This window comes from Numenius arquata, chromosome 8 (genome assembly GCF_964106895.1).
Source record: "Numenius arquata chromosome 8, bNumArq3.hap1.1, whole genome shotgun sequence".
Taxonomy (NCBI): domain Eukaryota; kingdom Metazoa; phylum Chordata; class Aves; order Charadriiformes; family Scolopacidae; genus Numenius; species Numenius arquata.
In genome coordinates this window covers 44,722,392-44,794,480 of record NC_133583.1, presented here as the reverse complement: position 1 = coordinate 44,794,480, position 72,089 = coordinate 44,722,392, and the positions used below count along the sequence as shown (strand labels likewise).

Below are 72,089 nucleotides of genomic sequence, written 5' to 3'. Positions count from 1 at the left end.
GCAAAGCAGCCGAGGCTTTTGCGACAGGGTGACAGCCAAATGGTGCGACATCGGCGGCGGCCGCAGGAGCAGCAGCAGCGGCCGAGGGCTGCCAGGGCCGAGCGCCGCGCCAGGGCGGGGGGAGCGCACCGCCGCCCGGCGGGCACCGCACCGCACCGCGCCCCAGCGCCCGGCGCGACCCTCATGAGAGGAGGGGGGGCCGGCGGCGGCCCCTCCCTCGTCCCCCTGCCTGCCTAAGCACGGAGCGCTCCCCCCGCCCCCGGTGCGCCCTTAGTCCCGGCCCCGGACCCGCCTCCCTCGCTCCCCTCCCCGCCGGCGGCGGCGGCAGCAGCAGCAGCGTCCAGGTGCGGACTTCAAACCCCAGCGCAATGGCGTCCAACGCGGCCGAGAGGGAGATCCTCTTCACCGAGCTCCAGGTAAGCGGCGGCGTCTCTCCGGGCGCCGCCCCAGCCCGGCCCCGCTCCGCTCCTCTCCCTGGTGGGGAGGATGGAGCCGCCGGCGCGCCCCGCCGCCCCCTGCCCGCCGCTCGGCGCGGGGCGCCCAGCCCACCCCGCGGCCCGGCCGGGGAGGTGGCGGAAGCCCGTGCCCACCCCAGGCCTCTTCCCGCCGCTCTCCCCCGGGAGCGGAGGCGCCGCCGCCCGGTCACGGCCCCACCCCGCTGCCGGCCGCGACCCGCTTTTGTCTGCTCTCGGCTCCCTCCTTCCCCCCGCCGAGCGGCCGCGTCCCTCCGGCGGGGCCTGCCCCGGGCCGCGCCCCCCCGCCCCGGTCGCGGCCCCGCCGGCTGGGGAGCGCCCTCCGCCAGCGCGGAGGCTGCCCGCTCCCGCCGCAGCCGCTGCGGTGGCTGGTAGCGCTCGCCCCTCCTCGTCCCGCCGCCGCCCTGGGCAGGGCGCCCATCAAGGGCCCCCGGCCGGAGGGGCTGCCGGTAGCCACCCCACCGCCCGCCTCGGGGTCAAACGAAGAGCTTTTCCCCCTGTACGTTGCACCGCGCAGGACTCGGAGCAGCTTCCTTTATGTAGGCCTTGAGCTCGGAGCCTGCGGAGCGGAGAAAATGGACCGACCGACGTTATTTGTCACACGGCAAGGGTTCTTGTCGCTATGAAAAAAAAAATAATAACTGAACCTAAACAACCCCCCTAACACTGTAAAAGGCCCTGAAAACTCCAGGGTTGGTTGTTTCCATCTCTGGAGTTTGACCAGTTTCAGCTGCCTGTGCAACTGTTACTTTTTTGCTTGTCAGCTTCAGGGTTAGATGCAATTTGGGAGCTTCACTTTTGTGTTCTTATCTTTAAGCGTCAGCTCAACCTGCTAGCTCTTCCGCTTCCTTGTCCAGAAGAAAGCTTGGTCTTTTTTTCTATTTTATTTTTTTTAAAATATACACCGCTAAATCTATGCAAGTTGTTATGGTTAACCAGGCAAAGAATGTGTCTCTGAATTTATTAGTTGGACAATTAGCCAAAGTAAGAAGTCCATAAATGGAAAGCATTGAATTTAATGTTCGCATGGAAATTAGAAAGGCATGTTTGAAAAAGAGAAATTTTATTTCCTAAATGCTGTTAAATTCTCCTGTAACTTTAAATGTTAGTGATGTGCTCACTTGAGTAACAAAGGAAAAGAAGGCACAATGGAGATGTAGCAGTCTACTTAGTATTGTAGCACATGAGATGGCTGAAGGCTAAGAATCCATGTAAAATGCTGAACTTTAATCAGTGGCTCATAAGTGTCTAGGAAGAATCGCTATGTTAATACAGACTTGATACAATGATATATAAGCTGGTAAACCTGTTTGAAGTGGTGAGCTGTGTGAATGAGTAACTACAGTAGTGTTACAGGTAAGCTAAATAGAAGCAGAATTTCCGTAGCAGTACTGAGATTGGGATTTGGATTAATTTAAACAAATGAGTGGGGTTTTTTGTTTAGGGGGAATTTTTATTGTTGGTGGTGCGGAGAGTTGGTTTTATTTTTATGATTTTTTTTTTCTGGGAAGATGAGACTGATGGTGATAGCAATTTTAAAAAAAGCCAACGTACACAACCCAAAACCCAGGATGGGTTATATCTTTTCGTTGCACTGTCTCTTCCATTATATGTGGTAACTTCTGTATCAATAAATACACTTCTTTGGGCAAGACAGAAAGGTTACAAAGTTAACATGGAAATCCCAGTAGGGTTTAAGATTTGTAAACCGCTAACTTTTGGGTATTTTTAAGAGGAACTTCCATATCAGGAGGAACCACTGTAAAGGTGGTGTTTTGTTTGCAATGGCGTATATTAACAGTGGAATGCAAAGGCATCAGTATCCTTTTTCTTGGGAATTCTTCAAAACAAATTACTCTTCATATAGCTGTGCATAAAAGCTAGTTTAGTGGCACGTTCCTGAAGTAAAGGGAACTACAGTGAAGTGTCAGATACGCCATTTCACTCATGTTTCTTCAGGAGGAAACTTCCTCAATCTAAAGAGCTCTAACTTAAAAACTGCTTATATGTAAAATGGGCTTTTACTTGTGTATTGCAATCTTGCCCAGAAAGATGAGGAAGTTGTAGAAGGCATGGCTATAGCAAAGGTTGAAAGTGTCACATAGTTGGGTTGATCTAGATCATGAGCGATGTGTGGTTTAGATGTTTTGCTAATACTCATGAAAACCTACTGAAACCAAGCTCAACCCAGCGTTAATCCCAAGCTTGATCCTGACATGGAATCTAAAGGGAGTGTCAGTCAGTGATCAATATAAAACATTGCTTATTGGTATTGTATGTTCTGCATGCACTTGGTTATCATAGCCTTGCTGTGATACTCTGGCATGCTGTAAGTAGTTAACTGTTTGGTTTCGATGAAGTTAATAACAGTGGATCAGCAGTCACGAATCAATTGAACTCTCCTTATAGAAAGATTGACAAACTTTCACAACTACTGACTAACAGGATGTGAGGTGGGTTCTGAGCAAATAAGAAAAACAAAAGGGCAAAATAACTAACTGCTAAAAGTGGTAAAACATAGATGTGGTATATGTACTGTTTCAAAGTGTACTGGGTTTAATTACACAGGCCTTAAAATAGGCCTTAGATTGCACTTCTCACAGTGACAGTTTTATATTTTAAAAAAGGGACTCTGTCTGATAGAGCAGTTTCTTATAAACCTCTGCTAGCAAATATCCAGTGGACATTTCTGTCCTGCTTTTTCTACAAAGTATTTTCTCCATTCTTCTATATCTCCCGTTAAATATTTCTCAGACAGTTAATAGGATGTGGAAAGTGTATCTTGCTTCTAAGCACATTTTCGTGTCAGTTTGTTCAAGGTGAAAAATGCAGTACTGGTTCTTCAGTAGTTAGCAAACACACAGTACGAAATAAACTTGGCAGTAAACAAATCTTCTTTTTAGTTTGTTCTGTTTAGTAGCTTCACCAGCAAAATTACCTGATTACCAAAGACTGAAAGATTATGTAAAGCCAGCTTACCTTTTTACCTCCTTTTATCTCCAGTACAGGTTCTTTTTTCTAGGAGGGGGAAGGATCTTGGGTAAAAACCAGTATTGTTGATGTTGCCTTCCCTTCCAAAATTCTGCTTTTCTGGGCTTGCATCCTTTTAGAACTTTGTTCAGCAGGTAAACTAGCCTCTCCAGTGCTTGCTTTCAGGTTAATTTCACGGCCTTTAACTCTTTGCTTTCTGATGGAAATGGCAACTCTGCTTCCTCATAAAATTAAACTTTAACTTAAGATGCTGTAAGCTGTTAAATAAGGCATCCATGAAATAAAATCTTTTAAGTTTTATATGAAAAAAGTATTTTTTAAAATTTTTTTAAAAATAATTTTTGTGAGATAGTATGTATTTCCAAAGGTGTGCTTTCTTTGCAGTGATGATAGGTGTCAGCTTAGTAAATTGATATGGTTGGGGAAACAGAAATTATTACTTAGAGTATTTAACTGAAGCTTTTATAGTTCTAGGTGTTCTCTACCACTTCTTTTCTAGACAGTAACATAAATGTTTTAAACTTTGGACTTTACTCATTAATGTTACAGTACTTATTTCAAGAAAATGTTTGGTTCACTCAAAATTGTGCTTCCAAAACAATACCTGTTCAACTCCAGAAAAAAAAAAAAAAAGGCAAAAAAACCCAACAAAACACCAAAAAATCAAACAAAACCCCAGTGTGTTACTTGGTTTTATTTGCTTAAATGAAACTGTTTGGTCAAGATAGAAAACTTGGGCTATACCCTAAAGTAAATAAACATGTAACAGACTCTCATTTGCTTCAAATGGAAGTGTTAAAGGCTCTACTTGGAATGAGTTTTTCAAACTAGGCCATAATACATATTTCCAAAATTACAAAACATTGACAAAAATATCTTTGTCATAGAATGGTTAGAGTTGAAAGGGACCTTAAAGATCATCTAGTTCCACTCCAACCCCCCCCCCCCGCCACGGGCAGGGACACCTCCCACTAGACCAGGTTGCTTGAAGCCCCATCCAGCCTGGCCTTGAACACCTCCAGGGATGGGGCATTATTTCTGTATTGGTCAGAATAAAGGGATTTTTAAATTGATATTTTGTTTTCATGGAAGCCCTAGTCATCTAGTGTCCTAAGACGTCATACCTAGGGATCTTCAAGCATAAATTTCATGACAGAATTGTGTTTAAAGGCCATCGGTAACTTTTAAAAAAAAAATAGTGATGAACAGTACCACAATTGAAATATATGTAAATTACGCTTATGCATGGTATAGTTTTTAGTCTGTTTTAATTTTCCGTTTCATATCTGGGACAAGAATATTCATAAAATGAATATAATTGAAAAATGCTCAGCATTTTGTTAGTCTGCATGATATAAGTTGGACAGTTGAGTCTTAGATTACACAATGATGTTTTGTATATAAAATTAGGCACTTGTACATTGCCATGTTGTGTTAAACTACTAGACAGGGCTCTGAAGACCTGCATTTCATTCCTGGCTGCACTGCTGTCAGCTAGGTGACATTAGGCAGATGACTTTGCTTACTCATGTCTCAGTTTCCTCATCTTTAGAATAGAGGTAATGATGCTTGCTTTTCTAGAGATTAAAAAGTACTGGGTATTTATTATTAGCTGTGGTCAAGTGCCTAAGGACACCTTAAAAAGGTACAAGTAACCTAATTAATCTGTTTTGAACAGACATTGTAATTAGGCTGAACACTCAGCAGTGACTGCCTTCAAATACTGTTCAGCTAGGACAGATTAGCCTCAAATAATTTTGAATTACTCTTGTTTCTTCAGAGCAAGAAAATGTCACATCCAAGTGAAAATATCCTGAACTACTCTACTGCAGTTTAGACGTGAAAATGTGCATACAGCTGCTTGGGACTTCTCAGGTCCCTACAAACACTTCCAGAACTGGTGGATTTAGGGAAGTACTTTAGTGTTTTTCCATTTGTGGATATATATTACTCTTTAAACACTACGCTGTTCAAAACTTGTATTAGTAAAATATACATCCTGTTCTCAGTGGAACATAAACAGTCCTTAAACTACCTTTAGGTAGGTGCATGGGTGGAGATTTTGGTTTTGTTTTGTTTTGGGGTTTTTTCGGTCTTCTGAATTCTGTCAGTCTGCCGGTTAACACAGGAACTTGTATATGAGGTAGGCTTGTATGCATTTGACTGAATTTCCTTTATCGGAGCAGAAGTCTTTAAGACCCACATCTGTTATTTTAACTCAAGATAGATTATTAGTGATGGCTAGTAGAAAAGTATATTTAGTTACAGTATATGTAAAAGCTCTGCTGGAACAGTTTTATACATTGTGAATGGTCCTTCATTACAATGTAACCTAAAATCTGTTGTAGAATAACTAGATAAATATGTTCTTTACATTGGGAAGCAGTGGTTTAAAGGCTTAATGACGGGATTAAGAATCTCTTCATCAATGTCTCAGTGCTTTGCTGAATTAGAGACTGACACGACATGGCCTCTGCTTAGATTCAGAGTAACAAAGCCTTGCGGTGTGTTATATGCAGCATGAGGGTCTCAGTCTGCTTTTTGGTTTTGCTTTTTCTAGAAATGACTTGTACAGCTGGTATGAACTGGTTGATGGTAGGCTTTTTGTTTGTTTTGTTTTCTCTGCATGGATACAGTAAGTGAATGGGTTCAGGAATGGACTGAGCTGAAGCATCTCTCATGAGATATTGTTCTGTAGCATGGGCAAGGCATTTGTATGGTACTTTGAAGCTTTAATTATTAATGCTTGGTCTGCAATTCCTGGCACAAGCAAAATAGCTTTTTGCTAGTGTTTGGGGGCATTTTGTTTTTAAGGAAATGAGATTTATGTTGTAGAATCTGATCCATGGCTTCTGTTACTTTGAGATAGGATTTGGAAGTACTACTACATTGAAACAGAAACTAGCAGTGCCATTAGTTAACAAAATGCTTTGTGCCGGGCCTTACAGTAACATTATATCTGACTGGTTTGTTTATTTGAACGGCAGCAATACAATTATGTCACACTGACACAAGTTAACACCATTTTTGTTACTGCCATTTTACAGTTACTGATTACTTACCGTGTGACAGCTCACCAGGGAATTGAACTACTTGCACGGCAGTCTGGGCATGCACCCTATGGAGCAAAGTTCTGCTCTGTGGGTTTTCTTGTGGTGCTTTGTAGGGTGCTTTCCCGAACCTGCAGGAGTTCTGTGACTGTCTGTCAAACTAATGCAGTTTTGTGGCATCCATCACCTTTGCCGGTGGAACTTCTGGCAGCTGGTGAGGAGGATATGGCTCAGTTCTGTGGTGAGCAGACACTAATGTGAACAGGATAGCAGTGTGCAGTTGTAGGCTTGTGTTCAGCTAAATGGACCAGCTGTGCTGGGAATTCTGCTGCTGTTGTACTGTGGGTAATAGAAGAGGCTGAAATCTGGCTATTCAGGCTAATGCATTTAATTTCACAAATAGGGTGAGCTGGGAGAGTTCATGTGATGAGTTACTGTGGCTCAGTTGTGGGACCACCAGCTATGGGTAGTGGGGATCAGATTGGTTTTTTTTTAAGAGTAGGCCACACCTATTTTTCTTGATATTAGGTATAGATGTGGTTTCCTGTACTGTGTGTCAGCATTATACCCGCTTTGGTTGTAGTTCCTGTTGGCTGCTTAGAGTGGTGTACAGAGCACTTCTGGAGTGGTGCACCTTGATGGCCAAACTGCTCTCATCAGTGTAGTTTTTTGCTTCTGCTGCACAACCAGGGAAAAAACAGGAATATTAGTATAAGTGTGTTTTGCTAGCACAACTGCATCTATAGCAAAGGCCTTCATTATTTTATTATAGACAGATAGCTATCAGGTACCAAATAAGAAATGACTGACTGATATGAAAAGTTAATATGTGCAGATTTTTCCTGTTCTTTTTGTGTTCCATAAAGAAAGGTTGATACGTGGCAGGACCTAGGGAGGGTTTGCTCTGGCCCATTATGCAAATTGGGGAAAACTGGGCTATGTTAGTAGAAACCCTAATGTGGACATGAATAAATTAGATTTTTCTGCCTCCTGTGGATTTCTTTAAGCCTTATTTTCTTCACTGGGGGTATATTGGTTTTTAAATGACAGAATTGCTGACTCATTTTCTAAATAAATGCAGATCAGGGAGCTTCAATCAAAAGTCTGTAATTGTGTTTCATGTCTGTAGTGTTATATATGGTAGTCTGGTGCTGAAGCAAACTGGCTTTTCTGTTGAAGTTTTTGAAATATTTGCTATCCTGCAGCATGGTAGCAGGGGTCATAGATTTTAAGTTTGCATTAAACACGTGAACATGCTAACCTGAAAATGAAAGTGGCAGAACCAGTGCTATTTTGGTTGAGAAGAACCAGGGGGACAGCTTTCCACAATGTTATTAGAGTGCCACAAAATACAATAGGCAGCAGATCTATAGCCAGAAGAATGCATAATTAAGTCTGCAATACCAGGGTGCTAATAGATTGTATCAAAGTTCTGAGACAAATCACAGGAATAATGCGGAGCCCTGTCTGTTAGTGTGATATAAACACTTGCAATCAGACCAGGTCAGAAAGGAGAACTTTTCATGTGGATTACAGCGATAGTAGTAGTTTTCTGGAAATTAGTGCTGAGCCTTAAACCCAGAAAGTATTGCTCAACTCTTGAATGTAAGGGCTGATATACCTTTGCTGTTAGCCTGTAAAAGTTAACACTCAAAGCACTTAAAGATCTCTGTCATGTACAATTTCTTTATGAAATTAAAGTACATGTACCTGAACTTCATTAGTACTTGTGTAACAACCTTCTGTGTACTCATATTTGTTAGGCTATTGAAATAAATAGGTTATTAAAAGGAGTAAGAGAGTAAGTGTAATTGATATTTACCTGATTTAAAAATAACGTTTGCAAATAATTATGATGCACAGCTGTTCTGAAATTATTTGTCTATTTATGAGTATATAAACATTCTTCATACATAAACTTCATGTAACTTTTGAGGAGAAATTGAGAATTGATGATTAAAAGAAGTAGAAAAAAGTACTTATCTTTTCTTTTCTTGAAGTCCCAAACACAAACTGGCTAATTAAACAGGAAATTATTAATTATATGGTTTAGTCTGTTAATGGCACTATAGTTTGCTTATGAACTTGGGAACTTGAACATATATATTTTTGCAAACTGTCAGAAGGTATATTCAATTTGGTTTTTTGTTGCAGATCACTAAGATGCAAGGCCAGTCCATGATGTAAATGTAGGATGGAAAAGTTCTAGTTAGTTCATGGACCACGTTGTGTGCTGAAGCTGGAAGCTTTGCCTGTATAGACAAGGCTGTGGCTCAAAGAAAGTGTCAGACTTTGTCAGCTGGCACTGCTGCTGAAAATTAGTATGTGCCATGTTGTGTTGCTTTGCATTTACGCAGGCAGCTATATGGTGAAAGATTTTGTTGTTAGTTTTGGTGGGGTTTTTTCCCCCTAAATTTGCTTTCAGCCAGATCAGGTTCTCAAATCGGTTCACTGTGTGGCCATATAAAGTTTTGTACTGGCGTATATCAGTGAATGGTCTTGAGCAGGAACAAACTGTTAGGGGTGGATAGGACTGCTGGTTCTTTAGGGTGCTTTTTTTTGCCTTCAGTAAAATGTTTATCAGATTACAGGCTGAGATTTACTCTCATGTATGTGGCTTTGAGCTAGGGACTGTGAAAAGAGTCGAATTCATCTGCAGAGGAATATTGAGGTAAGGAACAGTCCATGCACAGTTCATGGCAATTCTTTTCTAGCTTCACAGAAGGTCTCACTATATGCTGCATGTGACAGTAAAAACCTGTTTGTGTGAAAAGGCATTGAAAATAGAATTGTTTTGGACAACATGCATGGATGGAAGATGTAGTTTAGGTTTTGCTTGTTGAAGGTTAAGAACAGTGTTAAATTTCTGTAGCTGTGTGCTAGGTGAATGTTGGGGTATGACCACAACTTTGTTAGCTTTCAGAAGTTGCTGTTAAACCCTTTACCCACTCGAAGCAAGGAGTAGTTTTGAAAAATCTTGAGTCTTTTTTGCTATTTCTCTAACGTAAGTCAAAGTGAGTACACAATTGAAACAAGATGGGATTGAATTTAGGAGCGAAGACAACATACGGTGCAAATAATAATATAAAATTACTGTCCATAAAGATAACGAAGAGTGTGGAGTATTACAGTTTGGTATTAATACATTTGTAAGTTATTGAATAGCTCAATAACTGTTAGCCGTTTGAGTATGTAGTGGGAAAATACCCTAAATGATCAGCTGAATGTTTGCAATAACAGAATACCTCTTAACAGTCACATGAGCATCAATTAAAGCACCACTTAGAGGACATTGAACTACTGTGTGCAAGATCAATGCTGTGCTTCAGAGGTCTAGCCAAATTTGGGGAGAAAAAAGGCCTGAAAATATGGTGTATATGTAGCAAATTTGGAGTAATAAAGTAATCAAATGATTTCAAAATTCTCATGGTGTTGAATTCATTTACAAAATTATCAATTCTTTCTCCTTGTACACATTGACAAACTTTGTGTTACCTTCGTAACTCAGCTATGCCATTAAAATCTGGGACACTTTTTTTTTTTAAATTTGTGCTGTTGTGGTGAAGGGTTATCTTTAGAATAAGGAAGGAGAGTGGTTTTGGTGATTCCAGATGTTCCAAAGCTCTCTACTAAAAACTGGTTTATTTGTTTAATGTGGGCAAGAAACTTTCTGCCAGTCCTTAGATAAAGGAAAAAAACCGTGCTTAGTTCTCTTCTCCTGCCTACCTTTCTCTTCTGCAGTAAGAACAACATAATCCCTTTTATGATTGATTTTAGGACTTATGCTGTTTACATAGGTTATAAGATATGAGATTGATATTGCTTTTTCATTATTGTGATGCATATTATCTTATCACTTGGATTTCTGAGTAACATAAGTCCAAAAGCCTCCAAAACTATTGTTGAGAATAGAGGAGGAATGCAAACTGACTGTGTGGCCTTTTGTTTTTCACAAGTGTAATATGTAAAACCAACCACTGCTTCTCTACTTTGTGTGTTTATTTATACAGGAAGACTTTGCAAAACAATTAAGTGGAATGCATTTTAAGAGGATGTTCCCTTTATAGACAGATCTGCGTATGACATGACGAGCTTATTTCTTCCCTAATTCTCAAATCATAATTCTAAGACAAATGATGACAAAGAAGAGTCAGCTTTTCTTAAAAGCACATTATTAACCTCTGAAGTTGTACGGATGGATGCTGCTGATAACCTGTCTGAAGCACATGGGGAGCTACAGGGGCGCAATGGGGTGGGGAGACAGAATACAGTAAACCAGATTCTAGCAAAAGGTTATAGAAGGCAGTCAGACTGAAGGCAGGATTTCAAAGACTTGTATTGAAAAATCCCAAAGTAAGCATACTACAGATCTACAGAACATTTTAAAATCAGCAAGGCCTTTTTGTAGGACATGTTCTAAACTTAGTGGCAGCAGTAGAAAAGTAAAAGTACTGTAAATCATACATGCCTGACTACTAGTGTAGCATTCTTGAACTGCTGCCCATTTAGGACTCAGCAATCTCCTTTAATGGAAGCATGTTTTCTGCAATATTTGAGTTTGTTTATTGCTTATTTATAAGCTCATATGAAGCTGGTGTTTTAGGCTGAGAATGACTGGATGTTAAAAGTTATCATTTGCAAATAATAATATCTCTATAATTGGAGATCCTCAGGGAGATTATTTAATTTCTGTTCTTGAAACTTAACCCGCTACTTAATGGTTTTTCTTCAAGTTGCTAGGATTTATGTCTTCAGTCTCTCCTCTCCTGAAGAGATGGAAACATGACATTTTGAAATTTAAAACAGGTAGCACTTTAATATTAGAACAAAAGAATTTATTTTGGAGGTTTTTTCAATTGCTCTCTACTTTATTCATACCAGTTAGTATGACTCAAACTAAGTATTCATCAGCTGGAAGAAAAATGTGATCAGTTTTAACTGTTCATCTTTATGAAGTTGGTTCAAATATGATTCCTCATTATATAAGCCCTTCCACAAGGTAATATCTAAATTTGACTTTTTTCCTTTTCATTTTGTATGTGAACTTTTTAAATAAAATTAGTATTTATGGCAAAGCGTATGGCATTCATTAGCAGGCAATTTTTGTCTTGCGGATGAAACTCCTTTCTCAAATTCTGCCTTGTTGTAACATATTGCAAAATGCAATTTATGATTGTTAATTTAAACGCTTTAGAAATTGGTGTTCACATGTATTAGGATTCTGTACAAGAGTGTGAGTGAATGTATTCTGAAGTTCTAATTCTAACATTTTTAAAAAATCCGTAGAAGTTTCTTAAGTGCAGGAGGAAATACAACACTGGTCTGCCGTAGAGTAGTATTCGATATCATCATCTATTTTTCGGGTTAGCAGCCAGCACTAATATTAAAGTGTTCTTTTTTGAAGTGCGTCTTTTTGATGGTAGTAGCTCAGTGACACAGTCAGGGCAGCAGCTGCTGTGTGCATGGAAATTGGTTTCTTTAACTCCAATTTGATCCTTGAACCAGGTGACCTTGGGTATGAAAGAAAGGTGAGGAAGATGCAAGTTCTGCAAGTGATCTCCCATTTTTGTAACTCTTTCCTTTCTATAATAGACAATACTGTTTTATGGACTGAAAAGTAACACTTTATTTCTTTAGCATTTGTCTGCATTCCTGTCTGTTGCATTTACTTGAATTAATTTATTGTCAATTTAAAGTTTTTACAGTACTTCAAGTAAACAGATTTTTAAAACTTAACTTCAGTCATCCATATTATGAATTTATTGACATGCATTTTCTAAACTATGCAGTTGAATTATTTTCTCCTTGATTTCCATCTAGCGTATAATATTTTCTGCAGATTTCCTTTACTAATTTTTGTCTTGCACTTTGTTAACCATATACATTGAAAATGTCAGATGTTTCTAATTACTTTTATGAATTTTTCCACTGTTATAAAATAAGCTGCCTGCTGTCCTGAAGTATTTAAGTGTTTCTTTATCCCAATGAATATACTTGACACTTAGTACATAGTCAAGTACATCTACTGGGAATCCCTGCAAATCTGAGTTATAGTAGCAATGAGCATTTTAATGTCGTATACTGGGAATGATCAGAGATCTCGCAGGGTTAGCAAAAGGAGAAGGGAGAAGCTGGTTGTGGTTCTGGCATCGTCAGGAAAAGGGTAGAACCCGGGTCTAGGCAGAAGCATTGACTGTACCCCAGAATTTTCATAAAAATGCCAGTTTGTTGTGTCCTGGCTAGGTAAAACAGTGGGAAAGGTATGAAAAAGAAACCAGTAATACTCAGAGGTCAGAGAAGTGTACAGTTGAGAGGATGCTAGCCTGAGCTAAATATAGTATCTTGTTTTGGAAGATGGTGTAGACAGATTGACAGTGTACTTTGTGTAGTTTGATTTTTTTTTATTATGGAGGCTACTTTTTATTTTCGTCCTGTGACTCTTGACATCTTTAATAGAATGCTTGAGAGCCTCAAAACACACACCCACACCCACACGCACCCCCTTCAAATACAGCTAGGAAATAGCCACAATTTAAGTTTCTGTCAGAATATTCTGGTCTCTTTGGTCAAGTAGAAGTCTTCATGCTAGTATTTTTCAGTCAAAAGTTAGTTTGTGGTTTTTTGGTCTCCTAAAGATGACATGATTTAGATTAGATAGCTCATTATAGAGGAATACATAAGTAGTTACTCTTGGGAATGAAACAGGTTAAACTTCAACCAGAAATAGCTTGTGACTGCAGTGATTTCTTTCTTTAGCTTAAAGGACTCCTTCATGAAGGTTTTGCTGAATGTCATATCTAGAGTATTACTCGTAACTCTTGGTTATTAGTAAAGCAGAATATTCTACATCTTTTTAACATTTTTCACGCTACAGTTTTGATTACTAACTAAAGGATTTTCTCTGGCTGCTAACTAAAATGCTTCTGAACTGGAATGAAGTGGAAAACTTTTAGCCTTGAAGAAGACTGTTGTGAAAGTTATGAGCATATCAAAATCAGTTAAACTGGAATATTAGCAACAAACATTTCTAGAAGGTTTTTTAAAATTGTCTGTGTGAAAACTACTGTGTGTATATGCCCTGTAAAATAGGATGAGGCTTTTAATATTAAAAAATGGATCAATTTAGGATAAACAGAGGTTAAATACCACATTCAAGATTCCATTCACATGATTGGTGCTGGAAAACACATAGAGTGCATGTGTAATCTTACCCACTCTGAAAAAGGAGGGGCATTGAAATCACTAACAAGTATACCTCATTGTGGGCTTTCTGAGTATTGGGCTGTATAAAAAGCAACACATCATTCCCCTAGTTTAATGCAGTTGTAAGGTGAGAACTTTTTGCTGTTATTATGTAAATTTGGTTTTATAGCATATCCTTTAAGATTTACTTTTATGGGTACATCTATAGGTGATGCATTGAAAACCTGTTGGTTTATGCTGCTTTATTTCTGTTCTGTTACAGGTCTTATTGGTGCATTGGTTATTTGGAAACTGATGCTTCCCATTTTCAATTTAGCCAATATTGAAATTGTCTGGTAACAAGAGCTAGGTGGAAGAGAGTCCTACACACATATATATGCAAAACAGCAAACAGCTTACTTGGGAGATGGTACTGAGACTGAACATAAAGAGTAAAACTTGTTAAATGAGCATTAAGAAATCTTTCAGCTAACATCCTAGACTTCTATTCAACACTTCTCACTGTCAACTTCATATAAATATCAGAGATTCATTTTGGGTCATAAGAAGTAGACTTGGATTACTGTACTGCAGGTCGGGGGGGGATCAGAGCTTCTAAAAACTAAGTTTTCTTATATTTTTGTAGAAAGCTTTTGAAACCAAAACTTTAAGCATATTTTTGTTTTGAAATGTAAATGTATTAAGTATTTTTTGTAGTGCATATAATCAGTAAGTGAAATCACTTTTGTTTTTTGTTGCTATTGCATATAAAGCAGTTAAGTCAGGAAATTTGCTTTTTGCTTGTGTTGTAGGTTAAGACGAGCTTATGTTTCTTCGTGTTTCTTCTCTAATACCTAGGGAATTCTTAAATAGAAAATAGACATTAAGAGCCAGTGAGACATTTCCTACAGTATTTTAAGGGTCAGAGAAAGAAGGGTTGCAAAAACACTACTCAAGTGTATCTCAGCGTACAGAGTGATGCTCTGTAAGAGTCTCAGACAAATGGGGATGTGAAGTAATGCTTCTATAAATAACTCTGTGTTCATCCATAAACTTTTACTGGAAAGGCATGGAATGAGATGCCTGCATCTCTGCAAGTGGAATTTTGGGTGTGGTGATACATATCCCCAATAGTGAAAAGTGATCTTTTCTACTGACCACCTGTGAAGATGAGGAAAGGATTTAGGGAGGCTTTTCCATCCTGCTTTTATTGCTGGAGATGAAAATAAGAGCAGCGTTTCCAGCTGGTTGGAGTGTAGGCTGTAAACTTAAGTAACTTCAGATATCAAAAGTACCATGAAAGAGTTCTCAATCCTAGAGCATAAAGACATAGTTCCTTGGTATAAATACAAACATGCATCCCTTTCCTCTAATAACAGATTCAACTACCAAGCCGGGGAACCCATAAGCTGTAGTGAAGGCCCTGTTGCACAGTCCTAGAAAGCAAAAAAATCTGTTTCCTTCACCAAGATCTAGTATTTAGCCACTTGGCCTGTTGCCTCATAAAACAGATGTTAGTATTATCTCTGATATGTATTGCTGCATTTATAATGTACAAAATAGTTGGCTGCTAAAGATGATGGCTTAATTAGAGTGGAATGTAGACTCAGCTCTTCCATTAGTTTTGCAATGGCTAAAAATAGCTCCTGTAAAATATAGTAAAGTTAAATAGACTAACATATCAGTTTTATGTGCTGAAAGCTGGAACTGCCAGAAACAAAGAGATTTTTTTTCTTCAGATCATAATTATTCATCCCAGAAATGAAGATTCTCATACACAGGTCACTTTATTGTGCTTTTCATATTAAAGAAATTAGCATACTGTTCTTTAACAGTGTCCTGACACTTGTATATGTTATTGAGAAATTCCTGTTTACTAGCTGAGGATTCTTTTACATCATTTCAATAATTTAAGATTTTTAACCTGAACTGAAAGAACAGAGAAGTCTGAAATTGTACTGACTTGTTTGTGTAGTAAGGTGTTTTAGCATTCTTCTCCTGTAGCTTAGTTAAAATGTGTAACACTGTTAAGTGCCACCACTTACAGATGTGGTATAGCTCATACTTTAATTTCTGGATGAGCAGAATGGTCAGTCAGTTGCATTATATGAGATAATAATGGATTAGATAATAGCTACTATTATCTATCATAATAGAAGAAAACCACCTTACAAATGGGAGTGGACCTGTGTGTCATTAAGTATTAGTAACTGGGGTTTTGGTTCCTTGGAGTTTTATTTTGATATTTCTGCGTAGTGGTTAAAACTTTGTCACAAGCAGAGATTTAACAATGCATGTTTGTCTTAATGTTAACATTACAGCTGTTGAAAATGTATAGTTGCAGTGTTAACTTTACATTAAGGTAAGTGTATTTTTTGGATGCGTGACTAACAAACTGTCACCTTTGTACAGTCTGTGTCGTGTTTGAGGAGGAGTTATCAAAGTCATAAGGCGTGATTGTGACTCATGTCTCTTGACTGACCTTTTTATCTTTGAAAATCTCTTCTACCAAATTAAATGTCATATCCTATGCGTAAACCAAAATTATACTAACTTTCTGTAGCAGCAAAAATGTTTTAAGTGTTTGCCTTACCACGTGCTTGAACAGATATTAGTTATATTTTATTTGGGGAAGGGGGAGAGTGTTTCTCTCTTGTGGACAGATTAGTAGTTTCTGTATTACCTGTACTTAGAGGCAAATTCTCCACACAACATTTGTGTGACCTTAGCTTTATCTTAAATAGTTCTGTTTCTTCTGTAAGTTATGTTGGACTTCAGGCATTGCAGAGCAGTAAAACAACTGCTCGCACCAGACTTGAGCTTAATGTAACTACAGTGAAATCAATCAAGTCAAACTGAGACAAGCTTAGTGTTAAAAATTTCTCTCAAAAAAACCCCTTGTTTTAGTCTCTAGTAGTAATTCAAAGTGAGTGTATTAATTTCTAAAAGAAATGGATAACATGCATACCCATATGTAGTATTTGGCAAGAATATTAATATATAAATTTTATTTTAAAAGTACATATGATATATATTCAAGAAATAATTCTAGGCCATTAGGATGAAGTTGTTTATATATTTACATGGTACAGAAAGTTACAGATGTTCCCATGAAGAAAACAATAGCTACATGTTTATTTGAAAGTATTTAAAATAACAAGCAAACAACCAACCCCAAAACCTAAATCCCGTTCAATGCTTACTTTTGCTATCAATTTTAATATATTTTTTTTTCAAAGCAGCCTCAAACTGTCAAACACACAAAAGTAATAATTTCTCTGCCATTTACCAGCCTTCACATTTTCATTTGTGTAATGGGATCCTAGGGATTTTTTCCCAAAGTAGCTCTCAAAAGAAGACTAAATTATCCAGATTAAATTTAGAAAATGAAAACAAGTTTGTGCATGGAATTCCTCTGTTGGCAGTAGGAGTAATGGCACACATGCATGTCCATTTTCACTGCCCAGTCCAGTATGTTAAATGTACAACTACAGTTCAGAATCAGTGACTAAGGGACTTCTTGTCTTAAAATATATTGTGCTGCTTTGAACTTGCTTCTCTTTCATTTTTTGAACTATCATTTAATTCACCTAGATTTCCTCCTCTTTTAAACAAGAATGTGTATATTTATCAAATTACGAATACATGCTAGGATAGTGTTACAGGAATTAGATGAGAAGTTATCATTACAATGTTTCTACTGTGTGCATGTAGGTGAGGCTGCATTTCAAGGGGAATAATTTCAGTCTTCTGGGTGCAGTTCTATGATGCATCATTATCGGAGATATTTCCGGCATACAGTATGGTACTAACAGTTCATGAAATCTTTTTCCTGTATCTTGAAAGAGCTTGTTTATATTTTGGCATTTAATAGAGCATCTCCTGCTGTGTTTGGTCTGCTTGAAACCATATTAATTATGTAAAATGCAGTTTTCTTCTGAAAAAGAAGTGTTCTGCTTCTTTATCTTGTTACACTAACTCAGTTACTGTAGCACGACTGATAATCATTGGTACTTGCCATGCACTTAAAAATGAGAAGCTAAATTAAAGCTAAGACAGCAAAGTCTCATAGAGAATGAAGGAGTGGTATTATTATAGGCATAATTTCATGTGCTGATCTTGTTCCTGGATACATGTAATAAAAGTTGCGAGAGCAGGCCCCATTCATCATAACAGGGATTTGTGCTTTTATTTGCAGCACTGCAACTAGAGGGGGTACGGTTTGTTTCCACTGTGCTGGGCTCCATTGGAATTTTTTGGCTGGGAGTAGGAACTTGAAGTTACAGATAAAAGTTCGGAAACTGCTGAAGTGTCTGTACCGTGCCTGTTGCCACAATATCTAGTTACGCTTCAGGTGCTTATGGCTTGTGCCGTGCCATAGCCTCTGTTGAGTCCTCATGATCATGAGAAAGCTGATTGGGGGGATTTCTTTTAATGTCATAGCTCTTTCTAAGCTTCCTTGCAGGTCCTTCTCGTAGCATAAAACCATCAGGAGCTGCTATGATGAGAAGCAGCTGAATGCAGCACTTCTTAAAATGTTTTCTCTCCTTCCATGCCGAGGAAATCTCTCATGTGCCCCTTTCTATGATGGATGTTGGCACAGCGCTGTATGGACACGACCTCCAGTGCTGTAAGCAAATCTGCGCTGCTGTTGGAGCACCTTTTGGGGAGCATCCTCTTTCTATTAGTAAACGCTGGGCTAATCAGGGAGTGTTTGTGCCTGGAAGGCTAGATGTTAGCAAGGAATCCCCAGGGAATTTTAATACCTGTTCAGGTGCAATGTCCTGGCTGAGGCAGGCCACTCAGCTTTTCATACAGGTGCTGTAGGATGGAGTGTTGCAGCCCAGCAGCTATCATGTGATTAAAAGCAAACATTCCTCCTGAAGCATCCATCGGGGCAACAGCTCAAACTTGGCAAGAGGGGCAGAGGGGACCAGCTGATTGACGACTGTAGGTTGGACATCTGTTTTTTAAGGAACGCTTTTTTTTTTTATCTATTTCACCTCTTATAGATACAGCAAGGCACTTGCTTTTTGCACACAGGAATTGAATCCCATTTAACCAGTGTCCTACTTGAATTCATCCACATGTAATGCAATGCACTATGGATATTTGTGTCTTAAACAACCTCTTGCTACAAAGCAGAGAGCTGTGACTTAGATTAAATTTAAATCCTGATTTGCAACATGTTAGCACAGCAAACTAATGCCAAAATCTATTAAGCCTCCAAGGTTGTGTTTTGTTTTTTTTTTTTTTTTTTTTTTGTTCTTGACGTTGGGTGAGTGCTGAGATCTTGACCACAATCACATTTGCTTCTGGGCAGGAGGAAATAGTCCATGTAGTTCCAGTAATCCAGACAAGCCGTCACATCTGGTTTTATGAATGACTTCAGGGGGAAGGGAAGTTTGCAATTGATTAACATTGTTCTTAAAATCAAAGACTACTGTAGTTTCAGGAATTACTATAGAGAGCTTCAGGGACCTTGGCAGTTAGCTCAGAAAAACAACTTTTTTTTTTTGTTACTTGTTTCTTTTTTTTTTTCTAAAAGATTATTCAGAAGATTACACTAAGATACCTAATGATTCCAAATCTGTACTTCCAGCTCTTCAAAATGAAATGAAAAAATAATAAACATAGTCTTTCTGGATTATGGTAATTTTTTAAAATCGTACATAAGATGAAAATCCTGTTTTTATATTTGAAATTAGTATTCTTATATTAAATAGCCAAACATTTTTTACTATACTTGTCAAACAGGTTTGTTTACTGTTTAATTGTCTATTATCCTCTATTGAAATGGTGACTAAAATTGAAGAGCCTATAAAAATGAATGCTAATCGTTTTAGAAAAAAATATACACAGTTTTGCTGTGGGTTTTGATGTGGTGGTTTTTTCTTCTTTTTTTTCTAAAGGCAGATTGAGTGTGTGCTAGGAGCAAGTCAATGTGAAGCATAAATAATATAGTGCATGAGTACTCATCAGCCGTTAAGCATGCTGTACTTTAAGGCTCCACTTACCTTTCTATAATAATTCCTACCAGAAGTCAGCAATCTGAATTCTTCCCCTATTCAATATTCTCTATGGTGAATACATGGTGTAACACGGTGCATCTGTACTGTGCTCTTAGGAGCAAGTCTTTGGGAGATATTAATGCCCTGGATTTTAGCATTATCTTTTTCTTCTAAGAGGTGGCTATTTGAGACTCTCATTTTGAATTGGAAGTCATTTAGTTTACACAATTTAAGCAGATTCTCTGATATGTTCAGCTTTGTGGTACTTTCTTCTATTCAGCGGTACCATTTCCATCGTTCAGCAATTTAGACATTTTATTCTTAAATGGGAGTTTGGGTGGTATATGTAGTTTGGCAAGGCACCTGCTTCACTGATTAATTGGCTCAGAATTGACCTGAGGAAAAAGTGCAGGGCCCCCATGGGTTTTCATAAACAATATTACTACTCTCTCTTACCACATCAACCAGAATGGGCTCTGTGTACTATTAAAAGTCATGCTCAGACCACTACCCATTATTTTAAGCAATTACACTTAACTCATTTCACAGGAGTACAGAAATTGAAGGCTGGCATCTTGAATTCATCTGTGTAAATAGATAGTCTTGGAGCCGGCAATCAAAGTGAGGTTGAGTCATGAGGCCGTTGCAGTAGGAAAGCTATGTATGTGGGTTTCTTTTGTTTTGTTGTTTTTTTTTTTTCTTAAGCAGTAGTATCTCATTTGTGGTCCTTGATAGTTTGTTGTAGTAAACATAGCTTCGGTTTCATTACATGCTGAAATGTTTCAGAAATCTCCACTCTGGCTCAGAAACGTGTATTTTCCCATTGCACAGAAGTACACGCTGCTGCTGCCGCCTCTAATTCCTTTCCTTACAGCCCAGAAGCGGCAGCAGCGGCCCCTGGGTGCAAGGAACTCGGTCACCAGCCGTCTGCTGTGGCACAAGGGAGAGAAGGATGCGATGCCGAGTGCTCCAGTCCTGGGACCACCCAGCAAAGACTCGCTCCTCGCTTTTAACCGGCAGTCAGAACACTACCAGAATTAAAAAAAACTGCGAATCAATAACTGTCTGCCTGCTCTTTTGTCTTGATTTTAAAGCAGAGAGGCCTGTTCTCTGTTTTGCCAGCAGGAGTGGTTTAGTCATTATCTGCTTCAGAGCATTTCCACTCTCAAGATATTTTATGTTAAATGATTCTGGGAGGGAGAGTTAAAGGAAGTGGCTGTGCAAAATCCGTTGGTGGTTTCTTGGCATAAAGGACGTGAATGATTTCTTCTGTCTTTGCACCCTGCCTGCTCGAGCAGTGCAAAGAAAGGACCTGGTCCCTGCCTTCAACCGTTGTTTCTTTTGACATACTTAATGTTCAGGCTGAGGGGACAGAACACCTACATCCTAATGGATGTGAGGCTCAATTTGTGAGGGAGTTTATCCAAATGGGGAAAAGAATTTTTTGAAAGAATATTCAGCTCTAACGAGACTTTTAATAGATTGTCATCAAATAGGCTAGACCATCCTGTGTTTTAAGTAATTTCTTGGTTTAAAAGTAGAGTTTGAGTTTGATGTTTTGGGAGGCTTTTCTTAAAGAAAAAGTCCTGCCTCACTTCTCTTGCTGAACTATTAGATGTTGTGTCCATCTTGGCATTATCTCCATTTTAAAATGGAACGTTGCTGAAGCTGCTCATCTCTGTGGCTTGAGGATCTGTCTCAAACCTTCATTGCATCCCAGCAGCAAAAGGCATCAGCGCAGGAGCAGAACAACTTTGCTTGCAGAACACACTCTTGCTCTGCATTCACAGCAACCTTCAGGGCCCAAGGTTGCCTCCTTGGAAGGCTGTTTGTTTCACAGTGACCTTTGTGCCAGGTGACACGTCTAGGTAACTAGGTGACAGGATACTTTTAGTTCAGAAGTATAATTAACTCTGGATGACAAGAGAGGCAGAACAGTATCATCTATGGCTTTTGGGGGGGGGGGGGGTGTTAAAGATGAGTGGTTAAATGCAAAGGCAATGTGACCAGTTTCAAGTGTTAGCATCCACACTATTGAACTCTTATCTGTCTTGGAAGCAGATGGAAGAAAAAGACTGTATCTTGAGACCCTTAAGTCCAGGGACAAAGGTGCTTCTGAGACTGCTTGAGCTGAGGACAACTTGAACTTAATTACTGGAAATTTGGAATGCAAATTACTAATGATCATGGAGATTTAATTTAATTGAAGACTTGTTAGAGGCTCCATATCTGGAACAAGGGTTTCCAAAAACCTGTTTATGGAAGAACATAACATGGCTTTAACAGGTGGGATGTAGGGGTTGTAGAGGGGATAAAAACCTTCCCTGTAACAGAATACGTTATTGTTCAATAGATAAACAATTAACTCAAGTCTCTTTGGGAAACCCTAGTCAAGAATATTTCTGAATTATTTATGTTTTAATTACATTGTTCTGTTTGAGAAGTGTACATTCTTGGCATAATTTTAGCATACTTCAGGTACTATTGGAATATGGAATAAAGGTTTTCTTTGGGTTTTGGCGTTGTTTGGGGTTTGTTTTAGTGTTTGGGTTTGGTTTTTTTTTTTACATTTACCACTTGTCTCTCTTACACTTTGAAAAGTGTAATATGATGCTTTGAAGGAGGTAGATGTTGAATTTATTTCTGGGAAGCTTGCAGAACAAGTGCACAGGATTATGGTTTAAAAATACACTTTTATTTACAAACACTGTTTTGATCTCTGTTTTTAAAGGCTAAATAATTAGCATACTAATCATGAAGCTCTTTCTTTACATCCTAAATTTTCATGTGTTAGACAAATAGGGAAATCAAAGGTCTGACTCTAGTTTGGATGTACTTATTACTTAAACAAATAGTTTGCTATACAATTGCTATATGAATTTATTTTCAGTTTCAGTTGTTTCTCAAAACAAAACAGCACATAGTGGTTGATTTCCTTCATTATGATTATGAATCTTGGTACTACTTGTTCATCACTGTTTCCATATATAGGCATATAAAAATAATAATTTTTTTTTAAAGAATAATCAATAATGTCATGTGTTTCCTGGTACAACTATTAATAGCCTCTCTACATATGCATAATAAACTACTTATTTTAATGTGCCCTAACAGATGTGTACTTAAAGGTATCACAAGTGCAATTTAAGTATAAATTTGCATGATTTTTCCTCTTTTGTTTCTTACTCAGTTTGCCACTTCTAAATTGCTTGTTTGTTGTCTTTTTCACTGATAGACAAATTCTGTGGCAAGATGGTAATTCTGCCTACTTTAATATTTAAAAATCTTTGAGTTGCTAACTTTTTGTACTAGAAGTAGCAGCTGTGGGTAGAAATGTTTTAATAAGAAGGGTTTAAAGATGATTTAGTAAACTTGTAAAATTATATTTGAGTATACTAGTACATTGGATCCAGCTTATGTAAGGCAGTATCACTGGAATGTGTGCAGATTGAAATAGTTTGACCGGCGTTATCTGCTGACATGTATGGCCCAGGAACAACCTTCATGATCCTCATTTTCCCACATTCTTTAGAAAACAAACAAGTCACTGTGGACTATATCTAGAGATCATGTGTACTGGGATGTTCTTACAGTTAATTAGCCTGATGCTGTGCTGCTTGAACTCCTTCCTGAATATTTTCTTCTACTGTTTCCTTTGCTGTATTATTGGTGTTTTCAACAGCAAATAGTGATGATAACCCAAAACTTTCAAATTTTTAATTATCCCTTCAAAAACCTACTGTCCACCCAAATATTTCAAAAGTCTAGGCAATTTCTTCATTGTGTTTAAGAAAATTTACAAAAATTTTTGGCTCTTGGGTCATTACGCACAGATCAGGCCATGCATTTACTAAATACATCCTGAATTACGACTGGATCAGATTCCAAGTTCAGGAGAGCCCTTCTTTCAACTTCACTCACTTAACTCTAGCTAAGTCTTCTTGGGCAGGACCTGTGCTCATTGTACATGGTCCACGTATAAGACACACAGGAAGTGTTTTTACGTATGTAATTAATCACATTTGTACTATTTTGATGTAGGTTCTATAACATGCCCTTTGTACTCTTATTTCTCAATGATACATAAATGTATACCAGGCGCAAACATGACCTCACCTGAACTGGTGGTCTGAAGTCTTTTCATCCCCTGCTCCCATACTACACCAACTCCTACTTATCACTGCAATGTTTTTGTGGTTTTGTTTTTTTGTTTTTGTTTTTTCCATTTCAGCCTAGCTTGCCTGCACAAGACAGTAAGATTTTTTTTAAATAGTATTATTTTCTAAAGTCAAAGGTTTTACTTGAGGGAATTTAAAAAAAAAAAAAAAAAAAACCTAGCATATTTATTTTCCAGTAACATCTTGACGAAACTTTATAAAGATGCCAGTGTTAAACGTTTGCAAATATCACTAACTTTTTTTAACTTTTTTTTTTTTACAATCTTTAAAAAGAATATATTCTAATAAATGTATAAAAATTCATCATAGTTAATAACTGTTAGACATTAGTCTTATTTCCTATATCCATTTGGTTTATTAAAACACACAATTAAATCTAGAAAATTACAAATGTGAGTCATTAGCTCTGAGGCATATAACTGCCAGGCAAGCAGCCATGACAAATCCAGAAGTATTTAAATCTCTTGCTGTTAAAAATAGGCATAGTAAAGATGTCACTGATTTTAAAATAAATCTGTTGTAAATGTAGCTCCAAGTTAACATGTCTTGTGTGGTTGTGCTTTAGGGCAACATGAGTGTAGACTCATGGTTAGTAAATGGTCTTACAAAGTGTGTGTCTAATATTCAGAGACCTAAACCCTAATCATTTTAAGTTTACAGCATGCGTTGTCAAGAAACAGTGTTTCCTGGTAGTTATATTACTGTTTTTCTTTCTAGGGGGATGCCAAAAGTCTTCTAGCCGCTGAGAATGTGAGCACTGGCCAAAAGTTGGAATTTTCAGATACAATGGTACAGCAGAAGCTGGATGAAGTAAAGGACCAAATCAAGCGGGAAATAAGGAAGGAACTTAAAATCAAGGAAGGAGCAGAGAACCTCAGGAAGGTCACAACGGATAAAAAGAACTTGGCATATGTGGACAACATTTTGAAAAAATCGAATAAGAAGTTAGAAGATTTGCATCATAAGTTACAGGAGTTAAATGCACACATTGTTGTAACGGATCCAGAAGATGTTGCAGGTACCACATGTTATTGTGAAGTCAGTTCTTTCTTAGATAAGCTGTATCTCATTGCACTTGGAAATAATTGCTCTGGGACTGAGCAAATCTGTAGCTGGCGAGTTTGTTACTTCTAACTTTTTTTATGGGGAGCACTGTATTTCATGGATTACTTGATGATGCTCTAAAGACTAACTTAACAGGTACCAATTCTTCACTTTCAGTTATTACTATGCTAAAGTATTTTCTCAATCACCGTAGTATTTCCTAATAGCTTTTCACTGTATAAAAGCAAATTTCAGTAGCTCTTCCAGTGGCATTCTCTGAGTGACACTGTAGGCATCAGCACCTCTTTATTCTATGGAGGAAAAATTATAAAATTTTTACTTTAAAATTTTCTTGGTTTTTTTTAAGCTTAAATCTAACTTTTACAAACTGTTTTTCTGTTTTGCCGTTTATCTGACTAACTTATCAAGTATTTCTTCCTGTGGCAATGATCTGTTAAGTCTTGAGGCTTTTCCACAATGAAGTTACCATTTTAAAGACAATTTGAAATTCTTTTCACAGAATCACAGAATGGCTGTAATTAATTTGTATTTCCTGTGGCACAACAGTGAGTTGATACTGGTTTTGAATGTATTTTTTAAAAATACCAGACTTGGTATTTTAAGATGGAATGTTGTGAAAGTAAACAGTCCTTTTTCAGCTTTGTGGAATGACTCGAGAGGTATTGCCAGCCTCCTGATGTCACATTGCACAGACTCTTCCTGGCAAAATGTTAATAAATGTGCACAGGCCGTTGAAGGTGTTTGTGAAGTGAATGCCAAGCCTTAAGAAGCTTGGGCAATACAATAAAAGCTCACATCATCCTTGTGAAGAAAGGTTGGTTACAGTGAGAATTTAGGAAAATACTGACAGGTGATGTCAGCACTTCATACTGTCTGGCCCTGTGACAGGCAGAAGTGTTGAAGTGTCCGTGGTGGCCTGCACAGTATTCTCTATATTTTTTGCTTTTGTTCTTCGAGGTACAAGGGGCAGAGGTGGGGACAGCTGGAACTAGTGAGGGAAAGTAGCTGCTGCAGCATGAAATGGGAATGAATACAACAATGTATGCTTCATAGATAGCCAGGGGGGCATTACTAGGCATGAAACATTCTGTTCCGTATCGGCTAAGGTTTATGAAAATCCCCTTCAGTGTTGACAGTAGTGTGGCTTTTAAAGGAATGGGAAGAGTGGAACTGAAGGAAAATTGTATGCAAACCGTGTATAGATCAAATATAAATATCTGTGTGGACATAAATTTGTGAAGTTCACCTAGTATTAGAGCTTGAAAACTGGATGAGCCCAGAATGCTCTTGTTGTAGAGCCCAATTCCTGTAGCATTTTAAAACTCTGTCACAATGAGTTAACGAGCAATATTGTCCTTGTGCATGACTCGGGAAATGCAGGAGGCCCTAAGAAAGCATTTACTAATTCTAAAGAGATGGTTTGGGTACAAAGATCTAAATAATGTTCAGATCCTTAGTAGGTTTCTGAGAAGGCCAGCAGCGCCCATTGCTTTTGTGAGTAACTATTCGCAGCCAGGCTCATCTCACCTTGCATTTCAAATACCAGAGACTTCATGAAAGCTCAAGGGATAAAAGATCAAGGTTGATAAACTTATGTTCTTCTACCTGCTTTTGATGCATCCTAAACTTAACAGTATGTTTTTAACTTTCATTCCGTTCAAAGTGTTATTGGTAGATAGCTTTTACAGTCTTACTTTATTATTGAAATATACAAGAAAAAGCTTACTAATTCTGTTGAGATCTGTATATTCGCTGTATAGTATCACATTAGGTATTCCTAGGTAAGACCCATTTTAATAGAGTATGTTGCATAACTTCCTAAAAAAAAAAAAAGTCTTTAGTTCTTTCAATGTCTGTTCTTAGATCAAAGATCTACAAGGACCCACCCTCCAAAATTGAAATGCCTGGGGTTTTTATACTGTTTGCCTTGTAATTTAATTGCCTCTTTCCAGCCTCATCCATGTGGGAGGAGCGCTATCGGTAAACATTCTGTCTTAAGACTAATGGGTGCAAATCATCTAGGTGATACTCTGATTTTTAATACCGAAGTCTTAGATTTGACTTCAGGTATTAGTGAGCTTGGCCTTTGCAAAATAAGGTTGGCAACATAAAACTTACACCATGCCAACTCTGTGTGTGTATGTATGTATATATACACACATTCAATATTCAGCAAATACATAGACACATAGTCCTAAAGATCTAACAGAGGATACCTTTGAGAGGTCACAGATATCTCAGTTTGGGCATTCTTGCTTTTGCTCAGGATCAACAGTGATTTTAATAATCATTTACTGATGAATATGAGAGTTCCCCGAACAAGTGCATTGTTTCCAGAGGTCAGCTTTATTTTAAGTTAATAGCTTTTCACTTTAGCTCATGTTTGACCTTTTTCTGTTCAGTTAGTGACAAATGGTTTAAAAGAGAGAAGGAAATACACGGAAAATTTTTAGACCGTGCAGAGCATGAATGCTGAAAATAAAGAGGGTTCAAGAGGTGTGTGAGTCAAGGTTTGTTTTCTCTTTATGTACTTTAATATTTTTTGGCGTAGCCCTGTTTTTATACCTCTCCTGGAGTATGTTGTTTAGGTTTTTTGCAGGTTTTAAGTAGCAAAGTCAGAGCTGAGATCCATTGAGAAGTAACACTGAGAGAATCATTGCCTATAAGATGATGATCCCTTTGACCTGTCAGGTGTGAAATCTGAAGATTTTTGGATGGTTTCTGTTGACTTGTTGAAAGGTCACTGTGGTAACTTGGAAAAGTCATTTAATCTTTCCTTGTTCCTGTATCTGAAAAGTGGGTGTGAACTTATATTTGTAAAGTGCTCCAGATGCAGGGCTGAAAAGTGCTGTGCAACTGTTGGGACTCTTACTGTTGCTTGTGGTATCAAGCAGTAACTTGCATTACTTTTTAAAGGAACCACTAATTTGTAATGTAACTTCTTTTTAATTGGCACAATGTAATCGATACATGTTAAAATCATTGCATGTAGTGTTAATGAATCTGCTGTAGAAAAATGTGTTTTAATAACATTCCGTTTGAAGCAAGTTAAGATGTTTTGATACAGCTTGCCTAGAGCTGGAAGCTTTCCATGTCCTAATGCCATAGGAAATTATTTTCACAACTATTTGAAGAATCGGTATTAAACCTTAACCAAAAAGTGCAGTTTGTCAAAAAGCTATATTACTGAATGAGAGGGCAGATGTGGCAGCAGATGTATAATTCAGAAACAACTTCTAGCGTAACATAGGTTTACTTTACATTTTGGGGTTGCTGGTGAATCTGGATTTGCTTTTGAAGTGGGACTTTGTCCCGAGGTTTGGCCTTATCATGCAGCGTATTAGTCATATTAGGGTGCGGAGTTTTAAAATTCATAGGCCAGCACTTAAAAGTGGAGCAGAATGCAGCAATGCAAAAAGGATAGGACAAGCCTAGTGACCATTACTGCTGAAAATCTGAGAGTTTTGTTTTGGTGTGTAACATGGGGATGATTACTTCAGTAATAGAGGTGAAGAAATTTTGTATCTTGAAAGCATACTTCTACAAAGTAGCACAGATAACATTGATGGTCTTTTCACAAGTCTAAAAAGTAGCAGTATCAATTGGAGTTCATAATCTGACTCAGTGACGTGTAAGATTGAGATACCTTACCTACAGCAAGTTATTGATTTAATTAGGCATATAGTTGATACGTAGGAGATATATAGATAGATAGATAGAGATATATAGATATATCTATCTAAAAATTGGGAAAATAATCTCTTCCATAGAGCTGAATTAAAGATGGATAGGGAGGTGAAATTATAGAAAAACTTCTGAGGGAATTGAGGAGACTGGATACAACATTGAGAACGTGAAATCAAAAAGACAAGTTCGTGCCTCCTCTTCCGTTATCCTCTAACTTCTAAGCTATCTGCTTTACATCAAATTTGTCTGTAGGGGTCACAAATAAAATAAATTATTTTGTTTAAGAATATGATTAGCTGACAGGGGACTGAGAGAGACTGGGGGATTTCTTTGTCCCACAAATGACTAGGTTAATCTGTCAGGCACCAAAGTGTCCACTGAAGACCAATTACTGGAAACTAGTAGAGGTAGAAACCAAATTGATTGAGGTAGTGACTTTTTAGAGAGCAGAGTCCACCTACGAGGCTTATCCATAGGAATTTCATGACAACTTTTGGCAACTTTAATGTAGGATAACATTATTGAAGCAGTTTGAAACAATCTCCTGTCACTTGTTTAGTAGCATGCTGCAGTACCAGCTGGGAACCCACATTCAGAAAGTTACATGGGATCCTAGATTTCACACTGAGTTTATTGAGGAAATAGCATATGTAGCATCTAGGGAAGAGTCCCCAGAGGAATGAGCAGCCATCTTAGTAGAGTAGAGTTGTGTCACTACTCTAATAAATATAATTTCAACAGGAGCGCAAAGATCACGGTTAAGATAAACATTTCAGACTGAAAACTGCCATTGTCCTGATGCAGTCCAAGCATTAAAAAAAAAAAAAAATTGGTTAAACCATCACTATTAACTTATGTTAAGTCTAATAATTTTGATTTCATGAAAACAGGATATTGCAGGTGCTGGGGAAGCAGTACTGCAGCCCTTCCAGCAGCCTGGATGTGTGCTAACAAGCTGCACAAAACTCATGAGCGTTAAGCAAAAACATTCATAGTTGTTCAGCAAAAATAACATGCCAGTTACTTGAAGTCAAGTTCACCTGAAATACATCTGTTACTTCTTTTGATATTCACTGTCAAGAAGAAGATGCCTAGGGGCACTAATCCATATCCAAGCTTGCTGTCCTATGCAAAGTTGGACTTGAATGCATCCAAAATGGCAAATCTGGTACTGTCCTTATTGACCAACAGACATGGCAAACTGGAGAATCTGTTATTTTCCCCAGTCCCTACTCACTTCACTTGAGTATCGATTTGGTACAAGTACTTACTCTTGTTTAAGTATATACATAAATCCCATTGCTTGCAATTATCTAGATGAATGTATTACTTATTTGTATTATGAAGAGGACTAAATGTCTGCAGATGAGATTTGAGCCCCTCTGTATAGTGCTTTATACAAATAGATCAGAGAGAACTAGACGTACCGAAGTGTTTGCAACCTCAAGTAGACATTACAAAGAGGGAGGGAAACTGCTCATGCAGATGTGGTTCATCACGCTGCTGCGGAGATTGTCAGCGCTTTCCATAATAGGACCAGTTGGTCCGACTGACTTAAAACTTCAATCTGAATTCTTCCATAAGGGGCTGCCCCAGGCTGCCTACTGAATTGTAATGGGGTTGAGGGGAAGAAGGAGTCACTTGGAAGCCATTTCTGAAAAGCTGTTGGTGAACTTCTTTTTTTTTTTTTTTTTTTTTCTTTAAAAAAAATATCTTTGTTAAGAAACCATAGTTAGTGTTCCATGTTTGGGAGTTTAGTGAGCAGCTAGTATGCGTGAAAGCAAAAAATTCTTTCTTCCTAGCAATTAGTCCATACTGCAAAAAAGTTTCATTTGCTGCTGGTTGCTAACAAAGGATAGAGGTGGACCATTTAAACAAAATAGTAGAGGGAATTTGGGTCCACAGGTGCAGACCAGCTCTTGAGATGATCCAAGCAAGTGATTTGGTTACGCCTTCACAGTGCAGACACGCAAAGGGAGATAATAACAGCTGCCTGGGCAGCCTGAACCATGGTATCTCTAATTAGTCCTTGACTTGCAACTTGAGTGTTGTTTTAATGCAAAGGAAGAGCTGCTTGTGTGCGTCTTTCAAAGCTGTGAAAACAGGCTTCAGGAGCCCCACAGTCTTCACAGGGATCATGAGAGGGCTGGGATCTTTAAGTGGTAGAGAACTGCATCATAACTCTAAAGTTGGTAAATATTCATTTATACGATTAATCTACTTTACAGGAAGACTTGACACTGTGCCTTTCGAATTTCATGTTTGTTCTAATTTTGAATAGAATGTTAGCTGAGGATTACTCTAACCATTTTATGATTCTATGATTAGTTGAATGTGAAGACATAAGTGAGAGGAAAGCCTGTTGTTAATCTTTATTTTATTAATAACAGATTTAAGGTAAAGCTGTTCAAGTGCAATGTTTTGCAGAGAAACCAAGCCAAAGCACTGAGGAGAGGATGAATGACAAAACAGATGAGGAATAGCACAGATTTTTTTTTTATTTTTTTTATTTTAAACATCTGGTATTTTCTGTACTACCTCTAAGTAGTGAGGACGCAGTAAGAGTCTTAAAGTGGCTTGAAGTGAGGAGTGAATTAGCAGCAGAGGAAATTAAAACTTCTCCTTAAATGAAAGCTGTATGTAGCCTCAGCAAAGATTACAATTTAGAAGGAAATTACACAGCAAACTTGAAAGTAAAATGTATTAAATCTTCAAAATTAGTTATCAGAAGCTTCTACAGAAGAAATATGAAATGACAGATAAGACACCTATGACACCGCATAATTAATAATTTGTAAGTTACTAGTGCAATGCCTGTGTTTTCTAATAATTGAGGATTTCAGGAACTTGATCCATCATCCTAGTTTTAATTCAAGGAAAATTAAAGTTGGGGAAAAAAGACTGTACTGCTGGTATTGACTACATACTGATGTCATTTGCCCATAGAGAAGGTATTCTTCCAGTTGTTAGGGTAAAAGAAATCACAACAAAAAAGATTATTACTACAGTAGACATAATTTATCCTCTTTTACAAAAAGTTTGAAAGAGAAGCCATTGGGACTGTTAGGGAAGATAGTTAGCTAAAAGGACAGTTGTGTTGGAAATAGTTAAGTACTAGGAAATAGTCCAGTGGCCACTTATTTTCAGTTCACTGACAGTTCATGTTGCAGAAGCTGAAATATGGACCAGTGATTAATAGACTTTTATGCAAGAGGATAGAAAAGTTAAGGGGTTCGACTATATAATTTGATTGATACAACTAACTTGCATTCTGTTAAATTAATCTAGCAAGATGGAGATCTAAACACAGTAATATCATCAAACGAAAACACTTTGGCCTTCCCACAGATCACAGTTGTTCAATGATCTGCCTGCCTATATATCCAATTATCCCAGGATTCTGTTATGATTCCAGAGCAAAAATCATTCAGCTCTATGACTAAGGAAAAGGCTCATTTTTTGTATTCTGAATTTTGACATAAGCCGTGTCTGCAGCGCTCACACTAGAATCAGTGAGGACCTACTTAATATCTGTATTTTGACCGTGCTCATTAGTATTGAATATTATTGTCCAAGCTTGATAATTTTTAAAACACTTAGATTTAAAATCAGGAGTCTAAGAAAGATTAATGGAAAACTGCACTTTTAATTGACTCAAGAAGTTCTAGAAGAAATAATAGATCTGCATTGAAACAAAAATAGACCTAGCTGCAAACCTGCCTATTTTACCACTCCCGGAAGTGATTCATGTGAATTAGGACATGTGTAGGAGTCACCAGGCTTTCGTGAGGCTTTTCATGTTAAGGCGCATTTGCAGTGCTGTTGCAAAGTAGCTCTGGACAGGAGGGTCAGTCTTAATTCTTAAGTATGATGTTCCAGCTTTGTTTAATCTATAACTTAATAGAATAGAGTTTAGGGTGGTTTTGGGGGGAGGGGTTTGGGTTTTTGTTTTTGTGGGCTTGTTTTTTTCTTCTTTTTTTTTTTCTGCACACATTACAGCTTACCTTTAATTCATAGATTGTCCTAGGACTCCTGATACTCCAAATAGCGATCCTCGTTTTTCTACTAACAACAGATTGATGGCCTTAAAGAAGCAACTGGATATAGAACTGAAGGTAAAACAGGGAGCAGAAAATATGATACAGATGTACTCAAATGGCTCTTCAAAGGTAAGGCTTTGGAATACTTAAAGAACATGAAATGATTGTGGATTTTCATATTGCTGTGGTGTGAATGTACAATGTATAAACAGTATGCAGTTTTAGTGTTTTTAGTTTGGGGTATATTTTTGTTAAGTAGTTAGGTCAAATCTGCTACAAATTACCAGACCATTTTTTGTTGTGGTTTAATACCCACTCAAGTGATTGTTTTATCAATTTGTCCACATGCAGTTCAACCTAAATAACAAATCCGGCTTACTAAATTTAGTACATCTAGTAATCTTTGATCATGTGTGATTCAGTGAGCAGCAAAGCTTGGTATGACACTGACTCGTGTCTGATGCTTTTCCTAGCTCCGCTAAAAAAAATTAAAAATCCATTAGTTTAAAGTTGTAATGTGCACAATAATTATGCAGAAGGCAGCATTGCCAAGTATGCTTCTGATATGGTCATCTAGTTGTAGTTGGCAGTAAAAAGACTTGTACCAAATATTTGTTTTAATAAAATGTGTATAGTAATCTGATAAGAATTATGATCTGCATTAGTACACATGCACATAAAACACGTACTTTTTTTTACAGAAGTGTGGTGTTCTAGAGGTAGCATCTGATAGATCTAGAAATAAGTGTGACTTTATTTTTAATTTCAGTTTGATGCTGAGTTTTGAACACATGTTCACTTGCACTTGCTCTCTTGATAGCACCAGAAGTTCTCTGGGGTGGGACGGGGGGGAGTGTTAGCTAACCCCTGAATGGGTTTGATTTATTACCTAGTCCTAACTATGTAATAAAATTCATCATACACTAAGAATCTTTTAACAGAAAGACAAGACAAATCTTTTAAGTGAAAAAGGTTTCACCTCCCCCCCATGTTATATGAGTATAAGGCGGTCTTAGTTCTCAATAAGAAAAAGCTGAGGGGGGAAATCTTCTTACCTGCCCCTTCACCCTTCATTAGTTAGTTATTATCTGTTCTTTCCATTTACTTTTACTAAATTGTTGAGGAGATGAATTTCCAAATTAAGGGGAAAGCCAAGCGTAGATCTAATGAATAGTATGCAGGAGCTTGGTTAGATGTTTCTGTCTCCAGGCACAGAATAAATGGAAATGTTTTAAGATCTTAACTTACTGACCCAACAGCTAGCTAGGTCAGTAAACTTGCTAAAAAGAAGTGTTTGACTTGAAGAGTAGACATCTGTGAATTGCGTTGCTACCCCTGATAACTGATACCAACCAAAAAGTGTTGGAAAGGAACTTTATATTTCTTGGTGAATTTCTGCCTGGGACTGGTGGTGACGCAGATGACTTTGTGTCTGCCTGCTGTTTGACTTTCTAATACCTCAAGGAAGTTATAGCGAATGCGGCTTACTCCCAGAAAAATGAATTTAGACTAGATGGACCATCAAGCTCATTCTGATCGAGCAGCACTTCTGTTGAACCAGCTGGTACCGGATTTATCTGGAAGTGATCTGTAACCTACTAGCCTGGGGTGGAAGGAAGAAATATCTGGAGTGCACCTTATGACTAAGGGCCTGGGAATGCTGTCTGTGCACCACAGTCCTTCAGCTCCTAGAAAACCTGGAGTCTACATCCTCTGGGGCCATGTACTTAACATCAGGTACACTTAAAAATAATAATCAGCTGACCCAAATGGATCAAAAGACAGACATGAATTACATTCCTAATAAACCCTCAGCAAGTAACCTTATAACAGCCTGAAAAAACTTCAATGAACACTCAGGCTATAGTACTAGACGTTGTTAGCAGGCTTTGATCAGACTAGGTAGAAAGGATAAATTCTGGCTTGCTTTATGATTGAGGCATGTAATTAAAATTGATGGTTGAATCTTGCATTTGCAATTGGTAAATGCTTAAATCAGCCTCCCAGACTGGGTGTATATAGTAACTGGGCTAGGGAGAGCAAGCTGGAAAACACAAAAGCATTGCCAGCTGCTTCAACAGACAGGATGGAAATGGTGGGTATTCATTTCTCATGTTCGTAATACTCAGAAGTGTGTTAATTTGGCAGGTTTAAACTGTAGGCTTGAGCATTGTGATTATGTTTTAAGAAGCAGAGCTTAAAACAACTCGTGTGTCTGGATGAGGTGAGCAAAAGAGGCAGAAAATTCCCAGTTTGAATTCAACCCCAATAATCCAGTAGTTCTTTAAAAAGTAGTTGCAAGATCCTCTTTAAAACATTAAACTCTTTTGTGACCTTTATTCAAGTGTACTATATGATCTAATTTTGAATTTGATGTATTATTTTCAGACCTATCTTTAATGGAGGGAGGTTATCATTTGTTTATGAAAAATGAAAATGCAGTCTGTTAATAGTAATAAACCCATCATCTCATGAGAAGGTTTTCTCTTTGTACTTTCTCTGCTTGCTTCAGTAACATTCAGCTCAACCTATTCAGACTTAAATGTTTCTAAGATATTGATCATCTTTCCTTGGACTTGTGTGGATTCTCCGAGATCCCACGACAGCTTTGCAGATCAGTTTTGCAGACACTGCCAGTTCTTCTATACTCAGGAGATGCCTTGAAATATTTTGTATTCAGCCTCCAACACTAAAAGAGCTGCTGAGTATAACACATCCATTTTGATTCTGAAGATGGGATTTTCTGTCTCTTGAAAACATAAGGATATCTCTATAATCCTGAATTACTGCCATTTTACACGTTGAAGGGCTGATGTTGCCCCTGAGCAAGCAAATCCCTTGCTGTAAGAGGATATGAGGAACAATCAAGAGCAGCAAGATCAAAAATAAGATAAACGGAAAGATACAAAGAAACACTTAGAGCGTATTTATAGATCAGAATGATGCATGGATAAGGTTTAATACAAGATTCCAGAGTTGCTTGTAATCTTTTACTTAGAATCTATATTCTGCTGTAGAGAGTGGTTATTTCAAAAGTTGACATTTATTTTTGAGAAGGCATTCATTTAGGAAATTTAGTGTACTCATTAAATAATTGGATAGCTAAAGTGGAATCTTAAAATATGAAAACTAGTGGTATCTCTCTGAAATGTTGATTAAAACTAGAACTTAAAACCAAGAGTTCTGAGGCTATGGTATGCAGAGTGGGCATAATTTCTCCCCATGCAACCAAAGCCTTTTCAAGTGTATATCTTGGTGTATCTACCCTGTAGAACATAGGGTGGCATTAAATTATCTGCGTCATACATTAGGTGCAAGGTCATTGTGGAGCTCTAGGAAGGTAAATTTCTCTCTTCTCAGCATACTGATTTTTCTCTCAATATACTTCATGGTGCCAGTATTTCTAGCTCTGGGTATCTGTGCTACACTCCAGTTCTTTGTCTTGTGATAACTTCATTATAAAATTAAAAATGTAAGTATAAACCATGTCCATGGGAAAGTAAGTTATTAATGAGGTTATAGAGTGGCTACAAAATGAGTTAACCAAAATACCCTTTTGGCTATAACAAGTGTGATACTCGTCTGTGCTGACTACTATTAATTAGTGTGATTGATTGGCACTGCACAGACAGGACAAATAGACGGCCTTAAATTTTCTCATGCTCCTTTTTTTTTTTTTTTTTTTTTTTGTGTTCTTACTGCAAGTTGAATCACTTTTAACTTACCTGGTAATTCCCAGAACATTTAGAGAGAGCCATGCAGCAGCCATAGAAGCACGTGCACAGTTCCACATCTAAGAACCATTTGATAATCCATTGTAAGTCAGATCTCCAGTAGCTGGAGCACAAAGAATGGTATACCTGAGAACTGTGTGGGTGGATGGCTGCTCTCCTGACAATGAAATGGTATTATCAGTTAATTTGAATGTTCATCTTCAGAGATGCTCTCTTGTAAACTGCTTCTTGTGTTACTGCTTTTGAAAACAGAAATTGATTAGCCGAGTTCATTTAGGTGAAAACTACTGTGGTTTTAAGTTGCTGATGAAATAACTAATGAAGTAACCCTCGTATATTATGTATTAATGAAAAAAAAAAATCTTCAGCTTTGATTTGTTCAGAAAAACATACTGCAGACTTACTTATGTCCTATGTAAGATAACTTCATATTTCTAATTTCAAGATTGAAAATCAGCTCGAGTGAATTGGTACAATGATTTTTACATGGATTTAGTCTAGCAAATTTGTCTATTAGAGGAGTTCTCATCATACAGTAAATTTGAGTCATTCTACATAGGATGGAGGTATTTTGCTCTTAATCTCTTGTCCTTTCTTTAGTATCGGCTTACAAAGTATTAATCTACACATGTAATGTTTCTAGATCACGCTGCCTTTATTCAGCTTTAAACAGATACAGTTTCCATGAGAGTGGCTTGTACTCTTTAATCAACCAGAGTATGTCTCTGTCCTAACTTAATTTCCACTAATAGCCTGATGTGGTTAGTGGAATTGGTCTGCTATACCGAATGAACTACATATAGCTCTTTTTCCTAAAGCATGTGGGTTTTGAAGCTTTCAATGTGTGGTTTTCTACGAAAAGTTTACAATTTTAACTTTTTTGTTTGTTTTAATAGGATCGAAAACTTCTTGCCACAGCTCAGCAGATGCTCCAGGACAGCAAGACAAAAATAGAAGTTATAAGGATGCAGATTCTTCAGGCAGTCCAGACCAATGAACTGGCTTTTGATAATGGTGACGGAATAGAAAGGAAATATGAATCACTAATGTCAGAATGCATGTAGATATGTATCCATATGCACACAGACTTACAAATTTCTAGTAGGAACGTTAGACAACACTTGCATGAACCGAAAATAATCAGTCTAGGCATAGCATTGTGTGTGTTGGGACGCCAAATACATCTGACTCGAAGCAAAACACCTTAAGCTTAATGAAAAGAAATACAGTCTCTCTTCATAATCCTTTTTATACCTTATGCAGTCCATTTTTGCTTCGTGGTTGTCATTCTTGTTTCATGCTTGCTCTCTTTTGTCTTGACAATAACTAGTAATTTTGCTTAAAGCATATAATCTTTTCACTGTTCTTAAAAAAAATAATCTGATGCACGTACAAAGCCTGCTTGTCGTAGTTAAATAGATTGACCTTGTTATTACTAATGGGAGCACAGATGGAGGCAAATTTTTGCTATCTGTGTGGGTATTTAGACTAGATTGAGTAGGAAACAACTATTTTAAAAACAAAACAACAAACAAAAATCAGTGTTTTTGAAACAACCTAACTTGAAACACTCATGCTGCATTTCAGAAGTAGTTTTAAACTTGCATTTCATTGGAAATGTTTTAATTAAAAAAAAAAAATACCCCTGAGTTGTAATAGCATGAGTGTACTATAAAATTGTGGGCATATCGGTACATAAGTCTTGAGCTTTTTCCATATGCATTTCAGTGCATTGAAGTTGTGTGATGATGCTTGTAATAAGGGCCTGGATATATCATAAATAATGAAAAACTTGGGGCGGGGGGGGGGGGGGTGCTGTTTTGGTTTTGAGGGGGTGGTTTTGTTTGTTTTTACTCTTATGATACTTCAAGCTTTTTTTTTGTCTTAACACCCTATCTTAGCACATGGATTATGTATGGCATTTGTTCAAAAGAAAAAGGCATTCAAGCTAGAAAGGGCTTTCAAATGCATTTTTGTGTTCCTATTGCTCTTGGAGCTTTAAACAGAAAGGACTATATCCAGGAAACTTTCTGTTTAAGAAATCTAAACACTGTAAGAAGTGGACATGTGAATAGTTAACCCAAACCGTTTGGGGAAGGCGCTGTGTGGGATCTCTTACATTCTGTGCTGGCAGAAGCCAGATTCCCTGGGATTTCTTGTGAAGCAGGAGAATTAGCAGAAACAGATCAGGGATCTACTTAGCTATAGGGTAGTTTGCTGCATTTCTGAACCACGCTCTGAGGATTTATCTTTCAGTCTTAAAAACCTCCTTCTTGCCAGCTGAATGATCTTGGGGAAATTTGGCTTTTGTCCCTTAACTCCCCTGAAGACATGTTCTTTTTCTTGCATCCTCTAGCAGTTATAGCTCTTCAAGGAGTAGGACCTGTTTATTGGATTGATCAATTATTTCTTCTTTCAAATGCAGATGCTTAAAATTTCACTGTTGCTTTTATGACATGCTTCAAGCTTCTCTCTGGAATACCAAATATGCATCTCTCACTCCTCTTTTTTTTTTTTTCACCTCTTCTTTTTTCTCTGTTTATGTGGGAGAGGTGTTAATATTAAAGAAATTTAAAAATGGGCATGGTCTTCAATGAAGATTGTTTGTTTATCTCTCTTTGCAGCAAAACCTGTGATAAGCCCTCTTGAACTCCGAATGGAAGAATTACGGCATCATTTTAGGATAGAGTATGCTGTAGCAGAAGGTGCAAAAAATGTGATGAAATTACTTGGATCTGGGAAAGTTACCGACAGAAAGGCACTTTCAGAAGTAATTTACATCATTACAGTTTCTGATACTTTATTTTAAATGTTCTTTCAAGGAAAAAAGAATTGAAATACTTCCTTTTTTTTTGTTATTGTGAAAAGGCACAAGCAAGATTTAATGAATCAAGCCAGAAGTTGGACCTCTTGAAGTATTCACTGGAACAGAGATTGAATGAACTTCCTAAAAACCATCCCAAAAGCAGTATTATTATAGAGGAACTTTCATTGGTCTCTTCGCCCACATTAAGTCCTCGTCAAAGCGTAATATCTACACAAAACCAATATAGTACACTGTCCAAACCAGCAGCTTTAACAGGTAGGATTTATTGAGCTTCTTTTTTTATTACTTTATTAGATGGTTTAAAACAAGTCTTTAATGCCAATTTTATTTGTTTCTGGACATATTTCATAAATGGTTTTGTCTAGGAAAACAATGATAATTTCCAAATGTCTATGCACCAAAAAATGCAAATAAGTTTCTTGGATTTATTTGTTTATCCTTTTCATAATCCTGTTGAAAAAGTGAAGTTCTGCCCTTAAGTTAGGTCACTAGGGAATGATACTACCTATCGCCTTTCATCTTTTGATTATCAAGCACTTGAAAAGGTGGGTAAGTATCATTATCCCCATTTTACAGATGGGGAAACTGAGGTGCAGGAGGGTTAAGTGACTTGACCTGGTCCTACAACAAGTCAGTGGCAGAGTGGGGATAGGCACCCAGCTTTTCTCACAGCCCCTGTTTTACCCACTGGACCACACTGGCTTCCTTGAAGGTGAGATTTATGCTACAAAAACGTGTGGTATATTTCTAAACCAAAGAGGGAGATCCTAACAAACACGCATGGAACTATTGAAGCCTCTGGTTTTTGGTGTGAATTGTTTTCCTTGCAATTAAACATTGAGAATCTTTAAAATTTTTTTTTATAGACTTAGCCTACTGTGAGGGAACATTTAGATATAAATGTAAGACTTAGGAGCTTCTCATACTTTGGGTTCACCTGGAATTGTTGTCCTTCATTGGAAGTTAACTGTTTAAAGAGCTTTAACAAAGCTTTTAAACATTTGCCTTCCAATGTTTGTAAAGAAAATCAAATACTTTTGACTACTTGGAGTATGTTGCTTTACTAAATTGATTTAATAAGAATTACTAGTACAGATAGGTTTGGTTTTTTGGTTTGTTTCCTAGAACATTTTACATGTAACTATTAAACCAACTATAACAGAGTAAGTTTGTCACAAAAACTTACTGTAATTCAAATGTTACGTTAGTTATAGATGTATAACTAAAACCAGAATTTCGTTTTGAGGTACTGTGGGGTTGTATTTCAAAACAAAAAGAGGAACTCTTCTGCTGAGCTGCAAGAATAATAAAATGGAGTGAGTCTACTTGTCTTCCATTTTGGTTCAATAAGACAAGTAGCAAAGGGTAAAAAGCATCAAGACCTCAGCCAAGAGCCCTTGTGAAGCTGCAGAGTGGTGAGGGGGCCTTTTTTTATCATATGGAATCTCAAATGATCAGCAATGATGGGCAGGAAGTATCATTCCTTGGTTTTAAAACAGCTTTTTTTTTTATTATTCTTTTCCTGTAATACTTAATCATGGGTCAGATACATTATAGTGACAAATAATTCCTCTTTAAATGTGTTTTACTGGTACATATGAACAGTTTTTAATAGGAATTATCAAAACAGAGCTACATGCTTGTGAAGTTCTTAATAGTTTCACTTCTGTATTAGCAACACAAAGAGCTGTTGTATTGAACTGGGTTTAAATGAACGGTGTCTTTGTGTTTTGCTTCTGACACTTTGTGAAAAATAGATCAGTGCTACTGTCATACTTTTAAAAAGTGCCTCAACAGAACTTTCTGATCTGCATCTTATACAAGATTATAGCCTTTCTGCTTGTTATTTTTTTTTTATTATTATTATTTCATTTTTTGTCCTAAACAGAGTTTGGAAATGAAGTATTCTTTTACCTTTTAACCTGTTTTGGGAGCCAATAGCATCCCTTCATCTTCATAGCCTAATGCTTAGCTGTCACTTGCAGCTGTTAATTCCCTACAGGATGGGATTTCTTCTTAGACTGGTTTCTCGGTGTCTGTTCTATGGGCTGTAATGTTGCCAGACCATTTTTAGGTCAAGTCTGACTGTTACAAAAGAGTACTTTTAAGTTTTACAGTTAAGTACACTTGCTGTCAAAAGAACGTTGCATTCAGGAGCTGCATTTCTAGCTGACGATTCGATTACGAACTGGCTAACTTCACCGCTTCTAATAGTTAATTTTATTAGCGTTAGTGGTGTCACAGTTCTACAGATGCTATCTTGCACAGGATGAGGTAAGCCTACCGTTCTGGTAACCAGCTGTGGTATTCAGATGTTGCTGTGCTGCTGGAGGAAACTCTTAAATTAGAACAGCAGCCTCTGTACCTCATTTGGTTAAAGATGTAGAAGACTTTGAAGAGTAGCTTCTTATCTCGGCTTCTATAAATCCAAATTCAGTCAAGTTGGAACAATTCAATGATTTTAACTAACTCAAATTTGACTTCAGCATACAGCCAGCCAATGTGATTTCCGACTGTATCTTAAACAAATTTGTACTCTCAGTAGTCAGTGTCTTCCTTTTAATTACCAAAGCAATCGACCCAATATTAATTGGTTATATAAAACTCACAAAAAAAAAAAAAAAAAAAATTGTCCCATCAGCAAGATCCATCACTTTCATAAGAAACTTAAGATTGTCATCTTAAAAAATGACATTGCTTACAACTTGAACCCAAGTCAGTTGGGTTCTTAAGTGAAGAAAACAAAGATACTTCTGAGACACTGAAAAAAACCCTAATGTTATTTGGGTGAACTGTTACTCCTTTTAGAAGGTTGAGTCACACATTTGACTTTTATGCTTATTTTCAGTATATTTGTCTGTCTTTGATCTGTCTCTTGATTCCATCTGAAACTTCTGTTATACCTTACGGAGAGTCAGAATGTGAGCTATTGCCATAAATCAGTCATTAGTAATTCACTTTGTTTACTTAAGAACAGAAATCTTTGATAAATGATTGTCTGTCTTGTTCTAGGTACCCTGGAAGTTAGGCTAATGGGCTGCCAAGATATTTTGGAAAACGTCCCTGGTCGATCAAAAGCCACATCGATTACGCTACCTGGTTGGAGTCCAAATGAAGCCAGATCGTCTTTCATGAGCAGAACCAGTAAAAGTAAAAGTGGGAGTAGCAGAAACCTTCTGAAAACCGATGACTTGTCCAGTTCAGTATACTTCTCTTATTTTGATGCATATCTTTTATTTACACTTTAATGTGCATGCCGTGTTCTGTAACTTAAAACACTACATTGATTTTAAGCGTTAAATTTACCTGTTTCTTCATATATCAAGTTGTTAAAAGAAAAAAAAAAAACCAACAATGCCAGACTATTATGCCCATGAGAACCAATTAAATGTGAGATTACATTTTTAAGGGAGACTTACGGAAGATTTTTTTTGTTTCTGGAAAATCCTCTTAAAGATTTAAGCTGAGTTTGTGTACTTTACTTACAGATGAAGTCTGTGCTGTACTGAAGCTGGATAACACTGTGGTTGGTCAAACTAGCTGGAAACCTATTTCCAATCAGTCATGGGATCAGAAATTTACACTGGAACTAGACAGGGTAAAAACGTGGTCTTCCTTCATTGACAGCTATAATCCATTCTGTAGATTAACTTCATGTTGCCTTCTTTTTTTTTATCCTCCTGTTGTAATTGCGTTGAAATTTCATATGTGCAAGTATTCCCATCCTTAACAGAACGGGCTCCCTGGGGTTAAGCCGTTATGCTTGGCTGGCATTCTAGAAATTTTACCTTTTCTGGCCTACAAACTGACATACTTTTATCTAAGATCTAACACTTAACAGCTATTTAGCCTGTGATAGATGGTGCTTAAATTTTAATGAGAAGTTGATGATCCTAATAATTTGTCCGTACATTCTAATATCAGATACATTTTGGATATTTTGGTGAAGCTATATCATAGCATTTTTACAGTGCTTCTGTAAAAGTGTTCTCATGTGAAGCTAATCAATTCTTCAGGAATAATAAATAAATTTGCTAATGGTTACTTCCTACAACTTTAAATATTACTTGGAGGACACAAGTATCTGAAATGTTACTTGGTGTTTCTTTCCTCACAACTTTTGAAGAGAATTTCTGTTTAATCGAGTATTTGTGTTCTGGATACCTGATAGTCATAGTACTTTAAGGTATAAGGATTACCTTTTCCCCCATCAGTGTTGAAAATAGACTGAAAATTAAACTACATTTTTAGGAGCCTAAATGTCATCTCCAGCATATATTTAAAACAAATGAGAGGGGAAAAAAAAGCCACCTTCCTGTTTTTGCTCTCTCCCCACTTCACCCCACCCCTCTGAGCCCCAAACCAGATTCCTTCCATCTAGGAAGGAAGTAGTTTTAGAGCTGCAGGTTAAGAAATCAGGTTTCGGTTAGGAGTGGTGCAGAACTAAGCTAGCAGCTGCGGAGTCCTGATTAAGACTGAGACTAAAGTTTAGTAGCTGCCCCTACCGGCCTTGTATGTTCTTCACGGTTTGTAACAAGCTTTTGTAAAAAGCATGTAAGACACCCCAAGAATATACCAGTCCCACCAGCAAGATATAGCAGTAGTTCTTGCTAGTTTGAAGTTGGTTAGAAGAATACAAAACTTCATGTCTTTCTAGAGATACTGCATGAAGTCTTGCATCATGATGGGTATACAGGTTGTAAAATGTCACTATGCAGCCACGAAATGCAATTGATATTTGTAAATAACACAGAAAACTGGTAAAGCTGAGCTTTCTAAACATGAGTAAAAATTTGCACTGTTGTTAGACTGACTCAAAAAGTCTGACTCATAATTTATGACTCTCTCCTGCTCTTGGGGGAACTTTACACTTACTCTTTCATTTGGACGCTGGTGATCCCATCTGAACTGAAGTTAAATGCTACAGTTGCCCTCGTCGGAGCTTGCTCATTGTGGCTTGTTAGCCCCGGCTCTCTTTTAAAGTAACAGCTCTGCATCTTGATCCCTGAGTTGCAAGATCTTACCATTGTGCAGAGGTAACTCTTGCAGAACAATTACTAATAAGTAATTTCCTGTGTATATGTTTCCTGCCGTAGTCACGTGAATTAGAAATCTCTGTTTATTGGCGTGACTGGAGATCTCTGTGTGCAGTAAAGTTTCTGAGGTTGGAAGATTTCCTGGATAACCAACGGCATGGCATGTGTCTCTATCTTGAACCCCAGGGCACTCTGTTTGCAGAGGTAAGAATGTTTCTTTGAAACACTCGAGTATACTCACAAGTATTGTGTTGCAGAATAGTTTAAGAAGTTTTTCTTAAACTTTTAAGAATGCATTTTGTTCTGAAATTTTAATTATAACATACATTATTTGAACTGCAGGTTACGTTTTTCAATCCAGTTATTGAAAGAAGACCAAAACTCCAGAGGCAGAAGAAAATTTTTTCAAAGCAGCAAGGTGACTGTTTAATATAAACATGTAAAGCTTAAAAATTGTACAGATCTGTTATATTTTTTTATACAGACACCTGATGTTAGTCTGTGAATAAAGCTGTTGATAATGAAGGATTTGGCATTGCATTTAGAAATGTTTTGTTTTAGAATTTCTTACTATGCATTAGCATTTCATAGTGAGTAATTAGGAATTGCTAAGGAATATGACACATTCAGTTTATTCTTCATAAACTGATTAATATGATATTTTTTTTTTAATTATAGCTTTTGGTAATAAGTGAGGAAATTACTTACACTCTATTTTCTTCTTTCACAATATCCACAGGCAAAACATTTCTCAGAGCTCCTCAAATGAATATTAATATTGCCACTTGGGGAAGGCTGGTAAGAAGAGCTATTCCTACAGTAAATCACTCTGGCACCTTCAGCCCTCAAGCAGCAGGGCCTGCTACCGGGCCAGTGGCTGATGCACACATTCCTGAGCTAACGCTGCCAGCCAGGTAGGACATATCTACAGTTTTTAAGTACTTTTAAGAGCGAGAGTAACAGTGAGATGGTTACACACTAATGTACCTAATGTGTGTCAAATCTGTTTATTTTGCAAGACTGCAGACCTCTGTGTTTTAATTTTGGACATTTTATAGACAGATTTACACAGACAAGATTTGTTTTAGGAGAAATCCATGTAACGTGCAGTTTTAGTTTGGTTTTCATGCTACTAAAACAGTATCTGTCATACACTGAGGAGTCATTTGTTGTCTTGCCAGTGACTCTCCTGTAGCCAAATTGGACTTCGAACTTGAGCCTGAACCTCCACCTGCTCCACCCCGTGCGTCTTCCCTTGGGGAAATATGTGAATCTTCCTCTGAGATAAAGGCTCCTGATGTGCCATCTCAGGCAAGTAACTTTAAGAATTTCGGGCTATAAAGTTTAACAAGGTGGTTCTTTTGGCATCTTTATGATGGATTTCTTCCCTTATATTTCAGCATATGCTCGCTTAACTTACACATACAGAATTGTCTCAACAGAACACTCTGATTGCTCTTGATGCCAAACTGTTTCCATGGCTGGTGTGGTTAACTCTCCGTGTCATTGGCTGAGCCGCAGGAAAAAAAAAAACAGGAACAAACCCAAACAAACAAACAAAAAAAGAACAACAAAAGCCTAAAATCATTAGAGTATTCAGGAAAAAATGGTTTTACTTACAAAGAGCAGACTGACTGGAGCAATAGGTTTCGTCGGTCTGTTAAAAGCTTGCTTATCTGTGTCATCTTAAAGTATACCATTTTAGCTTAGGTAATTCTTGTGTAAAGAATTTCACATGCTTATAGTAAAATTTCCGCATTCATTTGCCTTCACAATCAGTTTCAGACTTCTTTTTCTTCACAGGATGAAGTATCAAATTTTGATTTTGAAAATGGCAGAAATAGTATTGTCCCAAAACTCCAGCCGGAAATAATCTGTGAGCCTGATGCCCCCCATTCAGACATAAAATATACCAACACCCGAGAGCCTGAAGATAGAAGGTAAAATACAGTGGGTTTGCCGTTGATCTGAATAATATATCTTAAAGTTAACAAAGTAGATTATTTTTGACTGTTTTTTATATTTACATAGATCACAACAAAGATTTCAGTTCAGTCTGAAGGATTTCAGATGTTGTGCTGTGCTGGGCCGAGGACATTTTGGAAAGGTACATGTCGAAAGGCTATATCAAATGTCAAGGCTATATCAAAAACTAGATGTAGCTCTTAAATTTATCACTCATCTTCTGTTTTAGGTGCTTTTGGCAGAATACAAAAACACAAACGAGATGTTTGCTATTAAAGCCTTAAAGAAAGGAGATATTGTCGCTCGTGATGAAGTGGACAGGTCAGTTTCTAAAATGTAACACATGGATTCCATAAATCATTTGTGTTTCCCTTGTGCGTGCAGCACGATTGTAAGCTCTGTTGAACAATGGTTAAATTCAGTGAAAGAGCAAAACTAGTTGCCGTCTCCCTGCTGAGTTGGCTGCTGCAGGCGTGTAGCCCTTCTTCTGGGGCACGGAGGGAACAGTTGCAGCCCAGGAGCGCTGGTTCCTTGAGTGCCCCTCTTGCCGTGCCTGCGCTACAGCTCTGCCTTAAATCTGGTCCTGTTGTTTTCATCTAGGTTCTCTTGCAATTATTTATTTTAATTACTTGTACAGACTTCCATCACGTTTCAGGAGGACGGTGTCTATGCTTTCTTTACTGGCAGAAACACCTATGATGGTATTTCTCAACCTGTAACATACTGTCAGACCTTGTCCATCGTATTTTCCCTTAAGTCCAGTGTATACTCCACTATTGTGGTTCTCAAACCTTTTTGCCCTAAAACTCAGATATTTTCTTTGCCTGGAAGAGAAGTGGCAGTGACAAAGCTGGCTAGTTTTAGTGCAAGAAGGTGCTTTTACAATTGTTTAATAGTGACTATATTCGTTTGACTTGCAGGAAGAAGGATAACTATTAAGAATAAGATACAGATTAACCAATTGGCTTAAGTAGAAATAATCTGGAATTACTATAGATAGATGTCGGTAATATTATTATTGTTTTTCCACTTTATGAATTGTGACATCAGCTTCAATTCATTTTTATTTTTATTGTATACATGATATTGATGCATACATAATGGCAAGTCTGAGTATTTGGAAGGAAAATTGGCAGGATCCAATTTTCCTGGACTGCTATGTTTCCTTTTTCATTTGTGAAAGCTAAATGCAACTTCGTGGAAATCCTGGCATCGACTTAAAGTGTGCGCTAATACTAAAAGCTCTCTCTCGAAGCAAAAAAACGTTCTTGTCTTATCCTGAAGAATAGAGGAAAAAAACCATAAGGTGTGAATTACCAGTATTTTGAGAGTTGAAAAATTGGGGTTCAGGCAGGATTCAGCTTTAAATTTTTACTAATTTTCTGTTTGCAGCTTGATGTGTGAAAAGCGAATATTTGAAACTGTGAATAGCGTAAGACATCCCTTCTTGGTGAACCTTTTTGCTTGTTTCCAAACCAAAGATCACGTCTGCTTTGTAATGGAATACGCTGCTGGTGGGGATCTGATGATGCACATTCATACTGATGTCTTCTCTGAACCAAGAGCAGTGTGAGTACCCACCCCTTCTCGGGGCATTAAGTGAAGGGCGTTTTGGTCAGTGAACAAGAACTACGATCTTTATCACCACGTGCCTCTGCATTATGTCATTTCAGTAAATACTGTTTAAGTTTCTTAAAGGTTCAGAGATTCTAACTCGTTTTGTTAGAAAGAGACACACGCAGGTTTAACGTGCCTGGACCCACACTGAATTAAAAAGTTATATACAAATATTTAATTTTTATCACAATTTTTTTTAAAGGTTACATAACAAATCTAAATGAAAAGTTACAATAGCAGACAAGGCTAAAAAGGGAAAGAATAAGCCGAATTAGAAATCCTTCAATGCCACGGCAGTGGACACAACAGAAAATTTATCCTCAAGGCCGAGCAAACGTACTGCGGCTTGAAAGCTGCAATTTGAAGCATTTTTGCCATCTGGTTTTAAAACTCATCTGTACCTGAAAAAACAATCTGTAATCTTCAGAGGGCGGTTCATAAAACAGATCAACAATAATGGGCTTCACATACTGAAAAGCAAGACTAAAATCCACTGAAATCCTAACTTGAACTTTTTCAACAGATTCTATGCTGCGTGTGTGGTTCTCGGGCTTCAGTATTTACATGAACACAAAATAGTATATAGGTAAGTGGTCAGTGACCCATTTCCAACAGATGAATTTCCACTATTCTGACTAGCACTAAGGAAATGGCAGTGATGCAACTTTGTTTTCAAATGTTCGTTTAGAGATTTGAAGTTGGATAACTTACTGCTGGACACAGAAGGCTTCGTGAAAATTGCTGACTTTGGTCTTTGCAAAGAAGGTAATGGCCCTTAAATTTTCTTCTTAGGGGAATTCCGTAGTTTGTCTTACTCTTGACTGTTCCTTGAGACTTTTGGGCCGCCAAATGTGTGTAGCGTGGAGGTAGGAGGAAGTTCCTTAATGGGGAAATATCAGGAGCATCTGAGCACATTTTTTATATTTTTTTTTTCAGTTGTGAGCATCACCTGTTCAGATCCTTACACATCATACTCTGCTTATTAATAAGGCACCCTGCTGTGTTTTACAAGTTAGCAGAGAAACCATGAGGTTTTTTTCCTCATTCTAAATGTGTTGACGCTGTACAATGAAATCAAGTACCATTAGAATCCATACCTCACTCTTACTTTTTTAGAAATTCATTATCTTTTTTTTTTCCCATAGCTAAAATCAAGACATTTATCCCAAAAGGGAAGCCTAGATGCTAGAAAGTTACTTTTTAGCGTGGTGCTACTGGCAAATATCTTTCAAGTAAGACATAAAATAGAGGTAGCAACTCAAATCACAGTGTCTTTCTCAAACCTCACTGTGGGAAAGATCTGGAAAGGTCCATTTCCTTCTCCCATTTGTATAGTCTGTCCTCCAGATCTTTTCCTTTTAGGTAGCCTTAAAGGGAATTTAGTGAATTCGGTAGATGTTCAGCCATTACGGCTGTCTTGAATACCTTAGGGCAAGTCCTGTGACTTCAGCTACAAACAAGTTCCATAAATGATGAAAGGAAACGAGGACAAGGAAAGCTCTTTGGTTTCCCAACTACTCCAGTAAATGGTTTTCTTAAGCTTTCTGCAGCACCTCCACTTGTCATGTCATTGCAGTCCCAAACTGTGTCCCTCTTGCAAGTATACAGGGCTTATTTTGCTCAAAGTTGGTTCATGACACTCCCTGTTTTACTTTATTGTACGTAGTCTTTCTGCTACAGGAGCAGCCATAGTGGGCATGTTTGACTCGCAAACCACGTTTTCTTCTACTAGCCAGTAGAAATTTAGCATAAGATTGTTTGTTTGCATCTTTCCAAGCAAAGATAACTGGGTGACAAAGGTGTAACTGGAAGCTTTATTTGGGTCATTGCATGTAATTAGGGATAGAAAAACTTACACTGAAGCACACATGGAACGAGGGCGTGGGAGGGAGGAGTGGGGGAATGTTTGACCTCAGTGGCCTGAGCCTTCAGGACAGGCCCTGGAACTACAGGATGGGCTGAAGTTGCTCTAGAGAGGTTTACTTGCTGGAGGAGTAGGTTGTAGAGTGGCAAAAAATACCACTTGCTTTTCATTAACTGTAACTTTTCAGGAATGGGATTTGGAGACAGAACAAGCACATTTTGTGGCACACCAGAATTTCTTGCTCCAGAGGTGCTGACAGAAACCTCCTATACAAGAGCTGTAGACTGGTGGGGTCTTGGTGTACTTATCTATGAGATGCTAGTGGGTGAGGTAAGTTATAGTAAGACACAACAGAATCATAAAACTAAAATATGTTTATAAGGCTACAAAACTCATGATACCAGCCTGTCAACATTTAATGCGCCCTCTCACAGCTGTATTAATACTTATATATACAGTATGTATAGATATACCTGGTTTTACAGGGAGACCATCTTAATGTGTTTCATCAAGAAAAAGAAGTATTAAATACTGAGCAGCTACTTGCTGATACCAGCTGCTGTAATGCTGGAGAAGCTGCTGATGAGTCAGGTCACGAGGTTGCGTTACCAGCAATTCTGGAAGTGAATAAGCTGTAGCTGGTTCAAGACTTAACCTCGAGATTTTTGCTTTATTTTGGTTTTAATTATATCATTATGCCTTAAATCAAATTACAGTAATGGCACATTAATATCAATGTCTCTAAGCAAGAGCACAGCACATCTGGTTTTGGGGAGCTCAATTTCCAGCACACGGCTGTTACCGTCCAATTGGGATGCGTACAGCTAGAGCAGTCTTCTGCTTTCAAATGCTTTTGCGCAGAAAATAAACTCTTTAACTCCTGTAGCTTGAATGGAAGTAAACTTTAATGCATAAAACTGGATCGTAGTGAAAGATTATGCTGAACGCGATGCTGTTACCATTTGAATTACACATGCACTAAAATAGGATGCCCCAGTTCCACGTAATGAGCTGGTATAAATAAATTACTATAGAATAATTATTTACTATTGCGTATATTGCTTTACCTTCTCGTCCATTGCATTATAGTGTCTCCCAGGTGTACAGTGATAGCTTACATGCTAAAAACTGGAAAAATCTAGGTTTGCTCATCATTTTGATCTTTTTTTTCAAAAAAAGATGGTCATTCAACTTTCTTTCACTTCCTTTCAGGTAAAAAAAAAAAAAACCAGAAAGCTTGTAGGGTCTCACTGACATCTGTCAGGCCATTTTAAAACGGTTTGAAAACCCTTAAGCTGTAACCTGCTGAAGATATTACAAAAACAAACTAGTCTTGACGTTACCTGTGAGTGGCAGCTGTCCCAAAGGCAACCTGATGCATACTTTCCACATTCCCTGTATATCTTGGGTCAGAATTCAAAGAAGGTCCCAGTTTTAGGTGTTTCTACTTCTAAAACCACACTTTTAAAGCATAATCCTTCAGTAAAAACTAAGGGATAATACCAACTTGCCTTACAGTAGTTTTCTGTAAGGAAGAGAGAAAAGTATCTGTTTCTGGGAAAAGGAAGGCTTCATTTCAGGGTGTCCAATTTCAAACTGTCAATTGAATATATGTTATTTTCAATTGTAAGGGATTTTTAAGCCTATTTAACAGTACATTTTTATTACTTTCATTATAGTCTCCCTTCCCTGGAGATGATGAAGAAGAGGTGTTTGACAGTATTGTAAATGATGAAGTAAGATACCCACGATTCCTGTCTACAGAAGCCATCTCTATAATGAGACGGGTAGGAACATATTACAGTATTCCCCTCATCGCATTTCCTCTCCAACATTAAGGAAATTAATTACTTTTGTGGGGAACAAAATACTTTAAGACCCTATGCTTGGTAGTTTTTTCTACAATTAAATCTCAGACTTGCTTCATTTATGCTGTGCCACGCTGCCTGGCACCGTAACTGGAAGTTGTCGGTGCCACTCCGCTTCATTCAGGAGCAAGTTTTTCCTTCTTAAAATCGTAAAACACTAGAGGCTCTATTTTCTCCCCGAACTAAGTTTCCGAGTCATATCTAACCAGAGAAGTTCAGCTCTTATTTCCTAGCAGAACACTGCTGCATTGACCTGTTTGGTAGATTAACACTGTCACATGAATATTTTAATTCAAAAGACTTAAATCTTTTTGGTTTCATTCCAACTGGGGCAGGGAACACCGTACACATGGCATCTGCAGTCCCCTTCCTGGCAAAGAATAGCTGATTTTTGTTTATGATTGTTATTAGTGCTGTTCCTTAGTGTGATGTCTCTGAAGATGATGCTTGAAGCTGTCTTAGTTAAAAGCTCATGATAGAAAGGCATCTGCTGGAGGGGATTCAAAGCCTCGGAAGCAGCCTCTCCACTTAAATGTCTGATGCCCAGTATCAGTCTAGCGCCAAATTCAGGCACGTGCTGCAGCACGCAAGTTAAAGCATGGCACAGTAACCACTGTGCCATAACTATTTAAGTAATAGTATAAATATCCTATAGCTTAAAATGATGGCTTCCTCCCAGGGAGAGTGTTTGCCTAGAGAAAGAAGGAAGAATATAGTTTTAAGGCAGTACCTGGGAAGCATATATTTTTACTGTGAAAATTACTGATATGCCAGTATCTGCAGGGGACTGCTACACCGCACCCGGAGTGTGTGTACCGGGAACTTTGTGCTCGCAGTTTGCTCGTTGTAGCTGTGTGTGCACCGCACCATCAGAAATTCTTTCATAATATAGTAAACGTTATTTTTTGATGGCTGTAGGGTGACTATATCAGCCCCCCCCGACACTGGGTCCCTCTACCTGTCACAGGGGTCTGCCCACAGCAGCAAGATTCACAAGTGGGAGCATCTGACTTACGTAGTTCATTAGAAACCCCTTTTATTTGGCGGGGTGTGCGAAGCAGCATTCAGCCCGCTCTTGGTTAATCAACTGCTGTGAAATAGCAGGGCACAGGAGACGGCAGAGCAATCTCTTTTTGAGCCAAGCAAGACATAGTAGCTTACGTAAATTCTGTATCCTCTCCAGCAAAAAGCACTTTTCAGTATCTCTAGGCTGAACACTAGCCCCACAGCTCACCCCAGGTACCGAGACCTGGTACCGCCAATCTGCAGTGAGACAGATTGTCTGCTCTCTGGACACGCACAGCCAGGCTGCTGCTGGAACTGTGCTGCTAACAGGGTCAGGCATCTCTAAAAGAGCACTACTGTCTCTAGCTATACACATCTAACGCTTGGGCTTTCCCTTCCTCTGAGGACCAAGAATTTTCTATAGGTCAGGCACTATGAATTTCACTGTCCCTCCAGTCTTGGTGTTGGCTCCTACAGAGTAGCACTCAGCCTCCCTAGTTCCTCCCTCTGCTCTGGAATTTTTGCACTGAAATCTCACCTGTTTTGTCAGCTGCTACGAAGAAATCCAGAGCGGCGTCTTGGAGCTGGAGAGAAAGATGCTGAGGATGTGAAAAAGCATCACTTCTTCAGGGTGAGTACAAACCAATATTATTTCTAAGGAGAGTGAGGGGTAGAGACAGGAAACTAAACATCAGTTGTTCTATTTTACAGCTAATAGATTGGAATGCTTTACTGGCCAAGAAAGTGAAGCCTCCTTTCGTACCCACCATTAGAGGACGAGAAGATGTTAGTAATTTTGATGACGAATTTACCTCTGAAGCACCTATCCTCACTCCACCTCGGGAACCAAGGATACTTTCGGAAGAAGAGCAGGAAATGTTCAGAGATTTTGATTACATTGCTGATTGGTGTTAACTTCCAGACACTGTGAAACCCCAGCTGACTGGCTCACAAAATGCCTCTCTCAGAAGAATACCGACCCTTCAATTGCTCTCTGTGCCACCTGTAGCTTCTGGGTTTTTTAAGTCACATGAAGATCCTTTTAAGTACTGTTTTAACACTCTTGTGAAGAGTGGCCTCTTTGTATATTGTTTTTTTTTATCTGAGCACTGGAAAGCAGGTCTGTGGAGTTCTTAAGCTGAGTTGGTGAACCCAGGCTGTATTAAGCTTCCCCGACACGGGCACACGTGGATCCGTACTGTTTCTCTCACTCCCCTACAGCAGATAATGTCACTTTTTAGCGTTTCTGCCTCAGGTGGGAAAAGCAGCCTTTGAGCTAGGTAATCACTTCTCTCCACTCAGCCACAATGAAATGGAAGTTTGGGATACTGATGACACTCACACAGAACACGGTTCTAGCTGGAGAAGGCAAATGATTTCAGTTCAATATTATCTTGTGCAGTCTATAAAACTACACATTTCTATGTACACTTTTCATCTTGTGTTCTTAAAATAACGGTATTGAGAACAGATATGCCTTGTTTTGTAAATTTTCTATGGTATTTATTAGGAAAAACGTTAAATGCCTTGCCTTTGAGATAACAACAGCATAAGTGCTTCCATTACAAAGAAAAATCCAGAAAAATCCAGAAAGTTTACCAAAGCCACTTGCCAAACAGTTTTGCCTTCAAGCACGGCTTAAAGCCCTGGTTGATATGAAGAACGTGAGGAGGACGTTGCTCAGTCTAACCACACAGAGCAAAGCATTTCCCAGGCCCACCCACTCCTGTATTCAAACTCCTGCCTCCCCCGTTCCTCCAGCAGACAGATCAGTTAACCAGTCTGTATCTAACCACCTACATCATCCTCTATCTGCTGTACAATATCATATCACTTTTAGAAAACATAAGGATTTTCAATGTATACATGCTGTGAACATGTATATTTGGAAGTTGTAATGTATTCTTATGTCCAGGCAAGTAATTTAATTATACCACTTCATTGATTTTTGCACAGTGGCCAAGTGAACAGCATAGAACTGAGTAAAAAAAATATTTGTATACGTATAGGCCACTGAACTCCAGAACTTTGATTGGCAGTTACTGAGAGTAAAAGCAATATGTTGTAACAGAATGTATAAATATTTTTGATAAAACCAGTGTATATTTTATAAACCCCCAACACTAAAAGCTGTACCTCAAAAGTTGAAGAATACTTTAGACCAGACACTGTGCACACTTGTAAACCAAGACCCGGTTTTGGCATCTGGTGTTCTGTGGGCAAGTGTTAGTTCTCAGAAGAGAAGTTTCCTGCGTGGTCCTTAGTTCTAGCCCCATCCAGAGCTGACTGCGTGTCTCACCTCGCAGGTTCACCCTCGCCAGGAGTTTGCTGTTCATGGGCTAAAGACAGTGAGAATCAGCACTCGGATGAATGAGAAACTTGTCCTTTTCTTCATTGAAAGAAGAAATGCAAACCACTTGCATGTGTAACACTGAGGTGGCGGTTTAAAATCATGATGCAGGACAGAGCTGCAGGGTCACACAGGGGAGAGGCTTAGGGAGGAAAAAATGAAAGGGTTATTAGGTCTAAATCAGGCACCACCCCCTCTGCAGGAACCAGGAAGGCATCTTTACCAGCTTCACGAATCATGTTTGGCAGCGTGAGTCAACTTCTCAGCGTTACTTGGTTCCAGATTCTAATGAACAAGAAAGAAATGATGATCCTGTATCTAACTGAAAAACCAATACTTTTGAGGTACAGTCAGCTCACCCTTTTTGGTTCCCAAATATATATATGAGCATCTAACAGGGTGCTTAACACTTATGAAAGTATCCTCAAAAATACCTTTTTGTAACTACATCTTGTACAGAAATCTTTTTTTTAATCTAAGTAAATCACTAAAAAAAAAAAAAATTAAAAAAAATTAGAGGGCAGGGTATGTTCACCCAGTTAAGCTGAAAGAAAGCACTAATTTTATCTCTGTAGTTTTTTAAATATTTTTAGGCAGATTAAGATTTTAAACTCTAGATTGTAAATATATTTTGCTATACTTTATCTGTATGTGGCTGCTCAAGCACTTTGTAAGGAAATTAGGTTATTTTAGAATGGTACACTATGCATTAAAATGAAATGTGCCTTTAACAAATGTCATTCTAAGTGTTTTGCAGTCATTAATATCACAAATTAAAGTTTTAAATAGAGTAATTTGTAAATTGTGTCCCAAACATGATTTTGCTGTTTCTTGAAGTGACTTTTCATGTTTTCTCCACAGGTAACTTCAGAAAAGAACTTGCAATTGGGAGGGGACTTAGAGAAACCCGATCACTTAGTGGTAGCTCAGTGTACTTCCATTCATTTAATTTTTTTAAAAATCAAAATAACAATTACCTCTTCTTTCTGAGGCTGAAGGAAAGTAGCCTCCTCTTGCTTGGGTGAGCAGTCCTGAAGGGAGCAGAAGACCGTGTCTATTGAACTCTGGCCAGCTCCAATCAGCATTCTCCTTTCATGGGCTTCCTTGGAGGGCAGGGGGAGACCACACTCCCTCCCCTCCTGGGTATTTCTTCCGTAAACAAACAAAAACCTATACCCAGCCCACAGTGAGCTCGTTCACAAGTAAGCAGAGAATGAAGCTCTTAAGAACAAATTTCACATGAGACCATCACCTGGAGACAGTTAACTTCAATACTTAACTAAGCAATCACTCCAGAAAGGGCTGGCTCCAAATGAAGATCCAGACAGTTTTAAACATCTAGGCTAAATCGCAGTTGAATCAACATAGGAAGTGCCTGAAGACTATGCCCTGGCCTTTGCTGCGTGTGGGGAACGCAATCCCATCTTCACCTCCCAGCAAGGACACGGGCACATCAGCAGAGAACTCAGAACCCAGAAACACCTGAACTGCAGCCAGTCTCTGCTTGCACTTTAGGCTCTACCTGTCATACAGCCTTTGCTACCACTTAGCTTTGGTAACAGGAGAAAGTGGTAATTAATCAGTTAAAGCGCTGTAGAGCTGCAACCACCTCCTCTCCAGCTCCCCACACCTATCCCTGCGACCCCCAGAGCTGCTGGTGTACCCCCACACACAGACACCCCCCTCGCTGCTGAGAAGCTCCAGCCAGGAACAAGGAGAGCTCATTACTGAATGAGAAGCTTCTGGAAGAGAAGTCAAATTCCTTACCTCCATCAGAGCAGCTTACTAAAGAGCTCGTAACTGCCTCAAAATGAATTCAGAGTTATACAATTTTTTTTAATCCTGGAGTGCTTCACGTTAAGCATAGTCTACTGGAGCCACGAGTAGTCGGTTTCAGAATATACAACCCCATTCCTAGTTCTGCCTCTTTGGGCAGTGCAGTTACTGCCATCTCCACAGCAGAGGAGGTACAGGAACTGCTTGTGGAATTGCAGGAAGAGGTAGGGTCAAGCCAGGATAGAACGTCCCTGCCTCCAGATGCTGCGGTCCAGAGCTTTGCACAGATGTATTTATAAATTTGAGGCCAGACAGCTTTTGCTGTATGTAACAATTTCAGCTGCAAACACTCACCACTCATATGTCAAGGGCTCAGGAATAATGACTGAAAGCATTTAAAATAAGAGCATTATGGTAAATATAAGTTTCAGCCATTTTTAACCTGCATGTAGTAGATTTAACATATTGATCTATGCTGGAAAGTACACTCATGGTAACAAAAAAACCCCCACAAAACCAAAAACAAGCCTTTCACCTTTGTATTTCCAAACTTACATCAAATGTTGGGCCCTGCCTATTCAAAGCATCACACCTCCCGCAGCGGAGGTAGGCGGAGTAGCTCAGAACTGGACAAGGAAAGCCCAGGTAATAGAAAATGTTGCAACAAAGTTTAAGGAACTACATTAAAATAAGATCCCTCCCAAACTACCAAGAACATCTTTAACGTCTGCACCAGAATTTTTCATGACTGCAACCAACAGTTTCAGTGGTGCCACAGAACTGTACAGCCTTTGTTATTTGTCTACAGAAAAAAATGTTGAGCTACCACATTTCAATAGTCTCGACTGGCGGAAGAGGATTAAAACTAAACCAGAAATAAACAGTGAGGGCTATTGACAATTAGTGCTATTAGCATTGGACACCCAGCCTTCCCTCTGGGTGGCTTAGGACCAGATGCATAGCAAGCTGACCCCTCAGCTGCTCATTTCAGCAATTAAAATGAATTTGCACCTGTGATACAAAATTAACTCGGGAACCAGAAGACTCCCTGTGAAGCACATTTGTTGCTTTGCAAACAAAGGGACACTGTCAGGAGGCAACTCGTTTTGAAAGCTGTTAGTCTGGGGAGGGCTGAGTAACCTCTGGCCTTCACCCCTCAGCACCTGGTGCATCCTTTCAAACAGGCACGTGCTCACTCACAACGCAACAGGCCAAAAGCAGAAGCCCTGGCCAGCCGGACTGCAGGGTGGACTGACAGGTCTGAACATTTAACAGAAACTTTTACCAGAAATATTTTTTACCTTCCTCTGTAGGGTACCAAGCGTCACAAAGGTGTCAGGAATTCAACCAAAGTAACAGTTCATATATTTCTCTTTATCCGCTTTGTCAGTAAGTCAAATTCACAAAAGCAAAGCAGAGAGACATCAGTGAAAATCAGGGAGACTGTGCCAAGATGTGACTAATCTGTTCACAAGAAGTTTGGAAATCTCCAGCGGCAGTTGTGCAAATATTCGAACCGCTTTTCTGCAACTGCTTGCATTCTGGGTTAAGTCGTCCACGCAGCACTGTATAGCTAACTATACATATTAAAACCACACGAGATTAAAAAATTACCGAGCAAAAGCAAGCATTTAGGCAGCCTCGTGACCAAGTCTGTCAGTATGAAGCTCACTCTACCGTTCCATGGACAGCGTTCCAGTTCCCACGTGTGGAACAGTATGTGTATGTCAAGTTGCAGTGATATTCACAAGATGGTAAGTGTTTTTGGAAAACAGTTTATTTGGGAATTACATAATATTTTCAATTTTCCAAAATACATCTTACTAGATCCCTACAAAAGAAACCTAAATAAGTACAACAATATGAAATTAAGTTTGTTGCAACAGTTATTAAATATTTACTTCCACTAATATATACATACAAAATGCCACACAATGAGCTTGTTTACCCTTGGAATGTGTGCCGCGTTCCAGCAGTTATGCTCCATCGCCATATCCTCCAGTTCCACAACATGAAGACTCAATATTAACACTTTGTACATCCTTTTATTATAGGCAAAACTCAAAAGTTTGTTGCTGTTGGGTTGGTTTTGTGGGTTTTTTTTAATAGAAATTAAAAGTAACCTGCATTTTCACAGCTGCGGTAGTTTGTCTACTGGGGTATCAAACTTGAAGTCTGCTGGGAAGAGATCTGGAGCTCGAGGATAGATCAGCCTGTACGATTGTCTAATTGTAACATCAGCCACACCAGCAATATCACCAATTTCTAAGGCAAAAAGCAGACAAGCAATTAGTTTTTACTTTTGCCATTTGTACTGAAGAAACCAGCAAGCATAATTTATCAAGAAGTGCTATACACTTAGTTTAATTCATAACTCTCCCAAAAGTCTGGAAAAAAACATGTTAACCACTGTGACTAATATTTTGCATACAAGTCTCTCTTCTCACATGCTGTAATTCAACTTATGCTATTAATCATGGAATAATACCAATTTCGAATTGACAGAGGGCCAAGAGTGCAAAAGTCATTTAAAACACCTACTGCAAAGTCTACATGTGCTCAGCAACATTCTAATAAATCATCGTCAACATCAGGATCTTTGGTTTTGCGCTTTCATTAAATATAAGCAAAACCAGCAGAAAAGCAGAGGCAAAAAGGAATACCTTCAGCTAAGCTTGAAATACATTTATCTTAAAATGCACAGAGGAGTAAGACAGAGGCACAGTGCAAGCTGTTTAACAGGCAAGGGAAACACTTGTTTGAGATGCGCAGGAACAAACTTCTTCGAGATTTAACCAAGTTTGGAATTTAAACCTTGAGCCACCTGAAAGCCTTCAGCAGTGTCCGAGGACAGTGAAGGAGTTTGGAGTCCTGTCTGTATCCACAGCAGGCAGACGTATTTTGTTGTAACGATCACTCTTAAGAGACATAATCCAATAGCTCAAGGTGAGCAAGAATGAAAGCACCATACTACTCGGGCTCTAGATCACTCACAGGCCCCGGAAACTGCCAACATGATGGAGGCTCCAGGGACAGAATAAGCCGTGATTAATGCAGAACAAAGCATCATAACCTGACAGATAAAGGCTATTCTTTACCTAAAAGCAGATCTCCACTACGAAATTGCTACATTTTTAACACTTCTGATCTGAACTGGACTAGACACACAAAGGGAGGTTCCACAGCCCTCCTACCAGCGCTTGGATCCTTTGTCACACCAAGTTCTGACCACCGCAGCCCTCAGCTCCCTTCCCCACGTGCTGCCCCGACACAGGCCTGACTCTCTTCAGCTCCAGAGGCCGATGCATGCTGCTCTGAAGGTCAAGAACAGCCCTGAACTCTCCACTGGCTCCCTAAGAGTAATGCCAAAGGTGACCTACAGCCAAGCCCGGGTAAAGTTAAAATTATGCTCATTTGAATGCACTGGTCTATTGCATTCAAGAACCAAACTCCTAGTGCCAGAAGAAAGTGAACTCAGTTTAGAGTGAGCATAACCAATTACTCAATTTTCATTTTGGGGAGTGAGAGATCCTGGTTTGGTCCTTGCTGTACGCAATTAGAATGGCAGCTTGTCACCACCTGCACAGACTTCATCCAAGTTTTACAGTAACACTGAATTCTCTTTCAAGCAGCAAGAGATGAGGAGAAATAAAAAAAAAAAAAAAAGTAGTGAATTTTTACCTTTTTGTGTCCTTTTCTCTGCAGAAGCTTGTGATGCCATGTAAATAGCTGCAGCTGCTACAGAGATAGGGCTTCTCCCAGGAACCAAATCCAACTCCACAGCTTTACGGGCAATATGTGTTGCTGCCATTTGTACTTGTTTGGGAAGACCCAGATTGGAACAGAATCTTGACATGAAGTCTCCAGTTGTAATCAGATCAACACTGGTTTCAAGAGCCTTCAAAATAAGTTTAAAACACCGGCCTATTTCCTTCTTTGAAATCCTGGACACTGCACATATCTCTAAACAAAGAGTAAAAATTAAACTTTAGGCTTGACAGCATTTGCTCCCCCAAAATAATATATTAAGAATCAAATTTGATTAAGACCCATAAAGGGGTCTTAACCATCACTAAATAAACTTTGCACATCAGTGAAACTTCCAAATCGCTTCAGCCAGCGTACATTTTTCATAGGGGAAAAACCACATACAGCTTGCTTAGTAAGGGAAATTTGGTACTCAATGCCGAAAAAAAGTCGTATCCCTGTCAGGGAAAAGTTGCACGTATTTACTGCAGAACTGTTGGTTCAAATCCAGGTACAATATTCTCCATCACCCTCTGATCAAAGCAGACTTTTTAATTTTCACCAACACTCAGAATGACTTTCAAATGCTAATTTTTTTAATGCATTATCACCAGAGATCCCATACCTAAGAACCTACTCACTTCACAATATAACAAATTTCCAGACTGCCTCCTACCCTCCCCTCAAAGGTGAGCTGTAGCTGAGACCAACCAATTCAGCCTGTTCTGTCCAGGAATGAGAAAACCAACCTCCTACAGTAACAGTAACTACGCTTTTACTTCATAGCAAAATTGAATCTGTATCACTGAAAACTTACCTTTAAATGTTCTTGGAACACCCTCTTGCCTACAGGCTATGTAGAGACAAGCAGAAGCAATAGCATCATTACTCCTTCCCTTCAGGCTCTTTTGCTCATACACTTGCTTGAATAAATTATTTGTTCGATCCTTCAAAGGAAGAAGACTAAATTTAATTAACTCTAGGCCATTTAATTAGCAGCAATATCAAAAATTCATGTGCTGATTATATTATGCTAACTAAGTCAATGCCAGAACAATTTAAGGAAGGGAGACATGAACTTACAACTATATTTCTAGGGAGGTTGATTCTGTCTGCCATGTTCGTAATTTCTTTAAAAGCATTCATCATTGCACGATCAGAGCTGCTCATAGTTCTACGATTTTGGTACTTGGAATTCCCAAATTCATCAAAACTTGCTGCACCTGTGCCCTGAAAAGAAAAACATATATTGTCAATAAAACACAAGCAACTTTCTCCTCATTTTAAGAGCAAGCATCTCCCAGCCTCGTAAGTCTTAATCAAGGTGATCAGTTCAGACAGTTGTGCAAATAAACATCACTGAAATAAATCATACAATTGAGCATTGTTCCAAACATCAGGTTCTGTACTTTGCACAAGGTCTCAAATCATGAATTGGTTTCCAAGGACCACAGATTATGCAGGGATTTTTCTTTCCTAATGTAACAATAATTTACAGAATAAAATTAATAATATGTAGCCAATGTGTGCATCTCAATACTCCGGTCACCAATGCTGAGGTCCAAGATTAGATTTTATGCAACCCATATGTCACTTGAGCTGCATCTGCACTGTGGCAGACTGGTGAGTCAGAAAGACAAAACGTTATGGCCAACTGGAGACAGTTGTTACAATAACTCAAATATGAAAATGAAGGCATGGGCAAAGAGAACATCCAAACCAATGACCTATTCAAAACCAATATGATACTGTGCCTGTTAGCAGTTGCAAGCCTTAATTGTGGCAAAATGTAAAAATCTATACATTTTGCCATTACAGGAAAACCATGGGCCTTTTAAGAGAAAACCTTCAGGCCTTAAGAGAAGAGTTACCAGTTCAACTTGGCAACTTCAAAACATGCATATTTTTTTTGTACCTTACAACTGACAGTACATATTGCATACTTCTATTAAGCATGCAAACAATTTTCTCCAACTAACAGGGTCTAAAACCTATAAGGTCTTCTATTAGCCATCAGCCTGAAACATCTTTAACAAATAATGCCATGTCAGATTAGTAATAACTGATGATGACAACATGTCCTGTAAATTCAGAAGAGCAATGTCTGTCATTTATATTGTTTGCTTACGTATTTTCTGTCACAGTGTGTGGGGCCATGAGTTCTCTCAAGCTAAAAACGCTTATTCACAACAATTCCACGTCATCAGTAGAAACCTGGATTCCCTGCAATACACTACAACATTTGTGTGCATCATGGCCTCTTACACCAGCGCTATGCATGAATGCTTACAGGAACTGCATGTGCTCAAAATCTTGTAGCTGCCAGAAGAATGACCACAGACAAAGGCCTATCAACCCTGACACAAGTGCCTAGTCCCTGCCTGTTCTGGCTTCATGTCAGATAGTGCTTTACCAGGAAACACTGCTCTGTCCTGGGGCCATCAATTATTCCCCTTCACCACAGGGATCTTCCCTGGTTCACTAATACAGCACCTAAAAGATCCATTTATTTCTTTTTTTTTTTGGTAATGGTTCTTGTTAATCTCTCATTTTTCACTTTCTTACTGGTTCTTATGGTCACCTTTTCCTTTGAACGTTTGCGTATGTATATCGAAACTACCAGTGCAACTATAGGCAAGTACTGATCACCAAAGGATTTCACCCTGTCAGTACGAGCACTGCCCAAAAGCCATACCCAATATGCAGCTCACAACTATAAAAGGGTTGGGAAATACCCTTCCATTCCAACCACTTAATAAACCACAGCAATTCTCCCTGCATTTGCTATTTAAATGCACCATCTACTTTCCTTCTGGAGCTTTCAGTAGCTGAGTGACAACGCTTTGCTGGCTTCAGCCCTTGACAACCATGTTAGGTGCCCCTTTCCCTTCATGGAACAAACAGAAGCCATATAGTTTTAACTGAAATAGACTTTAAGAATTGTGTGTTTTACTGTTGTGGCCTTTATGAGACATCTACTCATATCTTTACCACCTCAGCAAGAAATGTACCCATCTAAGTCAGGAGTTCCATGTGTTTGGCTTTCAAACTGAGCAGAAAACTCATGGATACAATCCTGGAAACAGCCTCAAAGGATTGCTAGAATGACAAAACACAGCCCAGTAAACGGGTAATCTCTGAACGGGCTCAACAGAGGTTCCATTTACTGGCAGCAAACAGCTTTGTACCCCAGTATATCCCTTTTACTAGAAGAAAGTAGAAGTATCACCAACACCATCTACATCATTGACTCAAGGTTATCCACAGTGCCAAGGAATGTCCCCAGATCTGGCAGTTGTCTCGCCTCGCGCAGTGCAACCAGCTCATTATACTGTCTTATGCATCCTTTCTTCTTTTTCAGTCATCAGCCCTTGATATCTTGTCCCTGCTTATCAATATAACAGTTCTAGATTCAGACCATGCAGTCTGACAACAGCCAGCTTCCTTCGAGAGGCATCCGATCAAAGGATAGGAATTCTACACCAAGAGGTTGCATTAATTTCTTGTTCGACTGACCTAAATTCTCTTGTAGTTGCACTCACTACAAAAAGGAATAGCTAACTACAAAGGGTGACAAAAACTAACTTCTTCCACAAGCTAGGTAGCAAAACTTAAAAGTTTTCCTTTAGATTCATAGAATCTAGAAGCTGTTAGTTCAGTATATTTCGAAAACCTTCATGTAAAATTTAAGAAAAAACTACAATATTCTGGCAATCAAGTCACAACTAATGCCAGATGTCACCACATTTCCAATTCATCTGCATTGTCATCAGATCAACTGCAGCAAACAGTATCTACTTTCATAGAGATTACAGTTCTGTGCCAATATCCTAAAGATCTGCCTGAAGAATGCAAACCACTTCCACCACAGTCAACTACACTATTCATCCTCCTCTTCACAGACAAATTAATCTTTCTTCCAACACAGGTTGTTGCTACCTCAGACAGATGGATCTCTGAAGTACTAAAACCAATTAGGAACTAATCCCTTTGCATGGGCAAGCAGCCTCTCTTTTGCTACTAGCAGATAGATAGTCTAGTTACTAGACCACATATCCCCAGCAGGAAGGAGTCCTAAAGCAGCATCTCCTGGTTTCAAAGAGGAAAGAGCGACAAACCATTCTGTGAAGCAGAACTGGCCCCCTTCCTCTACTCATTTCAAGGCAACAGCCAGTCACCAGAATTTTACTGCTGTAAGCAGCAAGTGGTTCGGACTCCACTTCCACCTGCATTCCCAGGAGTTTACAACAGATCTCTAATACGATGCACCATGATAATTTTCAATGTCCTTCTCTTCTGGGTTTTCCAAAACACAGGTTGTGTTTTGGGTTTTTTTCAGTGGGGAGGGGTGGGGTTTTTTGGGGGGTAAGAAGAAGGAGGCAGTTAAAGATTCTATTATCTGCAATTCTACCCAAAGCAGAAAGGAATACCTCTGTTCCCTGTCCCATGCAAAAGGCTAAAGCAATCTCTGGCACACAAATCTGGTGTCCGCTCCAGCCCATTCTAGGAATTGTTGTTAACTGAGAAAATACAATCTTATCCTGCTTCATTCTCTGGAATTCATGAAGGTTGTTCTGTACTCTGTCAACTACTAATCTTCCTCATGACTACACCAATTTCACCCTTGTTCAACCACTGTGCGTATCTAGGTCAAACCTCATCCCAGCCTAGTGCTGGCAGTGACTTCAGAAGATTACTTGAGAGATGTACTACTTCCTTGGTTTAGTTATTTTTGCTGCAAAATTCATGCCCTTTCTGCACTGATAGGAAATTTCTTCACCATATTCTGATAGAAGGCATCCTCTTCTTTCCAAATGACTGAGGAAAAAGCACAGCTCCTGATACAGAGTTCACATCAATGAGCTGAGACTCCAGAGCCCCTACTCACTGGCAAGACAAACACAGGAACTCTTGTCCAGAACACATCCGGGTTCATCAAACAGATTCCCAATTTCCTGTAGGAAATTATGTGTCTCTTCTGTGATTCGTCCCCATGCAAATAAGATATCCACAGTAGGACAGACTGCCCCCTCTACATTCTCCAACATGATCCTTGGATATTTTTACTCACAGTTCTCCTAAGCTAAATCATGCCACACTGACAGTCATGCCTATTGTGAGATGTTCTGGTTAACAGCAAATGTTTCATTATACAAATGTCCATCTCTGAAAAGTTTTAGTTTTCATTGAAAAAAATCAAACTTTTCACAGATGTTTCTTTACATCTTTAATTCTCTCACTAAGGCTGCTATCCCTTTTATTCTAAATGAGGATCTGAACCTCCAGAGAGAAGTGAGTTAGCAGCGCAAGTCACTGTTTACTTGGATACAAATTCTATCTTTAGCTGAAATATCTTGTCTTTTCCAATAAGCAGGTTTTAAAAGAGCTCAGAAGTTCATCCTAGCTACTGAATCAAACTGAGTTCCCAGAAGCAAACCCTGTATTTACACAGTACCAAAACAAGACAACAGTGTGAACCTGAAGCAAACAGTCTATTTCTCCCTATGTATAAAGGTGTATTTCTGATCTTTATCATAGCTTACCAAATCAACGACAGAAATCCAAGCCCTGAGAACTACAGTCTTTCTGGACCTATACAGGTGACATTAAAACTCCAGTGATTTCCACAGCGCTGCTTCACTGAGCTCCTTAGCAATACCAACTTTTTTAATGGAGCAGTGCAGAAAATTGTTTGCCCAAACAGATTCCAAAAGCTACCATAAGGCATCCTAAAATCCGGTGGGCAGCAATGCTCGGTATTGTCCAAAACATAGACATGTACTTGCAGCCTTCTGTTCAAAGGCTTGCCCTTTTTCACCAATAGAGCATCAAGATTAGCTGTCCGTATCAGTATTTATCAGTTGTCTTCCATCTCTTTGAAGAATTCTTGGTTGAGAAGTACGGTGCACATTCCCCTATATATATCCATACGTATTTAAGGTACATCTACTTCTTCATCCTAGCAACATCACTGGAACAAAAACATCTGAAAAATTCTAGTGTGCGTGTACCACAACACACAGAGCAGCAATACATTTTTTAATAGTTGTTTATCAGCAACTGGACCACCTTTCATGAAACATTCAAGAAATCCACAAATATCAATTTGGGTCTTGCAGTAGAAAATATAACACAAAATGTAACAATGAAAACTTACCTGGGTCACTACTTCATTAAAGGGAGTACATTTGTGCAATTAATCTTGCTTGCTCTCTCACGGAAAACAGCAGGATATGGCTGTACCACTAAATTTCAACTCAAATATACAACAAATACTTTCTTCTAGAGAACTCACACACCAGGAAAGAATTCTACATTTAGTGCTTTAACATTAACTGGAAGAACATGTACAACATGCATGTAGATCTCTGGGTCTCCTAGGATGAGTCTAACATAGATTTTAGTACAAATAATGATAGTTCAAGTTGGGCAGTACTAGCTATTAAGACCTCAAAACTAAGTATGTTATTTAAGAATCATCTCAAATACACATGCTAAGTCAAAGCATTTCTTTAAAGATTGCAACATCAGCTTTTCTATTTATAGCAGCATACCAAAGAGCAGCAAGTAACCCCAGAGCACTGCAAACTTCTCTTTTGTTGAAGAGGTCAGCCCTTTCCTGCTACCCCCAGGAAAGAGCCACATTTTACACACCACTGAAATGTAAGAGTTCAGTTCAGACAAAATCTCTTTGTAAATACATTCTCGGAATAGTTTCCCTATGGACATACAAATATGCACTTGACATTAAAATACTCAAACTTAGCAAAATGTAGTATTTTAAGTGTTACCTTGCCAATCATTGTACTCAAGTCGCCATCACTCAACAAAGGATTCTGGGTATCCCCGACTCGAGATGGATCTTTTGTTGCTTTGTCATTGCTGAAAGTTCTCCACTCTGACCCTACGTCTATGACCCGGTCACCTGAGTTCACAGAAAGCAATAATTGTAACATTTTGAAATATTTCATGAAGTTATACATCTGAGCTCTCCATTATAAAAAGACAGTCTGTTGGCATTTCCAAACAGAACAGTAACTTGCAGGACAGTGTACCAAAACATTTGGGGATTTACAAGTTCAGTTGAAGGGAATGGGGAAAAAAATGGGGGGAAAAAAAAAACTTAACTAGAGCTGCACAGAAAATGTAACTAGAGAAATGCATCCAGAACACAAAAAATTACAGTTATCCTTTAAGAGTATCATGGGATCTTCAATACACAAAAGGAATCAAGACCTTGATTTCAAGCTGGGAGTCATGGTTGCCTATGGACGTTCTCAGCACTTAGGCAAATGAGTAAGTTATTGTAACTTAACAAGTTCTCTCGTATTTGCCATGTGTTCAAAGTGCACATGTGAATTATCATCATGCACAATCTCATTAAGCTGTAACAAATCACTTCTGGGCATGAGCTCCAGGTCCTTGGTACTCTGAAATATGCCACCTTCTAACCCACCATAATGACATTTGGAAGCTCAACGCTTGTTCCTGAAGGAAGGTCTCACCCTGCGCATTCCACTTCATTTATGATGCTTGACAGTATCAACACAAAATATATATACACAACTATTTGTTCTTAACTCAATCTATCCTGTTACACCTGGAACAGCTTAAATACAGATTAAGAATAAGCAGAAAAAGCACTAAACCCACATTGTCTGAATGAAACAGCTTTCCTTGCAGTCCTCTATTCATCTCACATTCTTCTAAACCTTTTTCTACAGCAACTTTTCAGATTGAGAAGTAACTCTAACCAACACTCTGATACAGGCAAAAGTCCTACAGTAATCACAATGATACAATCTTAAAAAAAAATCAACTAAAAAAACCCAACACCAAAACAGAAAAACCAAACCACACCCCAAACAAAAACAAAAACAAACAAAAAAAAAACACACCAACCCCACACCACCACCAAACCCACCACACAACCACACCCCCTGCTGTTGGCAGTGAGGTTCATTCTATTCACAGGTCTGGTAAAAGCTGCATCTCAAAAGTGTTGGCCCCAGAGCAATATTACAGAATTTTTAAGAATATGTGTACAGAAAAGCACAAAAAGAGCACCTTTCTTAGTGGTTTTTCAGTAAAAGCAGATTACAGCTCTGTGTAGGATATCAGAAGAAACTTCAATATAACTGTCACCCTGCTTTGCTAAACTCAAGGAAAAAATTCACTACCTTTATCAGTGTTTAAGTATGTTGTGAAAGAAATGTCTGCAAAAAGTAAGTAGCTTTGACTGCAAGAAAAATTTCCGGTACGTAACCCTTAGTATGAAACCACAAAGGTTGATTTAACCTGGTGAAAACATAAGCAGACAGACAAATGCGCTCTCCAAACAATGGTAATACAAGATATGAAGCTGAAGAAAACGCAGGAGCAATGCACAGAGTGATCCAGCTGCACAATTACTTGGGGGGGAGGGATCTATTCTGAATGAGGACCTTTATTCTTAACGTAAAATTATGCAAAGAATACGCTTGAAATTGAAAGCTCCGAAGGAACCATAAGAAATCTTCACAACCAGAAAGAACAAATTTAGGTTAGAGGTTTTCTCACCAATGTTTGGCAGACATGTTCACAGCTATGCTCCACCTTTATTTACTGCTATAATGAAAACCAAGGCCAGGGGGGCAGGTAATCAAAAACTAGAAGTTTAAGAATATAGCAGAGTAAAAGAAGGCACAGATCCATTTCTTCTGTTAGAAAGGTCTTCCCCTCCCCCCCCCCTTGCAAGCTTAAATTAGCAGACAGCGTGCTCCTCTAGCTCCTGGACTCTCTGTAAATATTTGATTCAGTAATGCTCCTTCTATGGCCTAGCAGTAACTCTACTTTAAGACAACCCCCCAATACTGTTTACAACATCTAAAAAAAGCAAAATGTACTTAAAATTCTGGCATGGTATAAATAGAACACTGAGTACAGAGCAATGATGTAATATTTTTTCCACACAAGTGGGAATGACCTAAATGACTCACTCAGGGATCTGCCTCTTGTGAGTTATGAACCATTCCTGCTCTAACAAAAAAGTGTTATATCACTGCCTGCTTTGGCAAACATAGTACAAACAGAGGACTGAAACTACTATTTCAGAGTGAGAAAAGATTAAGTAGAACAAATCACTGAATATAAAGCATTTGTGTAATTAAAGATGCAGTATGCAAATACCTTTACTCTGCCAAAAAATCTGCTATTGCAGGAAAAAGTTTGTCTGCATACTCTCAGTGTCTTATTTAAAATATACAGAGACCCTAGGAAGTGCGTTCCATCTTTCAAAAGGCTTCTATGAAAGTTTGACACAAGCTAGAAATATTAATGAAAATGGAACAAATACACGAAAAGGTTTCCACAGATGGAAAAGATACTCAGCTGCAAGCAGCTAATGATCCCATTCTACACCAAAAAAAAAAAAAAAGTGTGGAAGTGTGGCATTTATTATTTTTAACCTCTTCAGAACAAAAAAAAAAAAAAATAATACTTTGGAACCGTGACCTTAGTACAGATGCAATTAAGCTCCACCCTAAGCCATCAAGTCAGCATTACAGAAAGTAGTGTACGGAATCAGCCTTGAAGACTGGTCCTGAGTTAACATAAAGTTCCTAAACTGAATTTGCTGGTCATACACTACTGATTGACTTTCCTAAAGCACCTGGAAAAGAGGTCTGACAGTCAAAAGTCAGAGTAAAAAAAGCTCCCAATAAGTGCCTTATAAAATTGTTTCTGCTTTCTCACATCATTATTGTATTGGTTTTGGTAATGGTATCGAGCTGCGGTAAGTATGGGAGTGGCTGCATATTCTCTTCACTACTTCCTTTTGATGCAGTCCTTTTGAACAAAAATAAGCTTCACTAGATATGGTTACATTAGACACTCCTTTATTTAATTTTGATCAAACAGATGAGTTCATCTCCTTAGCTTCCTCCTCTGAAGCACATACAAAACCCACAGTTTACAGGACCACATCTTTGTGGAACCCATCTCCTGTCTGACAGCCTGAACTATCTTTCTGAGCGTATGAGTTGTTCTCCATTGCCCCATTTCATTTCATAAACCATTCTTCCAGTCTTCAGTTACTCTTTAAAATACAGTCTAATAGACTAACACATAGGCTGCTCTAGTGGAAATACACACTGCAAACTTCACCGACTCAGGTTATCCACCATCTGAAAAGCTCATTTAGTAAAATGCAGAACTGTTATTCAGAACGGAAAACCTCAGACCGAGGTTACTTTTCTTCACAACTGCCAAAGGGAAAGAGCATGCGCTACAGAAATGTAAGAGTAAACTCAGGTCAGTATCAAAAATTAAAGTATCACTTTGAACAGTTTCTAAATGTTACCTTAAAATTCCTACACATCACAAATTATTTATGTTTACTCCCCTCCTAAAAATAGAAAGTGCTTTCTCAAAGGAAAATATTTTCACTTGACAAGCTCTGAATTTGTAATCACATATTTACAGAGAAATAATATCAGCTATTTTAATGTTGCACTCCACTTGCAATAACTCATAATACACATATTTTATTCTTTTTGCATTTTGTATTATCTGTTATATGAAGACAATATAGCTGCAAATTGAAGATGTTTAATTAAAACAAGGAACAGGAGGACATTCAAGCCTCAAGTGATGTTATCTTCCATATCCAGTCTTGAAATGTTTGAGAAGGTATTTCAGAGGAGCTCTAATGTTAGCTGTACTTCGCATCAAGCTCTACATACCATTAATTAGTATTTTAATCTTAAAATGAATATGGAAATTAAAGTTTATTTGCACTTTAAAGTACCCAAGTACCTGTTGTTTCTGCAAATGTTTCATTCTTACAGTTGGTTAAGGAATCTGCTGCCATCTAGTGAGCACATATATTACACTTTTAATTAAAAGCATTTTACAATGCCAAATTAAAAAAAAATAAAATATAGAATTACAATTAATTTCTGTCAACTCCGTATTAACCAGAGTAATGAGGTGCTGAGACAAACTACAATGAAAAACCCACGTAGCAGACTACAAGCTGAGGAGAATTGTGAAGAAATATAACTACACAGAGCCGTGCTGAACAGAGCCTTCTGTTCTCTAGGCTAACAGGCTCAGCTCTCAGCTTCTCCTCGTACAGAAGATGCTCCAGTCCCTAAATCACTTTTGCAACCTTCTGCTGGACTTGTTCCAGCAAGTCTCTGTCTGTCTTGTACTGAGGAGCCTAGAGTTAGACACTACTTCAGGTATCTGTAAAAGCAAAAGCTGCTGCCCAAGCATTCACACACTGTTCTGGTGTCCCTCTCTTTGGAGGCACCTGGCCCAGGCTGTTCTTGCTGCTGTACCTTTCAATTAAATTAATTATTTTATAAAATCCAACACCTGTGAGAAACCTAGGGTCAAGCCTGAAAAAGGAGGAAGAGTGCCCAAGAGTAAGTGTGTGTGAACATCACCATGAACCGTGTGTGAATGCTCAGGCAGCAGCTTCTCCTTTAACATGCTCCACCACGTTCTATTTATTAGCTAATGCACTGCCCTGTACAGCAGTATTCAATTTCACAGCTTCCAAAACATAAACTCAACTTTTTTTTTCCCAGTTTTCAGCTTTAGAACTTCTATTTAAGACCAAATGTATTAAATGTTACCA

The 72,089-nt window shown here is 38.4% G+C and overlaps 2 protein-coding genes across 4 annotated transcripts in view; one reads left to right on the top strand and one right to left on the bottom strand.

Annotated features, from left to right (window-relative positions):
- Positions 1 to 24,608: 24,608 nt before the first annotated feature.
- Positions 24,609 to 55,736, top strand: PKN2 (protein kinase N2). 3 transcript variants are annotated; one of them, XM_074151251.1, is made up of 21 exons: positions 24,609 to 24,903; positions 32,655 to 32,806; positions 37,308 to 37,425; positions 39,036 to 39,181; positions 39,280 to 39,493; positions 42,251 to 42,388; positions 42,727 to 42,836; positions 44,335 to 44,478; positions 44,617 to 44,692; positions 45,014 to 45,188; positions 45,456 to 45,585; positions 46,078 to 46,214; positions 46,306 to 46,381; positions 46,469 to 46,560; positions 47,632 to 47,808; positions 48,380 to 48,442; positions 48,545 to 48,621; positions 49,908 to 50,050; positions 51,400 to 51,507; positions 53,144 to 53,224; positions 53,305 to 55,736. In XM_074151251.1, the coding sequence occupies exons 1-21, from the start codon at positions 24,672 to 24,674 to the stop codon at positions 53,506 to 53,508; spliced, it is 2,793 nt and encodes a 930-aa protein (XP_074007352.1). In that variant the 5' UTR covers positions 24,609 to 24,671; the 3' UTR covers positions 53,509 to 55,736. The 3 variants fall into 3 exon arrangements, with proteins under 3 accessions (XP_074007352.1, XP_074007351.1, XP_074007353.1); XM_074151250.1 differs by having other exon boundaries at positions 42,251 to 42,436; XM_074151252.1 differs by lacking the exon at positions 44,335 to 44,478 and having other exon boundaries at positions 42,251 to 42,436.
- A 2,743-nt stretch (positions 55,737 to 58,479) lies between these two features.
- GTF2B (general transcription factor IIB) overlaps positions 58,480 to 72,089 on the bottom strand; it is a 23,156-nt gene continuing 9,546 nt past the window's right edge. Inside the window, exons 3-7 of the mRNA XM_074152048.1 lie at positions 67,258 to 67,391; positions 61,550 to 61,696; positions 61,284 to 61,413; positions 60,401 to 60,682; positions 58,480 to 58,984 (exon numbers count right to left, since the gene is read on the bottom strand). Of these exons, the coding sequence (XP_074008149.1) occupies positions 58,851 to 58,984; positions 60,401 to 60,682; positions 61,284 to 61,413; positions 61,550 to 61,696; positions 67,258 to 67,391 (827 nt within the window). The 3' untranslated portion in view covers positions 58,480 to 58,850. The remainder of the gene's footprint in view (positions 58,985 to 60,400; positions 60,683 to 61,283; positions 61,414 to 61,549; positions 61,697 to 67,257; positions 67,392 to 72,089) is intronic.

Bases quoted from the DNA above. Each gene is read 5' to 3' on its own strand.
- PKN2 (XM_074151250.1), top strand. From the start codon at position 24,672: ATGGTACAGCAGAAGCTGGATGAAGTAAAGGACCAAATCAAGCGGGAA. The intron at 39,494-42,250 runs GTAGGATTTATT...GTCTTGTTCTAG, and splicing joins CAAACCAGCAGCTTTAACAG to GTACCCTGGAAGTTAGGCTA. The intron at 42,837-44,334 runs GTAAAAACGTGG...TTCCTGCCGTAG, and splicing joins TTACACTGGAACTAGACAGG to TCACGTGAATTAGAAATCTC.